Source organism: Pelodiscus sinensis, chromosome 14 (assembly GCF_049634645.1).
Source record: "Pelodiscus sinensis isolate JC-2024 chromosome 14, ASM4963464v1, whole genome shotgun sequence".
Lineage (NCBI taxonomy): Eukaryota > Metazoa > Chordata > Testudines > Trionychidae > Pelodiscus > Pelodiscus sinensis.
Window position 1 is genome coordinate 10,242,575 of NC_134724.1, and position 72,089 is coordinate 10,314,663.

The following is a 72,089-nucleotide window of genomic DNA, read 5'->3' on the forward strand; positions in this document are numbered from 1 at the left end:
TATATATCCTCTGCTCTCTGGCTAAATGTTATAACAAAGAGAACTGAAATACAATTTTTCTTATGGCCTCTCTTTAATTTTTTGCTTTGAAAACTACATCTTAGGAAAAACTCCAAAGCAAGAGTCAGTTGCCCATATATTTTTTTTCCAATCTTGCATTAGATATATATCGATTGCCTTGAAGCAGAGAATAGATACTAGGAAACCACCCTGATTAAAAAATAATTCTAGAAACTCCTTTCACATATTTTTGATCCTCTGTAACAGTTCTTAATTTAGTGAGCTCAGCAAATAATTAAGATATAGCTAACCTGGTAAATAGCATTAAAATCTTTATAAGAAAATTTGTGTTTAGTACCTGAACTGTTTCTGACCTATGATATTTTCATAAATAGACTGAAGTGAATAACTATTCCACGCATTCCAAAAGACAAATTTCTTTGTTACAAAAATGCCTAAAATGATGATGGCTAATTTTGCCTATACTTTGGCCAACAACGTAAGTCCAACATAACAATAGCATGCCATTATACTAACATGATTTCATTATATCCCCATATTTGCTACAACTAAACATTAATATGTTCAACTTTTGTAAGGTTATTATAAAGACTTAATTTAATCTTGCCATATGCACAACATGTGTATGGTTACTGACTGATAACAAAACTAGTAGCATTCATTAAGTATTGCTATAAATCTCCTACTGAAATAGCAATAATATCGCCTTCCAGCAACCACAATAAATGTAATGCTTAATCTTCCTCTGTGATATTGTATAACTCTAGCCTGCAGCTAGTCTTGCACTGTAGGTGGTACTGTAAAGGATGAGTCTGCAATGACAGCACATGATGTGTTCCTCTTTTCCAGCATATGGTAGTTCCTGAATCTGAAAAAACTCTGTATTTTTCCTTGCCAAAAGACAGGATTAAGAGTGGGATAAGAAAGTAAAGAGAATAAACATGTTTTAAGGAGGTGCAGTATTGCTCTCAGTAGCTATCCTATGCATTTCTAAAACTTTTATCTAAGTGCTTATTTCATCTGTGATCTTTGTAACATCACCCCACTCTTATATCTGCTGCTCTTTGTTTTAGCTTCTCCAACCCAACACTGAGGATGATATAACTACACTCAATAGAGTGGAGAGAGACAAGGGGGGAGGGAAGGGAGGTAACATCTTTTATTGGACCAAAAGTAGATTGTGTGGGAATTCAGGATTGCACATTCAGTACTTGTTTTGGTTAAGGAAATACCAAAATACCCATATATAAATTTCATAAAAGTTTTCAAACCCAATTTTTACCCCTAAAGCTCTGTGTACCTTCAGAAAAGCAGCTAAACCTCCAGATGCTCTCCAAACAAATGCCTTCATTTTTGGGGGGAGGGGGCTCACTTTTACTAGTGTATCTTCCATTTCTCAAAATTAGACGCTTAAAGCTCCAGTCAAGGAGGATATTTGGAGCCGTTTGACCCCCTGGCCATGTATTTGCATGCATGGTATCTGACAGCTTCTGTGGGCCTCTGGACACAGTAGCTATGTCTAGACTAGACCTCTCTGTCAGCAGAGAGATGTAGATTAGGCACGTCGAAATTGCTAATGAAGCGGGGATTTAAATATCCTGTGCTTCATTAGTGTGAACATGGCCGGCGCTTCTTTTCGAAATGGAGCTTTTTTTAAAAAAAATGGCAGTCTAGATGCGGATCTTTCGAAAAAGGGTTGATTTTTCGAAAGATCCGCGTCTAGACTGCCATTCTTTTCAAAAATGCTCCGTTTTGAAAAAAAGCGCTGGCCATGTTTACGCTAATGAAGCGCGGGATATTTAAATCCCCGCTTCATTAGCAATTTTGACGGGCCTAATCTACATCTCTCTGTCGACAGAGAAGTCTAGTCTAGATGTACCCAGTGTGTGCAGAGGGGGGCGTGGCTCTGTGCCTTGAAAGAGGTGGGACTTAGGTGGAAGGGGTGGAGTTGGGGCAGCCAGCCCTCCCTACTCCACCCCACTCCACCCCACCCTAGCCCTCAGAGCCACGCAGAGCATGATGTGTGGTGCTCTGGCAGTGATTTAAAGGTCCAGAGTTCCAGCCACCATTGCTGCTACAGCAGCAGCAGCGACAGCTACAAGCCTCAGGCCCCTTTGAATTGCCTAGCCTTGGGACAACTGCCACCTTTCTCCCTCCCTCCCTCCACCTGCCTCCCTTCTCCCATTGGCAGGCCTATGCACAGGAGTCATCCCAGTGAATCCCATGCAACTTTGTGGGTGTACAGGCCAGCAGGAGTGCAGGAGTTCCTATGTGCAGCAGCTCACAGGATCAAAGCCTAAACAAGGAAGCTGTTCCCCAAATGCCGCATCAGAGTACAAAAAAGAGCTCCCATTGCAAACGAAGGCTGAATTCTGCCACGCTCCCTTCCTTGTGGGATGAGGTAGGGAGGCAGGGGAGAAACGGAGCGTGGTATTATGCATCCATTTATACAAAAGAGATCCTGCTTGTGTAGGCCTCGCAGCCACACCGCACAGAGTATGTATGAACTCTCTCTCCTTTGAAAAGCAGCAGCATTCACCCCAGGCTAGTGCTTATTGCAGACTGAAGCATGTGTGACAGCCAGCTGGGGACCTGTCCAAGGCCTCTAGCTGGCAGATCATGCCCTCTCAGAGCTCTGGTTGTCACAGTAGCCTGTTCCCCTCCTCCCTCATGCTCTCTTGAATGTCAGGTTGTGATCTTGCCCTTCTGTTGCATGTGCTGGGGAAAAAAGCCTCCAACTGCCTGTTCTGCCGCTGGCACAGGTATGCAATATAGGGCATATTTCAGCCTACATTTATTTTTTCTGTGCCCTACAGAATATTTAGGCACCTGTTCAGCAAAGCTCTTAGGCACATGCTTACTTTTAAGCACATGCTCAAAAGCTTTATCGTGGCCTTGGCTCTTCAAAACACAAATCAAAGGCACAGTCCCAGTTTGAAATCCTGAGGCCCTGATTCAGTCAAAATGTACCTGTTTATCTGTACTTAAGTCTCACTGAAATTAAATGTTTACTATAAACTACATGGGAAAGGGTTGGCTGGATTAAGGCCTAAACTAAAATTCAGAATCTAATCTAGATTAATTAATTTTGTTAGTATAGAACAAGGGGATATTAGAGGAATTACACTCATAGATGCCAAAAAAATGACACCTTTCTGCAATCTCTTTTCATATGTGTGTTTATAGTTTCTTAATTCAAATAATTTTAAAGGAGAATCTTTAAAGGTAAACTAAAATAAATATGGGCAATTCACATGCAACACAAAAGGCACTAATTACAGCAAAATGCATCCATGGTCACTGTACACCCACATATTCAATTTAAAGATTACTATTTTAAAGTGTGTATGGTATCCTTATCTAACTTGTCCAGTTGGTGCAGTTATTTGTAGAACTTGTTCTACAGTTCTGCAGGAATTTTTCTGTTTGCCTCTGCTGTGATTTTCTTCTGCCTAAACATCCTCTAAAATATTTTTGATGCTTCCCAGAATTACTGGCACTCTGATTACAATATCCTGTTGGATGGATACCATGAAAGCTGCTCGCTTAGGTAACTATGTAAAAGCAGTTTGAGAGAGAAAGAGAGAGAGAACTTTAAACCAATCACAATTTGAAAGGGGCCTGCTTATCATATTTTCCTTTCCTATTACTTCCCTCACTTATGGTATTTATAATACTTAACAGAAATGCGATATCACACACACACACACTTTTATATTGCTAGTAATTAGAAATCGTTGCATTTCATAAGGTTTGTCTCAGATGGGATAAACTACTTCCATACTTTATTAATTTTGATGTAAATCATAGCTAAAAAAGATGCCTTTCCACAGCTCTAGCCCCCTAACACACTATTAACAATATAATTAAATTGCAGCAGCTGTGATCAAATGATCACTTCAGCAGGAACCCAGCCAAACAGCCACCTACAAAACATTTTTTCTTCCCCTTCCTCATCTAGGAAGCATAAGCTCAGCCTTTTTCAGAAATCCTATCCAAGGTGTATCAGTTGCAGTATGCCTGGAAAATCACCAGATTTCAATTCTTTTTTGGACCAAGGGCAAGCAGTAAGTTCCACAGTCCTGGAGGCCTCACGAAGAATGCCCACCAGCCTAAGCACTAGGAGAAAAAAAAAGATAGCAACCTTGGAAGCCGTCTACTTCCCCAGTATTTCATGAGCAATAAATGATTCAGTAAGCAGGCAGAATCCAGAACCTCTGGAGTCCACACCAAAGAAGGTCCCCCTCTTGAAACCTGACCCTCTTTTTGCAGTTCCACTCATCACAGTAGGGGATGAGACCCTTTTCTTTTTCTAACCAGTGATGAAATACACTCCTGTGCAGAAACACAGCATGGGGGCTTGAACCTCCAGTCCTTCTGTTGAAAGCTGATATAAGACAAAAATGGAGCATAGCCTGTACACTGTCCCTTTGCAAAGAGGTGAATCTCATTCTTAGAATGTCCAGCAAGTATCCTAATCTCTTTGGGGCTTGCTGCTGCTTTTTGCATAAGTGCCTTCCAAAAGAGCATCAGGTATCTTGAGTGCCCTGGAGTCTGTAAATTGCCATGGCTCTGGCCAAGAAAACTGGTGCAATATTGTTTACGGTAGCCAAAGCAACACTAAATTCAAATAGAGAATGAACAGCAAGAATGACAGAGAAGCTGTGGTCTCCTGACATCTACTGCTGCCGGGGTAGAGCTGAAGGAAATGGAGACTTCTGAAGAGCCTCATGACTATTTCCCCCTTGAAGGCGTTGCCTGAAGAAAGGGCTTTAGGACTTTCCAACTCTTTTGACGTTCCTGGTGGGAGAGGGAGCTGGGCTATTACTTACCCTGAAGGTGCGTCTGTCACTTATGCACTGTCATTTCCATGGTAGCGGCTTTATTTTTATTTTATTATTTTCTTTAAATACCCTTGGAACTGAGTCAATCCAACTTACACCAGACAGAACTATGTAGCACTTTAAAGACTAACAAGTGCTACATAGTTCTCTCTGTTGTTTCAGCTAGACCAGACTAACACGGCTGCATCTCTATCACTATTGTTACTTACACGAGTTTCATACAAGTGTTACTACACCCACATCAGCGGGTTTATTTTGATTTACGGTGGTGTAGGGAAGGTCAGCTGCATTGACTTCAATGGCCTATGGATCAGTCCACACATTTAAATCTTCCCTGCTTACAATACTGTTGCGTGCTTTAACTATACAATAGTCTAGTATACTGCCCATCAGTGTAGTATCAGTTAACCTATACAGAGTTATTGAAGAGGCATTCCGCCATCTTTTATCAATTCATGTCAGGGCTTGCTGCTATGGGAAGTTATGCCCCCTTAAATGAACTCCATAGTATACAAAAGGCCTGAAAAACCATTGCTCTATTCCAGCATTACACCCTTCAACCCCATTGAGTTCAAAGTTACATTGGGGTAAAAGTGGAACAAAGCAATGGAGAATCAGGAGCAAAGTTTTGAAACAAAGTTGTTAAAAGAGTGAGTGCAAATTATTGCATTCTTTTAAGTTTTTTCAAATTCTTGTTAAAAAAAGACCTACTTTTTTTGTGATTTTCCCCTTCAAAATACTGCAACAGACTTCGACAATATCTCTGGCACAAAAGGAAAACTCCTTGAACCTTGACTTTCTGTCCTACTACAGATAATGAGACAACTACTTAAACTGCATTTAAAAAGTGCTGAGTAGTTGGACTTGATGCCTAATGATGTTACTCAGCTAGTCAGCATCTGATTGACACTAAAAGTAATAAATTAGAACAGAAAATGATTTTACAAGATCCCTGGGATGACAGACAGGCTAAGTATAATATCTTCTATTACAGTTGTCACTAGATTTTGTAGAGTTCAGATCTGAACAGCGCCGTCTGGAAAGTGGTACAATTTCAAGGACCATTTTCTCTGTGGTGTAAAACAGTCTAGATCCATTGAAATCAAAGGAGCTATACTGATTTACACCTGCTAGGGATCTGGTTCCATATTTTTATATCAGCTTCTGTTCAAGTGTAGGAAATTAATTGGTGCAAATTTGAGCAGATAAAGGCAGAGATCCTAAAAGCGAGAACTGTTAAAGCCTGATGTCTTAGTTGTATTGTTTCTTTCATCTTTTGTATTTTTTAAAGATAGAAAACAGTATTTAAACCTTAATATCATGGATTTTCTTTAGTCTTCATTTCAGGAACTCTAACCGTGCATCTACAGCTCTGCGAAAGCACCATTAGTTTTCATTGTTAGAATCATTCGTAAAAGAAAAAGACAAAAGGCAAATAATGCATATTTCACCAGTCTCAAAGAGACTTTAATTTTTGGGATTGGCTGCAAAGAAGAAACTAATGTCTATATTTGAGATTTATTTATTTGCAAACAATTACCATGGTTTGGATTTTTTTTTAAATGATAAACTTCCATCAGTAAAAGTTTTCCTTTTAGGATAAAACAAGCCCCAATATGAAGTCCCTTTCATATAAGGTTTATTTGAGGCTTAAGAATCAATGTAGATGATTTTAATTCTGATTCATTCAATGAGCTCTTCTAATGCAATGATTTTCTCCATGGAGGACCTTAACCACAGTGGCCATTTGCAGCTGATGATTTTTTTTGTATAAATAATTTATAAAGCCACTGCACACTTATATTTTTACACTGAGAAAGAGAGAGGGAGCGCGAATAGAATTGCATCTTAAACTCTATTTACAAATTTACTTTGGCAGGCCCTCTTGCTTCCAGTAGGAAACCATGTTGCATATTTAATTTGCTCTTTTGTTACGATGGGGCTTAGGTTAGTTAATTTCAATTTTCGATTTCAAAAGCTATCAAATATGGCTCAGATGAGAAATCAATTTTTCTCAGCTGCCTCTGTTTTTGTGATGGGGAGGTTTCTCATTGGTTGAAGGTTAGCCATGTGACATAGCAAGAGATTAGTTCACTAGACCCCGTGTTTCAGCCACCTCAATTACTGGCTGCCTCTTGTAATTTAGCCTTATAACACCTAATTTCAAGATAGAACTCATATTTAATTCATGAAAGCTTCCACAAGAGTAATTGTGAAATAAATTGCCATAGAAAATATCCATTTGTGACTCATTTTAATTTTGTATGCTGGTAGCATGCTATTTGTTCTACTTGTTTAACACTTTAGCACAAACATTTTTATACTGAACTTTATGGACTGCTAATAGGTTTTTTTTCACTACCCCACTCTCCCCCACACACCATTAAATATCCCTCTCCTTTGCAAAACTCTGAGGCTAGTAACATTTTAATAGGTTGCTAAATCACAGGAATTTATAATCCCCTAATAATTGAATGGATTGTTATGATCTGCTCATAACTTTAAAAGTAGCAGATGAAATCACAAGTGATGGCTTGTAAATGGTAGTTAGATGACAAGGATCACTTGAAGGGCCAAGGAATAAATATAGTTTAATTTCTGTAATGTTTTAAACAAAGCCATTCATTACACATATTGACATTTCATGATAACATTGGTATATATTTTAAGTTCTTTAACCAAAATAAATGTTTCCACTGTATACACACCACTTTGTCCTTTTCCTCCCTGTTGCTATGACAACAAGGTGGGTGAGGCCTCCTCAACTGCCAAACTCAGCTGTCATCCCTTCACCCTAAAAGCCTTATAATTGCTTTTATTTGCATACGACAATTAGGCAGGATGGCTCACAGCAAGAAAACCAACCTTTCTCTCCCCCAGTGCACACAACGCCAGCCTGTAATTTATAAAAGATACACGCCATGTGGTGGAGCACTAAAATAGAGTGATGAGTCCTTTCATCTGATTGTAAGCCATTAACAAAAGAAAACATCCCCTTTCAGGCTGTAAAAAATGCCTATCTGGTGTGAACCTGCAAAAAAAAAAAAAAACCCACAAAGTTTTTCCTCCTTCATACAGACCCTTCACATTCATTATCACATTGAACTCAGCAAACGAGTTCTATTGAAAGAGTTACATTTTGGGGCTTGATGAATAATGGAGCGCAAATACAACTGACGACAGGGCAAAACTGGATCCAGGTTTTTGTCTGTGCATTACGTCACATGCTGAGATGCCAAGCTGTGATGGTCACTGCTACCCGCCTTGCTGAAATGATTGCAAGAGGAGTCTCGATTTTTCTTCATTCATATCCTGTAACATTCTCTGAAGCTGGATGCTTAGGCCCTGAAACTCTGTATGGCTCTAGTTCAGGAAAATCTCCTTATTCAGCAAAACACATGGCACGTGCTTAAAGTTAAAGAAGTGTGCTTAAGTATTTAACAGAATTGGGGCCTACATGTCTACCTAGATTAATGGCATGACATATCAAAATCCATAGAACATTTTATACATGATTTACTTTTGATGAGATACCATTTTTACCTGTCAGAATTGAACTCTATTCTTCTGTATACTGCATGTATACAGCATTCTAAGGCAACCCATCAAGCAACTTCTGTCCAAGGAATTGTACCCTTATTTCTTCTCTATTAGGGTTACCATATTTGAACTTTCAAAAAAGAGGACACCCCTGTATCTGTATTTATGTGTTTACATTAATATAAAATTATTATTATATAATATAACACATTAACACAACGTGAGTTGGTAGATACTGATACAGATACAGATACAGGGGTGTCCTCTTTTTTGAAAGTTCAGATATGGTAACCCTATTCCCTATACCTTATTTAAAGAACCTGAAGATATTCAGAATATTCTTCACCTGCTATATATTTTAGAAGTTTGCCTATTTGATCAAGAACTCCTATTAAAAGTAAGAGCTAGGATCACCAAATTTGGTATACCGCTTCCTCTGACCACAACTTAAAGCAACTTAGGGATTTGATTGTGCCAGGAAAACGGGATGTGCCTTGATTGGGTTTGCTTTTCATAAACCAAACAAAAAAGAGACAGAATCACCAAATGAAGTATTGTCCTTAAAAACTGACATAACTGAGTGAATGTTGAAAGAGGTTGAACCAAGATGAGCCAGAAAAATAGGATGAACCTGTAATAGGATTGCTTCTTAATAAACCGTGCGAAAAAAAAGATAAAGGGAAGAAATTTGGAGTAGTGCGCTATTTTGGCACAACTAAATCTAATGCTTAATGTTTGAAAACTAAAGAAAATGTTATTGGAAACCAAACTGAAAAATAGCCCCTTTTTATTAAAATGGAGAATGATAAGAGTTAATAGGGATGAAAAAAATACACTTGATGGAACTGCCATTTAAAAAATTTACTAACTTTTTTTTAAACTGTAACAATCCCTTTTTAAAAGAAATCTGAAATAAAAATTAACTTCATAAAAACAGCACTGCATTTTTTTAAAATACAATCATTTATATAAAGCATGTGTATTTTCCTTTTATTTAAAAAAAACTTAATTGAGTTATGGACCCAAGCAAAGCCAGGTAAACCTGCTTGTTTAACGTATGTAATACTTGAGCTCCTTCTCTTAATAAATGTCCCTTTTCTGACAGTAAACAACAACTTGCCTGTGGCATAATCGCCATCTACAACCAGGAGCAAGCTTGTCAGTGAAAATAGAGCCGCTCAAAATTATGAAGGCAAATAAGACACTTCTTTGGGGAGCCAGGAAAAGGAAGATTTACTACCAGACAAATGAGCAAGCAATAAATAGCTGTGTGTTAGTCATCTGCTGTTAATGTAGACAATTCTATCTAAAAATAAATCAACTAATACTACACTGTAGTATCACAGCAGGCAAACTTTTAAGCCTAATTCACATGAATAAGAAATCAAATTGCAGCAATGAAAGAGACTAGTTAGGCAGTAAAGCAAGCAGAATTAAGCTTCTCTAACTTGCATTTGGGACTGAGTCAGACTTCAGCCACCTTCAGGATCAGAGTGGGGGCAGGCAGTTGGGGTGGGGAGAGAAGGGAAGAAAATAAGGGAGGAGGAGGAGGAGTTTCAGAAAGGTGGCTTGGAGACACCTGTACCTCAGTCGCCTTGCACTCAAGTTGCCCCAAACTCTGCTGTGGTGCAATGAGAATTTATCTCTATTTTCTAATCTAGTCTTCTAGAAATCTAGGGGGTTTTGCTGTATTCTTGTAACCTTTACAATTAACTGCTCTATATTACACCTGCCAGCCAGCCAAAGAGAACCAGACAGAAGTGCCAGCAAGGAACTGGACCTGGGAATGTAATCTGAAGTCTATAAAATCTCTCAATACTAAGTAGGATTACCAATTATGACAATCCTAGAATCTGTATAGGAACTATAGCCTTGTGATTTCAGCTGGGTTCAATTCACGGCTATGCCTTTGATTCAAGGTCAAATCACAACCTTATTGTGCCTCAGTTTACGTAGCTGCTGAAAAAATATTTCACTTCCTCACTGAGTCAGTATGAGTGTCAATTAATACAGAAACAGGAATTAATTAGAAACAGGAAACCACCTAATAGAACACACAATCAATTTCGCTGTCAGCACAAAATTGTTGTCTACTGCAGAGTTGCTAAAGTTTTATCCATTCTAGTTATAAAAGTGGCAAACAGTGGGTGTATCCATTGTTTTCCCTGGAAGGGTATTCCACGGTCTATTGCTAACTGCCTACGGACTGTCCAGGATAAATTTCAGTCCATTACTCTTCCTTCAAACCCCATATTTCACCCTCAATATTTTCCCAGTCCTTGTTGGTGACCTTTCCTCATTCTCAACACTTACAAAGCATTTGAGATCCCTGAATAATCCATTATAAAAGTGCAAATTATCATCTTTCTCCCAGATATTTTTCAATTGAAAAATAAGAGAACCTGTTCCTGTTTTTTCCCCTGAACTCAAGGCAAAAAAACCCCCCATTGATTTCAATGAGATAAATAGATTGCACAATACTGAAACAAGTTTTCTTGTGTATTTTATCTGAAAAACATACTGTTGCTGAGCTTTTAAAAATACTTTGGATAAGCAAGTTCAACAGCCATTCCCACGGTAGCTGGGCCTGCAAGTTCCAAGCCTGAATTTGTTGACTTGCCAATCCCTAACCCACTGTGCACTACTTTTGACGTTTTCATATATTTGTTTCCAGGAAAGTCTGATTTTTTTTGCTGTGTACTTAATAATCTAAAGTACCCAGAAAATAATGCATTGTTCTAAACAGAGAAAGGATCAAAACAAGTGGCAAAAAGAGGGTTATTTATTTATCTACTTTTCTTAGTACATTATTTTCCCTGTGCAAAATTCACAAACCCAGAGGGAGGCCGGGTTAGGAGCAAACCATAAACAATTAGGCAAAGTTTATAAGATGAAGCTTCCTGAGGATGGCCCTAACATGCACTCTGACCATTTACATGGATTTTATGTCACTATTGGCTGTAGTACTCAATAAAAACACTTACAGTACAACCACAGCAACATGGCACTGTTCATCACATATATATATATATAAGAATCAGGGATTAATAAGTGCCCACTCCCTGGAAATGCCATGAGCTAAATTTTCCACTTATTTCCACAGGTGCAAATTTAGAGAAGCTGCCGTGAGGCTATTTCAAATGTATATCAACATTCATGGCAGAATTTGTCTCAATGTATACAATGCATAAAATGGGATCTACAGAGTTATCTCTAGCTGCCTGTGAGTTTTTAGCATTTCTAACATTAGATTTTTGAGAATAAGTTGTTCTGCTGTGCATACTTTTCCCTTTCCCCTTCTAGAAATTAACCAATATCCGAGAGAGAGTAAATATATGAAAGATCAGCATAAGGGGAAAAGGATTGTGCAGTTGCATGGGGCAGTTGCACTTTCCTTAATTGTGAAATTCAGTTGTCAATGGGGCAACATGGCACAAAGGAGGGATAAATATTACTTTGCTGTCCTACATTTTTTGGCTTGATTTTCATCCTGGCCTTATGTGGGCCTCTTTTTCTGAAGGCTCAACATTGTTAACATAAGCATTTGAAGGCAAAATGTGAACCAGCAATTATTTGCAGCCACTGTTTAGATGTGCTGGTAGTTCAGTATATAAACAAGCATGCGGGCACACATACATCAGCTCGGGTACTTTTTATATCTACCGAACTCTGAGAGCACTCTTAATATTATAGTTCACACATTTCTCTTACAGGTAGAAGAAACTGATTCCGTTTAAAACAAAGGGACTTGATCTGTTCCCATCGATTTGACTGGAGACAGGAGAGTGCCATCCAATTACACTTATGTTTTTATGCTGATTTTGAGATATAGCATTTAGTGGGAGAAAAATAACTTGTTAACCAATCTTGTACATACAGTACAACTGTTGCACTGTACCTCGAATCTCTCTCTTTCGATATGCAGATTTTTGTTCTTTATTTCCAATAAAAGGCATATATACCAGGCATGAACTCTGCATTTTAAATGAAGCCTCATGTGGGCTAATATTAGAGAGACATTAATAATAAAGTTGGACGCAGGAAAGTCTAAGCTGATTTGTGACTTGGGTTTTGTACCACAGACACTGGAACTTGAACTGCAGAGTTTGACACTGACACTTTTTAGGGAACAAAGTCTCTCTACTACTACCTCATCCGTCCTCCAATTCAAATCTCATCTGAGAAGTGCTGAAATGAAGCTGTCATTCAGGCCTGCTAAGGGACCTGTCAGCAAAACATTGAGCCTTTTCATTTTGATGGGTCAGCCTGCAATCCCCTTGAAAGAGAAGTCCGTGCCACTGTGGTTTTTCTTTCCACAGGAATTCTGAATTCTAATGAAACACCAAATCGCTCAATAAAGGCAGGGGCACGGGGAAGTAATCCAACCCAGATCGGAGTGAAATTTGTATTTTATCTTCTTTTTTTTCCCCTCAAGCCCATTATTCTAATAGCTTAGGTGGTTCACAAAAGGGTTTTTTTTTTCAGGGCAGACGCTAGCGGAATGAGGTGTCCTTTGTCTTGATGCTACACTGAGATTAGGTAGCGGCTCTCTGAAAATGAAAGGGCATGGCTCAAATTTTCTTCGGTAAATATCCATCCACCTATTGCAGTTTGCACCTACAGCGCTACATCCATCTCTAATGTGTGACTGTGCTAAGAGAAAGAAAAAAATCACATTACTATTCCTTTTTTATCCAAAAGAGACAATCTTTCATTAACACTGTATAAATCTTCTGCAAGCCAAAAAGAGAAACCTTACCACCCCACAACTTTTCCACCCAATATTAGTCTCTACTTATGGGTGATTTAGGAAGAAAAAAGGGGGGGGGGGACACACAGAGTAGGAGAGAATCATAATTTATATGATATGTTGATGTTTTCTCTTTAAAGTGGTTTTATTACTGCATATGTTTCATGTTTTTAAAATATGTATGAATTCACCAGCCCTTTTATGTTTGCGGCCATTGAAGACTTTGTTTATTTTAATAAGGAGATAATTGTATTTTGCTGTTTAAATTAAAATCATTAAAGAAAATATAGGCAGTTTGAACAGTAACAGGATCTATAGATTTGCATTTTGTTTCTAGTATACTGGTTAACTAAAAAAGAGTGACCCTAATAATTTTATTTATACTGTCTTCACCTTTCCACTGCGGTGCATAATAATGTAAAATACAATTAAGTACACAATAAAATATATTAAAAAGCCAAATATTTTGATAATAAGTAAAAGTGCAGAGTTCTTTCCTGTGGAATCCTATGAATGGAAAATATATGAAAATAGAACCTGTGGTCTATGTATACAACATGATATGGAGCTAAAGAATAATAATGCATATGGGAGTAAATTGAGAGTTTTAAATATGGAAACACACACACTAGTGTGCCCAGTTAAATATATCAATTAATCAGTATATCACTGCTAATGGCACAGTGACAAGTGTTACCTAACTCTTTTCATCTTCTGGTTAACCTGCAAGTGTGTCCGATCAGTAACATTCCATCAATGCTACAGCATTGCTCCCACCCTATAATTATGTTTATGCTATTCAGTCTTGCAGAATCACCATTTTCAGAATCTCACCCTTCCTCTGGGAGACATGACCCCAAACATCTCATCTTCTTTGGCTCTGTCTGTCCAAAGAGAATCCAATATAACCTCAGGTGATGAAAACCCCAGATATTATTATACAGTATGCTATAGAAAAATGTGTGGATGTGTGTGCATGCACACATGTGCACATATGTATATACCTTCTTGAAAAAATGTATGCCAGCACAAAAATAAAAATAAGTTTCCTTCTGGGATATTTTTCTCCTCTTGAACAGGCATACATCTCCATAGGGAGTCATTGTAGTAGACCTTTAACTGTCTACCTAAATTGAAAGAGTATGCTAATTCTGCTCTTCACTCATCTAACTATACCTTAGTATTTCTCAATGGGTGGCATATATGATCATCTCGTATTCTGAAGGTGGGTTATATCTGGACCTTTGGTTATGAATTAAGACAGTGGTAGATTCTGCTTTATTTCCTTTGTCAGACTATTAATATCACTGCCCCGCATCCTTTCTTATTATTAAATCCACTGCTTTCTTTCCAAGTAAGAATGGTGCCAACAGTAAACAATTTTCCCATAGCTATTAAGACCTATATAGATGCTTATTTCAATTAAATATTTAAATGCATTTAAAATTCTCCAGTTCAGTAGGTACTGTGCTTTCTCAAAATGTATGCACCACAAACATGGCCTTTGGCATTATCATGGCTATTTTGTTGTGTTTTCTAAACAGTGAGCTATATGGCCTTATAAATGAAGGGAGGTTGCATAATCATTTTTACCTTTCCATTCCATTCACAGCTCACAAAGCAAATGTTTCTCATTCATTGTCAAGTAATTAATGTCCAGAAATTTTCCTTTCAGTGTGTATCAGCAAATATTTGCCCTCACATACAGAACAGTATAACCATCCATCTTGGCAACTTATATTAATTAAAATGTTTGAAGTAGACTAGGGTATTGTTTCAGTACTTGTAGCTTGCCAGTGCCTTGTTCTCGTACTGGAGAACCCACCCTTACAAGGACAGAAGGTACATTTTTGTGTGTGGCATTTTAGGGCTTCCTCCAAGGCCTTACAGATTGATAAGGACTGGCAAACATTCCTCATTCCATTTTGAGTTGAAGGACATCTGTTAAATTCATTTCAGTTGCCCAGACTGAGTGTTTGTCTACACGCACAGTGCTGCAACGTGGTTGTAGCACGTTAGTGAAGACACAATCACGCCAATGGGAGAGCTGATGGAGTTAAGTTATCCACCATGGCAGTAACCATGTTGATGGAAGAAGCAGGGTGTAAGTTTAGATTTTTCATAAACCTGAGCAGTGTAGTTATACCGATGTATAGATCTCCCCGGTGCTATCTTTGCCACTCTGAGTCCATTTCATTCCTGTAGTAGCTCCACCAACTTCAGGAGTTGCTCCTGCTTGAGCAGGGGCAATTTTTGTCCATTACATATTGCAAAGAACTTTGGTGGTGTTTGTCACAAATTAAAAAATCAGGGTATGTCTACACTACCCTCCTAGTTCGAACTAGGAGGGTAATGTAGGCATACCGCACTTGCAAATGAAGGCCGGGATTTGAATTTCCCGGGCTTCATTTGCAGAAGCGGGGAGCCGCCATTTTTAAAACCCCGCTGGTTCGAACCCCGTGCAGCGCGGCTACATGGGGCTCGAACTAGGTAGTTCAGACTAGGCTTCCTATTCCGAACTACCGGTACACCTCGGAATAGGTGTACCGGTAGTTCGGAATAGGAAGCCTAGTCCGAACTACCTAGTTCGAGCCCCGTGTAGCCGCGCTGCACGGGGTTCGAACCAGCGGGGTTTTAAAAATGGCGGCTCCCCGCTTATGCAAATGAAGCCCGGGAAATTCAAATCCCGGGCTTCATTTGCAAGTGCGGTATGCCTACATTACCCCACTAGTTCGAACTAGCAGGGTAGTGTAGACATACCCTCAGAGGGCAGGGTAGGGAGTATGCAGAAGTCAGAGGGTTCAATTGTGAGATTGGCATATACCGAGGGTGCAGAAGATCCTCTTGTCCCAGAGGGAGCTTTGAGAATCATTTTCACCCATAGGGTGTTTACCTACTGATACACATCATAAGGATTCTGAGCATGCCTCCTCCTTCAAACTCCTACAATTTTTGCCTTTGCTAGCCAGGTACAACCTCGCCTTTAATGTAAGGACTACCGGCTATGTCTTATTCTCTCATGGATAAATTTACAATTTAATAAAACATGAACCCTGAATTCTGGAGTTAGCAATCGTAGAGCTACAGTGGCATTATACCCATAAATTGGAGTAGCTGGAGGAGGGGAAGAGGAATCAGGTGTAGATTACCAGAGAGCTATTGCTTTTCCCATCACCTTGAGAGGAATTACTGCTGATGTGGATTATAGAAGCTAAGATGCATTTTAGAAATACTTGAATGGATTTTTAATACTTGAGCTGTAATAGATTTTAACACCTTTTACCATCTTCTCTCTCACCATTTGCACCTAATTTACAATCTGCAATAATCCACAACCTGATCTCACAAGACGCCCAGTTCAATTTTCAAATCAAAGGAATTTAAACAAGCTACTCACAAACACATCCCGGAATATTTGGGGGTACACCTTCCATGGGTATGAGCAAGCACCAAGCTTTGGCCAATATATTCCTTACCTTCCCTGTGCTCCATGCGCCTATTTCTATAACTTTGACTGACTAGTCAAATGGAGTAGCAGTTACTTAAATGGGATTCTGCATGACCGGCTACTACTCAGTGTGAGTGAGGATTGAAGAATCAGATCCCAAATGACATGCATCATACATTTCAACTGGCTTAATTCACCTCTAAGCTAACTGCTATCATTGCAGGTTTTGAAAAACGACACTGCAAACTCAGTAGCACTCTTAAGAACCTTTAGTATAATTATCATTCTGAATCTCCCAGGAGCCTAGTATTAATTTCCATGATAGTCAAGGCTGAGTTTGTGCCACTGGCTACTTTTCTGAGTAAACAAAACTACACTTTTTATCATTTGCAACGTTACGGTAAAATGACAACCAGAGTTGTTTTATGAGTCAGTGAGATACACTAAAGGAAAATGATATTGCCAAACAAAGATTTAAAGCCCATTGTCTGTTTCAGTTCCCAAGAATAAGATCTGCATCTTGCAGGTCTTTATGATGTTTACCAGTGAAATCAGACACAAATACACTTGTTTTATTCTTGATCTTGAAACAAATAAAAAACAAGTCGATCCAGCCCCTGCCAGACATTAACCACAAAAATCATACACCCATGAAACACTCCAGAGACATCTACAGTAGCTAGAGACTTGTTCCTCATGCTCTCAACCTTCTAGTAATTGGTTACGATGTTCAATATAAGGGATAAATCAGTGCCCCTTTCCTGCCTGCTCACAGTATGCCATAAAGTACTGAAAGGGTTAAGTGGTATTTTAAGAAAAGGTAATTGTAAAGCATAACTGCTGGGGTTATCCCCAGAATTGGGAGGTGGTGATGTCTAGGTCTCCCACCCACTGGAGCCTCTCACATCTTGAAGAGTACACTGAAGACAAAAGCAGTGCCACTGCTGTTTCTTGATTTTCACTTTCAGCTGTAGCTGCTAACCCCCAATGTGCTCTTTTGAGTTTACTACACCAAGCTAGTACTTAAAGCAGAGTGCCTTGCACTGTGTCCTGACTGTAAAATGACATCAGCATTGTAAGCATAAATATAAATCACTGGGTGATCTTTTTTAAATCATTCCTATTCTACGGCCAGATCTATTGGTTGTGAAAGAGCAGCCTGGAGTGAGTACTCTACAGGTTGGAGACATATTTATTCATTGATTCATTTGTTAAAAAAAATTTTATTGAATAAAATGTAGAACCTAGTATAGAAATGAAGTACTTGAAAAGCCAAATTGAATCTGTATAAACTCCCACTGTAGCAATTGATGTACCAGATCGGAAACTGTTCGTTTTTAGTAGATGCTTGCAACATTATGGTCCTCCATAAACAAAGTCTATTATGCTGACATCTTTCAATTGCATAGTGAAACATAGTTTTTCCCTGATATAATTTTAATCGCATTCCAGTATAGACTTGTACTTAAGGAAAGTGAGTTGTGTCTTAGCACAAACAAACAGGTTAAGAAGACATAGGAGAGACAACCAGTTACACTTCCTCTGGCTTCCACTCTTTGTGGATATCGGGGGGGAATTACCCGTTTTCACAGTAGGTTTTGTTTTTTATTTAACTTACTGTGGCCAGACTTTTCTGTTGACTCCTAAATTATTTGAACGTGGGAGCCTCGCTTTAGTCACCCAGGTTTGCGAAAGTTAGGTTTACTATTCCAGGATACATTTTTCTTCCAAATAAATTTATCTCAGTCCCCCAAAAGAGGCAGTTTCATTCATTCACAGCTAGATTTTTTTACCCTTATAAACACTGATTAGCCCCTTACTTCATGACTGCTTCCACTGAAATCAATGTGACTACCTGCAAGCTACAGGATTGCTCAGTATGCAGAACTGATCTTGTAAATTGGGCAACCTTTTCTCACCTTGGAGAGGACTCATCACTGATAGAAGTCATTCAGACTGCAGGCAGGTCTACACTACAGTTGAAGATCGGCTTAAGGTACACAATTCCATCTACATAAATAACGTAGCTGGAGTCGATGTACTTTAAGTCCTCACAGTGAGAGGCTGACAGGATAAATGCTCCCATCAACTTCCCTTATTCTTCATGACAGTACTGGTCCTGCTAGGAGTGCTCTCAGTATTCGATTGAGTGGGTACATACTAGACCTGCTAAAGCAAATGCCAGATGATCGACTGCTGCAGCGTCAATCTTCTTGCATGTATAGATGTCTCCTGCTTGTGCAAAGGCTCATCAGTGTAGGGAAGGGCCAAGAAACCTGGCCATTGGTAAAAATCTTGAAACTTTGTTTTCCAAAAGTGATCCTTTAGATTGAGCGTTGCCCCTCTCACTCTAGTAACTTCTCTTTGCTGTCTCTTTTTCTGTCCTTTTCCTGAACCTGAGTCCTCTCCCAATCACTTTTATTCCTCTCTCATTTGAAGAGGGTATCAATTCGGTGGGGGGAATAATATTTTTTACTGTTCTATCATGTTTTAATTAGCTTGTGCCATGTCCCCTACAGATGGGCAGTTACTTCTCATACCCTTTGTGTTTAAGAAATTTCCATTGTATTTATATTATGGATAATTTGCTCCCACATAAATGCATCTGCTCCATATACAATGAGATTGAGGTTGATTTTCTGCCATCATGCAAAGGCATAGGACTGAATCAGGACTTCCACCAAAATCCACAATCCACATGAGGGCTGAGCCTAATTGCACCTCAGGATTTGGAGCTGATCTCCAGTTGTTTACCCTCTCCAAGCAACTGGGCAGAGAGTGGGCAGGGAAGGGGCATAGCTCTGTCCCTCTACATGGTGGCCAGAGGACTGTGTGCACAGATGTCAGCATGCTCTGACTTTTGAAAGGTTGTAGTAAATGACATCATCTCCCAATAATTCAGAGCTCAAGGAGACACTGAGACTCATAGACTCCGAGAAGATTAGGGATAAAAGAGATCTCAGGAGGTCATCTAGTCCAACTTTCTACTCAAAGGAGGACCAATCCTACCTAAATTATCCAGCCAGGGCTTTGTCAAGCCAGGCCTTAAAAACCTCTAGGGATGGAGATTCCATCACCTCCTTAGGTAACCCATTCCAGTGCTTCACTCTTATACTCCCTTAGACATCATAACTCCTTGCCAGTGCAGTGCTCATATACTGCCTCTGATTAGGGGCTAACAACACAGTCTAACACCCTGTAATATTTAAAGTAGTGTTATGCTCTCAATAACTCCATTCTATATTGTAATATGAATATACAATGGGAAATTTTTGACGCTGTAACTTTTTGGGTGTCAGTATAAGCTAGGAGGGAGCCATTTATACCCCCCAATGGACACTGCTTTCAAAGTATTCCGTTGTGTTCCTCTAAAAGGTATTTTGTCAGCATGAGAGCACATCTCCTAGATTCCTTCCCCTTTGTCTTCTGCATCTTCACTTCTTTGGGAGAATGCCTAATGTAATATAATTGAAACCATTTTATTGTCTCCAGCTATTCATTCTAATGTTTCAGTGACAGAAAATACTGGTCAATTTGACAAGTTAATATTACTTTAGTGGTCATTTGAACACCTTTAAACCACTGAGCATTAAAATTGCTCATCATCTCCCTTCACCTGCAAACTGAATACAACTGATACTTGGAGAAGGCAAAAGGAGTGGTGGGGAGGGAATTTCTCCAGTGAAAATATTTTATGGAATGGGCAACCACCAATTTTTTGCTAACTTAGAGGAAACTGTCCCTTCTTATCAACAGTACGGAATTACTGAGGGTCACCACGTAGCACTCCTAACTGGTGTCTATCCTAAAACCCTGAAACTTTAGCTTTTACTTTATCAACACTGACTGATTATGCTTAAATACAGAACAGGTTACACAGGCATCTGAGTTTCTCCTTTGCATAAGTTAGGATACATTACAAAATACAAACCACGCAATTTTTGTTGTTGTTATTTTAGATGCCTCTAGCCCAACAAGTGCATTTCAAGCTTACAGTATCATTTTTTATCTTAACTGAACTAGACCTTTGGGGTATACCACAAATTCTGGAAGGATCTTTAAAAAGAAAAAAAAATTAAGAAAGTGCCCACAGAACTCATTGTCACTGGATTTTAATTAAGCCAATAGCTTAATTGTTTTTAAAAAAGGACTCAACTTTTGTATAAACAGCAAGAACATCTCAGAGAGATATGATAACAATAATTTTATAAGGGAAATAAACATTCCTTTTTGAGTTAAATGTAAATATAAGTATTTATTACTATGCACATTCAAATGTTGTAAAGTACCTGATCCTGTTCCCACAGACATGTCCATGGCATCCCATATACATTTTTTACTCTAGATTTTTTTTAATTACACTTTTCCCTCTATAGATTATATATACCCTGCGCTTTCAAAACATCAATCATGGTTCCCACTGATTTACAGAAGCAACTACAAGGGAAGGTACTGTGGTTAGTTCCTGCCAAGAGGTCACTCTGGGATGTTTCTGATAAATCAATGGGAGCTTTATGAACTGGTTTTATCCTCCCTTCCAGGAACAAATGCTTGCACAGTCACTGTCTGGAAACTTGTTTCTCTGCAATGACCTAAGTAACGGCACCAAGACTAATTCATCAGTTTGCTGAGACAGACCATTCTGATCTGCTTCATGTTTCCCTTGTAAACCTTACATTTTGGTCAGTATCCTTGAAAAATAAGACTTAGCTAATATGAAGAAATAAATATTCTAAATGTGTTCAGGGTCTGTGTATCACTCACCCCGTACTTTGGGTCAATTTTCAAATCACATAACTCCCATTGATTTTAATGGGATCCACATAAGTAAAATCCCACATGACACTTTGCTAAGGTTTGTATTTACAGTAGCAATCTTTCAAACAGATACTCAATAACATAATAATCCCGTTAACAGGATAATACCCCCGATTTTAAATAGAGAAACACCACAGTGATTATCAAGCATGTTGAATAACTCTGCTGTGAACCTATAACAGCAGAAATTCATGCTTACAAAATGCTCCCCCACATAAACACATTTATAAAAGAAGAAGAATGGAATAGAGCTGGGAAAACATATGGTAGCCACTTTTATTTAAATAGAAATGTATAGTACAGCAGTCTAAACTGATATTACTGTATTTTAACATAACAGTCCAAAACACTGACACATATATTAATTCTGCAGTTTTGGGGCTATTATTGTATTTTATATGGGTTTGTGTTTAAGGGTAGTTAATATTCACTGTGATGATTAAAACATAATCGGCTTGATTCTTGGACTGGCATCACCATAGATTTCCTTTTAGTGCCTGCAGTGTTGCAGATGCAAATAAGTGTGAGTGCAATTTTGCATCTGTAGTTGTCAGCAGGTACTTTTCATGATCCTTCAGTATTTAACTACCCAACCACATTACAGGTAGTTAGACAAATACATCACATTAGTTATGCTTGCAATTTGCAGCTGCAAAAATAGAGGTGGTGTTTTTAAAATGTAGCCCAATAAGTGCATATTGAACACAGGCATTTGAGGTATGTGGGGTTTTCAAAGCTCTGGACAAAGGGATTTCTATTAGTTGGACTAAAGTAGCATATGCAATATTTATCTGAACTGGACTCACATTGTTGTGACCACTTACTGTATTGTATTTGGGGGTGCTGGATTTTTGGAATATTGAAAAAGATAACTTGGAGATAGGCATGCCAAAAGCTGTTCTCTGGAACAGAAGGTGGCCTAATTATTAAAAAGAAATGGCTTCCATCTTTGTGATGGTCTGACTGTGGATAAAATCCTACAACTGTGAAGGGCCTTGTGCACTGCAAGAGGGGAAAAAAAGGAGAGAGAGAGAAAAAAAATCAAAGTGTTTAGCAGCCATACATCAGAGAGACTATATAAGAAGGGTATCATATTTTTAGAGCCCCCAGAATTCCTGACCAAAGTAGTAGTTAGTACCAGGTCGACATCAAAAGAAAACAACATTCTGTGTCATTGCTGGCCTCCTCTCTGATGTTTTGCCCTCAGCTTCATAATAATCAAAAAGTCATGGTTAAAATAAAAAAAAAAGACAGACTGTCCCTTTAAAATTAGATCATCCATTTATTAATATGCAGAATGAGTTGTCAATTGACCAAGCAACAAATGTACATCCTCATATCCTCATTTTCACTTCTATCTATGAATATTTTAAAACCCTAATGTGCGCTTGGCCATTTGGGTTTTAAGCAAAGACTTATCACAGTGTAAAACCCCTCATTTTTATCCCTTAGCTGAGGGCTTCTTTTTCCCTTTTCCAGGGTGTCATTAAAAATCTGATGCCAAGAGCTGGGACTTGGCAGGGTTTGCAATATAATTTGCAATCTGCAGTGTTTGCTGGCTAGCCCCCACCTACCCCCCCCTTTTTTTTTAAACCAGCCTGCCTGCTAGAGTCAATAGGGGGCATCCCTCATCTGTCTAAAAGAAAAATAGCAGCATACTAATTAGAATTCTATTTGCCAGAAGCCTCAGAGTTGCTGTGCTTATAGATTTCAAGCTTCTTTTGTTTGAATTAAATTGCCAACTTTCCCCCCCCCCTTCCTTCTTTGCACTAGGCATGAGAGCGCGGGTGCCTTATTTGATTGAAAGGTGGTGGTGGAGGGGGGAGCCTTAGCTATGGAAATGCTGAGGAAATGTCAGGGTTTTGTTTAAAAATGCCTGGTATGCTTTTCAGTGTGTGACTCCTGTCTTTATAGCAGGGTTGTTGAGGGGAGGAAAGGGAGGTTGGCATTAAGTAAAGGCACTCTGCCCCCTTTCCCTGACACTGAAATTCTGGGGGATAGCTGACATGCTTTTACCCAGCTCAAAGCCAGATGGTTCAGGCTTGGATAAAACCTTAAGGATGAGATCACAAAGCTTGTTCATAACGGAACACACAACATCTCTGTTTTTCCGTTAATACCTCCTTTTGTATGCGTTGTGTGTGGGGGTGCGACCAAGGGATATGTCATAAATCCAAAGAAAAATGTCATATTTAACATTAATTTGTTTTCATAACCCTGTAAAAGAATTCAAGCTTTCCCTATTAACATGTCACAATTAACTATCAAGAAGTTTTACGATTTTATTTTATTTTATTTTTTTAGCTCCTGGATAGCTGAGTGAAATGTATGTTGGAAAGTTTCTCAGCGCACTGAAACTCCAGAATGATTTATGAGTAGGGAAACAGTGCTGAAGAGTGAGCTTCCATTCAAGCACAATGGCATTTATGTCATCTTTCGAAAGGCAGGTAGCTAAATAAAATACAGGCTAAACTCACCTTTCTAGTTCACAAATTATGCTCATCATTGATTATATTCACCTCTCTTACAGGCGGGCGAAGGTCCAGAAAGAGACCACAATTATTTTCAATTTTATTCATCATCAAAAAAAAGTTACTTGATATTTTTTATGAATTTCCTTTCCTTTTCAGCTTGTTATTTGCGCTTCCTCTCTTAGCTGTGATTGGCCACTATCATACAACTGCTATAGTTTCTATTCCCTAACTGGCTGAGCTTATTATTATTACTCTTATTATTTGGTTTGGGGCATGAAAGTTCCAACGAAGTGAATTTAAAATGGTTTGAAAGTGTTCAAGCTTAAACTTTGCTTTATTTATTAGCATTACATGGAGCAAATAAAACTCAACTGCATAAATTATCATAGGAAGGGAACACTTTTTATTCATGGACATGAGCATGGTTAGAGAAAATCCATTTAAAAGTCCAAATAAATATTCACAGGAACATTTTTTGCAATATTTGTCTGGTTCTCCTCTGAACCTATCTAAAATATGTGATTTCTGAGGCCAAATGTCAATCTGGTGTAGCCTGGGCCTGATTTTAGCAATGTATAAAAAAATGTCAAAGTTGTCAAGTCCGTGTGTGTGTGTGTGTGTGTGTGTGTGTGTGTGTGTGTAGAGAGAGAGAGAGACTTTTTATATCTCAGTTAATGTGTGTGTGGGGGGGGGTTGTACAACGTTTAAACAATTTCATGAATGAAAAGAGCTAAAATATCAGCTAACCAGTGCATTTTTATGTGGGTCTTTTGTGCATTAAAGATAAAATCTTCAAGGGAAGTGGGAAAATATGGACATTAGTAACTCTTACATATACTTCTTGGAGCAATTATATTTTAATTAGCACAATCTGAAGACTATAACCTTTCCTGGGCCTACATTGTGCATGAATATTTTATTTGCATTAGTATAAAGTAAAAAATAATTTGATTATCATTTGTACTATTTACGATTACATGTTTTTAGACACGCACAGTGTCCCTATTTATAGCCTACTTTAAAGTTCTTAAACAGCATAGAGTGCTGACAAGCAAAGTATTGATGTTTACAGTATCATGCAAACCCTGAAGCCAGCCATGCTCACATCTCTTTGAATTACTTTTCCAATTCCAAGCCTCTAAGAATCCAGTCCTCCTTTATCTTTTCTCGTTATAAAAAGTGGCAGGAGGCAGAGTGGCAGAATGACCCACAAGATGGCACCTGTCACCAGTGGGATTTCTCCTGCATTCTGCAGGCCAAATTTTGTTTGAACTCACTGTGGCCTCTGTCATATCCTCATTTTCCCTTCCACTCTTGGCTCTCCTTCTTAATCCCTTTCGTGCAGGCTGAGGCTCTGTTTACCCAGCGTCCAAAACCTTTTTCTGCAAGAAGCCAAAGTAAAACTTTAATTTGAAAGCTGGGCTCAGAATTAAGCAGCAAAACACTGTACTGGAAGCAGATAGCTGCAGCAGCTGCATCCTTTCTCTGGGTTTACTTGAAGCCTGGTGATTCTATGGGGGGGAAGGGATGTCTTTGTTTTATACATGTGCATCTGAAATATATGATTACTTTAAGTCTCAAAGGTGAAGAAGTTGATTAGCACTCTAATGAAGCCCTTTGTTATTTCTTAAAGGCAAGGTACATCACAATAGATGAAATGTACAGTAAATAAGCTTCCTTAGGCTTCTCCTATTGTATTTTAACCCTGATTTGGTTGCATCCTGTACAGGTTGCTATGCATATTAAATGATTATTTTACTCTGTAATAAAGTTATGGGTGTTTTTTAAACCCTTCTAATACCAGGCAGAAAGGAAAGGAAATAGGGAGATATCCTGGGAAATAAACTGGCTAATTCATCTATTACAAATTGTTTTATATTTTGTCCAACACGTGGGAAATTTTTCACTGGTCAGTTAGGAACAAATATATAGAGAAAGTACTGATGAGTATCCCTTTTCCGACTTTTAATACGTGATGGGCCAAATCCAAAAGACCCTTACAAGTAACTCAGTATCCACACAAGAAAACCCCACAAGCTCATAAAGATTCCCTCTTTCAGTTCTGCTGGCTACAAAGCAGGGTTGCTCCTTCATAGAATAGGACACAGGACTCATCCCTAGGCATAGACCATCTGGGACTAGCCTGGGCTCCTCCTTGCAGAGATTTCTCCTGGTAGTGTCATGCCTGGGACCAGCCTGGGACTATATGACATTCTCCCACTGATCTCCACATGACTGGAGACTGACCAATATGTACCCTCCTCAGCTCTCACCTTATCCTTTCCTTATCTTCACCCACAGCAGCTTGCAAGATCTGTAGCATATCAAGGGCATGAGTGCATGAGGTGTTCATTGGACGTCATGGGAGAGAGAATGGTTCTGTGGAAGGTAACTAAACCCCTACTCCCATCACTGAAGAGGGGAGATCCACATGCAGTCCTTAATTCTCATCCAGAGAAACTTCCTCTGAAGTCAACGGAAAGCAGCCTGGGTACACATTCAGGCTGTGTCTACACTGGCACAATCTTGTGCAAAAGCGGCCTCTTTTGCGCAAAAACTTGTTGCCTGTCTACAATGGCCGCGAGTTCTTGCGCAAGTTCACTGACGTTCTAATGTATGAAATCAGGGCTTCTTGCGCAAGAACCCTGATGCTCCCGCTCAGGAATAAGCCCTCTTGTGCAACTGTTCTTGCGCAAGAGGCCAGTGTAGACAGGCAACATGAATTTCTTGCGCAAGAAAGCCCTATGGTTAAAATGGCCATCAGAGCTTTCTTGCGCAAGAGAGTGTCTACACTGGCATGAATGCTCTTGCACAAAAGCACACCTCTTGAGCAAACACACATGCCAGTGCAGACACTCTCTTCTGAAAGAGTTTTTGCACAAGAACACTTCCGCAAAAGAGTTCTTGCGCAAGATCATGCCAGTGTAGACTTAGCCTCAGTTAGGACCTTACTGCTTGGCCTGAAGTTATGTGAGAGCAATGGGGGGTGACAGAATTTCCAAGCTTCTGGGCAAGAAGGGGGTGGCTCCCTGCTCCTGTAAGGGTTGGGACCTCAGCTGGAAGGGGGAAGGCTAGGGGCAGCCATCCCTCAGCACTGCCTAGACCTTGCCGCACCTTCCCATAGCTAGTCTAAAGTGTCTCCTGGAATGTCCTGTCTAGAGCTTCCAGCCACCGCCACTGAAGTTGGGAGCCTCGGGCCATTTTGAATCACTGGGCCCCAGGGTAGTTGTCCCTTTTGCCTCCCCATGTTCGTGGGCCTGGAGAACATGAACGGGTATATAACACAACGTATGTATTCTAATTCAACCAAACTTTGTAAACACTGTATAGTTATACTTAGATGCAGGAATTAAATCTACTATTAATTATTATCATTAAAGCCTTCAGAATGCTAAGATGCTCACATTGATTAAGGATATCCCTTTCATAGCACTCTCTGCAATTAACTCAAACAGCAGAGGAGGTTTTTTTGCTTTCCACATAAGCCAATTTCACTGATGCTATCAACAGCTCTAAAGCAAACAATCAGGTCATAAATGCATATGTTGCAGAAAGGCCCCAAATCCTGGTAAATTAGTATAAATATGAAGCAGCAGGCTCTATGATGGTGCTCTTCTAACTGGGCAATAGAGGTAGGAATTAGAAGAAAAATCTTTGATAAAACCTTTTTTTTATTTGGAGAACACAGTTCTGTTGAATTTCAATTATTGACATAATCATATATATAGTAGCCCAATGTCTGTGAGTCTGTAACTCTGAAATGCTGGATGTTCCCTCTGGGCAGCGCTGTTGCCTGAAATGCTGGCTGTTCCCTCTGGGCGGCCCGTGCTGCATGGGGAGTGTGGAGCCCAAACGGCTGCTTGCTCCCCTGCGGCGGCTCGGCTGAATGGTGCAGAAGTCAGCCGAGCACCACGGCAGGAGGCGAAGGGGTGTGGGGTGGTGACGTGCGGCATGACAGCAACTCCAGGCCCCAACCCCTAGCTGTGAACGTCACCTCCCCGCCCCCTTTTGCCTCCTGCCGTGGTGCTCGGCTGACTTCTGCACCATTCAGCCGGGCCGCCGCAGGGGAGCAAGCAGCCGTTTGGGCTCCGCACTCCCCATGCAGCACGGGCCGCCCAGAGGGAACAGCCAGCATTTCAGGCAACAGCGCTGCCCAGAGGGAACATCCAGCATTTCAGAGTTACAGACTCACAGACATTGGGCTACTATATATATGATTATGTCAATAATTGAAATTCAACAGAACTGCGTTCTCCAAATAAAAAAAAAGCCATTTAGGCTCCACGGTCCACCAAGTGAGAGGCAGGAGGGGGAGGAGAAGAGAAAGAGAGAGACAGAGAGAGAGGCAGGAGGCGGAGGAGAACTGAGAGAGAGGGGGGAGAGGTAGGAGGAGGAGGAGAGAGAAAGAAAGAGAGAGAGAGAGAGAGACCGGATGCTCAGGAGAGAAGACTGATGTGGAGGAGAGACCTGAAAATCCCTTCTTATGACAGGCTAATTGGCTAGTAATTACATAAGAACCCAAGAACAATCATATTGTGTCAGACCAAAAGTCCATCTAACCTAGTATCCTATCTTCTTACAGTGGCCAATGTCATGTGTCCCTGAGGGAATGGACACAAGAGGCAATCATTAAGTGATCCTTCCTCTTCACCCATTCCTAGGTTAGGGCAAACACTGACTAGGGACAACATCCCTGCCCATCTTGGTTCACATGAAATTGTGTTAATTTTGCTGAAAAATCACTTTGGAGAAAAAGCAAGGGGGAAAGTTACAATGTTGAACTGTCCCATTTGACCATTTTCAGAACAAAAAGTTAGAATTTTTCAAGATATTTAAGTTTAGTTTTTAATGAGTTTGTATTCTATGATGCATCACATAAAAAAATACCAACATTGAAACAGAAATATTCCTACTGGCCTGAAACAAACAAAACTAGAATTTTCCTTCAGGGAAAAGTGTTAGTGTTTTCCTATTTTATTTCAATTGGAAAATAAGTCAAATTTTACAAGTTCAATGGCCTTCACAAACTGGAATTTCTGTCCTTCACACATGTCTAGGTGAAATCTCTTATAGGCCTCAGTGTATACATCTATGCTGCGATGTTATTTTGGGATAATGGACGTTATCCCGAAATAGCATTCTGCGTGTTTTAGCACACCCGTTATTTTAAAATACATCTGAAATAATAGGCTTTTTACTCTGGCTTCCTGTAAAACCTCGTTGCATGAGGAATAAGGAAGATGCTGGAATAGCGGTTTATTTTGAAATAAGCTATGCAATTTGCATAGGTCAAATTGTGTAGTTAATATTGAGGTACTTTCTACTATCTAAGAACTATTTAGAAAATCTAGACATACACAATCAATGGGTCCATATTTAATGCATCCAAGGATACTGAGGGAGTTGGCAAATGTCACTGCAGAGTCTTTAGTCATTATCTTTGAAAACTCATGGAGATTGGGAGAGATCCCATATGATTGGAGAAAGGCAAATGTAGTGCCTATCTTTTAAAATAGGAAGGACAATCCAGGCAACTACAGACCAGTCAGCTGTACCTCAGTCCCGAGAAAAATCATGGAAGAGATCCTCAAGGAATCCATTCCGAAGCACTTGGAACAGGGGAAAGTGATCAGGAATAGTCAACATGGATTCACGAAGGGCAAGTAATGCCTGTCCAAACAGATTAGCTTCTATGATGATGTAATTGGCTCTGTGGACATGGGAAAGTCAGTGGATGTGATATATCTTGACTTTAGCAAAGCTTTTGATACCATCTCCCACAATATTCTTGCCAGCAAGTTAAGGAAGTGTGGATTGGATAAATGGACTGTAAGGTGGACAGAAAGCTGGCTAGATTGTCAGGCCCAACGGGTAGTGATCAACAGCTCAATGTCAGGTTGGCAGACAGTTTCAAGTGGAGTGCCCCAAGGATCAGTTCTAGGGCCGGTTTTGTTCAACATCTTTATTAATGACCTGAATGAGGGGATGGATTGCACCCTCAGCTAGGGGGAGGGATAGAGTTCAGAGTGACCTAGACAGATTAGAGGAGTGGGTCAAAAGAAATCTGATGAGGTTCAACAAGGTCAAGTGCAGAGTCCTGCACTTGGGACAGAAGAATCCCAAGCATTGTTACAGGTTGGGGACCGACTGGCTAAGTAGCAGTTTGGCAGAGAAGGACCTGGGAATTACAGTGGCTGAGAAGCTGGATATGAGTCAACAGTGTGACCTGGTAGCCAAGAAGGCGAATGGAATATTAGGTTGCATTAGGAGGAGCATTGCCAGCAGATCTAGAAAAATGATTATTTCTCTTTATTCGGCACTGGTGAAGCTACATCTGGAGTATTGCGTCCAGTTCTGGGCCCCCCCCCCCCCCACTACAGAAAGCATGTAGACGCACTGGAGAGGGTCCAGCAGAGGCAACCAAAATGATTAAAGGGCTGGAGCACATGACCTATGAGGAGAGGCTGAAGAATTTGGGCTTATTTAGTCTGCAGAAGAGAAGAGTGAGGGGGGATTTGATAGCAGCCTTCAACTTCCTGAAGGGAGGTTCCAAAGAGGATGGAGCGAGGCTGTTCTGAGTAATGACGGATGGCAGAACAAGGAGCAATGGTCTCAAATTACAATGGGGGAGATCTAGATTGGATATTAGGAAAAACTATTTCACTAGGAGGGTGGTGAAGTACTGGAATGGGTCATAAGGTGGTGGAATCTCTATCCCTAGAGGTTTTTAAGGCTCATCTTGACAAAGCCCTGGCTGGGATGATTTAGTTGGGATTAAGAACATAAGAACGGCCGTACTGGGTCAGACCAAAGGTCCATCTAGCCCAGTAGCCTGTCTGCCGACAGTGGCCAGCACCAGGTGCCCCAGAGAGGGTGGACTGAAGACAATGATCAAGCTATTTGTCTCCTGCTATCCTTCTCCAGCCTCTGACAAACAGAGGCCAAGGACACCATTTTATCCCCTGGCTAATAGCATTTTATGGACCTAACCTCCATGAAATTATCTAGCTTCTCTTTAAACTCTGTTGTAGTCCTAGCCTTCACAGCCTCCTCTGGCAAGGAGTTCCACAGGTTGACCACACGCTGTGTGAGGAACTTTCTTTTATTAGTTTTAAACCTGCTACTCATTAATTTCATTTGGTGTCCTCTAGTTCTTCTATTATGGGAACTAATAAATAACTTTTCTTTATGCACTCTCTCCACACCACTCATGATTTTACAGACCTCTATCATATCCCCCCTCAGTCTCCTCTTTTGTAAACTGAAAAGTCCCAGTTGCTTTAACCTCTCTTCACATGGGACCCATTCCAAACCCCTAATCGTTTTAGTTGCCCTTTTCTGAACCCTTTTCAAGGCCAAAATATCTTGGATTGGTCCTGCTTTGGACAGGGAGCTAGACGCGATGATCTCCTTCCAGCCCTAGGGATTCTATGATGTACCCAGTTTGGCTGTGGATCCAGCTCAGTAGCTGCTACTGCAGCACTTTCGTCACTTGAACTATGATCCCCTGGAAGCAACACAATGGACCCTAAATTCTCCAAGTAGGTGTCTTGTCACAAACCAGTTCTACTAGTCAAATACATAGGGAGGCATTGGAATTACAATTCATCCACAAATTCAGTTCTCACTCTGATATGGTCTCCTCAATCAGGACAATGGATGGCTGGGACATTACCTACCTAACATTCAGTGAAGGTGCCAACAGCGCACTGTGTGGATTGTTGTGTTAGTTCTCTTTGATCAGTATCTGCTTCCTTTTAACTATCCAGTCTTCAGGTGCTTATAAGCAAGAGCTCTGCCTACTTTGCTTTTCCCTTTGATATTTTCATTCCCTCGGCTCCTTGTTTCCCACTCCCTTCTCTTTTTCCTTCCTTCCCGCCTCCCCCTATTTATTTTGGGTATGCACATCCTAAACTCATAACTCTGATCATCTGAAGAAGTGGGCTGTGCCCACAAAAGCTCATGATACCATCTACATAAATTTTGTTGTGTATAAAGTACTACCAGACTATTTGTTGTTGTTTAAGTTTATCCTGCACGGACTAACTCCACTACTCCCTGAAACTTCTAAATACTGATGCATCTCCAAGTCTTGTCCCACACCTCCCCAGTCTGCCACAGCATGCTCCTAACCCCACCCTGTAACATTTCAATGGCTTCCAATAGAGGTGGCATGCCCCTGTTTGCTCCCCGGATCCTTTCTCTGCATGATACAACTGCTATTTTTCTGCTTCATGTTGGCTTTTCCCCACACAGAGGACAAGGAAAAGATTTTCCTTCCTGATGATTTTTTTATTTAATTTTCAAAATGTAGGCATTGCCCTGGAAAATAAATCTTGTTTTTAGTTTGCAGTATAATTTAGGGATGGAAAAAAAACCTTAACAATAAGGGAGCAGAGAAGAGAATGATCCATAACATTCTGAAGGCTGAATTTCTTTTATTATCAATTATTATTATTATCATTGCCTTTAATGGTAAGATCATACTTTGGTATTTGATTTAATTGTCGAGTGTGTTATTAAAGGGAATTAATTATCAGAGGGCTTTAGTCCATTCCACAAGTCCATTTTATGGTTAAAATGCTGATATGATTGACAGCTCTAATGCACAGCAATCAGACCACAAAAGCACTTTTGCAGAAAGGCTCCCAAAAATTGTAATTTTGCCTTCTAGATATTTTATCCAAGTGGAACTCAGAACAACTTCAGCGTTACAGGGCCAAATAAGTTGCTATATGCATCCAAGGGCCAAACTCTCTTCTCAGTGACACCAGTGTCAATGCAGAGTTTCACTCCTGCCTTCACTGGAGTGGCATTGTAATGATACCAGTGAAAGTGAGAGCAAAATTCAGCCAGAGGGTTTTTATCAGTGCCTATTTTTACTGAACACTCTCCACAGTCTTCCCAGCCTCATCCAAACACAGATGTTCACCTCCTTCTCAACACTCCCTAGCAGGGTTTCCCAACTTATGGGTCGGGACCCAAATATGGGTCGCCATTACATTTCAAAAGGGTCACCAAGTGTCTCCCCAGGTGGCTCTGTCCTCTTTCTCCCCCCGTTTTTGAGTTGCTTTGGGTCACCAAGTCTTTCTGAATTGTCAAAATGAGTCTCCATCTGGAAAAGGTTGGGAACCTCTGCTCCATTGACGTCTCACAGTTTCCCATTGTGTGATCACCAGCAGGTTGCAGACTGGTGCTTTCACACACCCCTCCCACCTGTTTCTGTACCACAAGGGATGGATATGCAAGCCCTGGTCTACACTAGGGAGTCATTTCAGAATAACCCCCTTTATTTTGAAATAATAAGTGGAGCATCCACACTACCAAGCCCATTATTTTGAAATAATGGGCTAATTATTTCAAAATTCTATACTCCTGCTTTCCTTGGGGAATAACGCTTATTTCAGAATAGTTATTTCGAAATAGTGGTAGTGTGGATGTTCTGCTGCTGCTTTTTCAAAATAACGACTTTGAAGTAATTACTAGCCAGTGCTTCCTGGGGCTCTAAGTCGAGGTAGCATGTCCACAATAATGGAGCCTGCCTCAGACTAATTTTGAGGCTCCCCTATAGTGGGAACACGCTATTTTGATTTTGTCATTTTGGGAGTTATTGTTTTGAACTGAGTTATTTTGAAATCATTACCTAGTGTAGACATGCCCTAAGAGGGCTATCAATATAGTTGTGTTTGACTGACTTGCTTGTGCTTTTCAGAAATGCCTCCAAAAATGATTTGGGTTTTGAAGCATTGTAATTAAACTCATCTACAGCTGGTGTAATGAAACAAATAATAGAAATTCTTTGCATGTCAAGGACAGCTATCATTTGTGCTTCTTTTTATCACTGTTGTTTTGCAGCATTTCCTGTGTGAGCTCCATTACTTCTGCTTCTTTTAACTACCATCCTGCTCACTTGGGAGTCATATTTAAGGTCATCCAGTCTAACATTAATCCTGCCTGGAGTAAAAATTTACTCCTCACACTGGAAATGACAGGCCTGTACAACAACACATGAAAAAAGTCATTCATTATTTATTTAAAAAGCCAAAGTAATGGGCTTTTTCTTACATTACATACGTCCTGTATGAAAACTCTAAACTGTATGTTATTATAAAAGCTCTATTCCCTGTAATATCTCTTTGATTTTGTAATTATTTTAGGCTTTCCACTCAGGAGCAATAAAAAGAGCTTATCTTCTCAGCACTCAGATGAAATAACTTTGAAATCATGCCTCCTAGTTTGCTTTATGCTTTCTAGTTCTCTATAGTATAATTTATCTCAAGATGTCAATCCCCCTCCACATATGACAGTTTCTTTGATGGGACCAGGGGAAAATAATAAAAAGCATATTTTGGTTTTAATTTAGCCACTCCCTTCCCCCAAAAACAAGATCACAAAAAAATCTAACACCACAGCAAAATATAATCCTCCACCAATAAATTTATCAAGAGCAAATTTGCTGCAGACTTACTAAACAGTCATAGGGGATACGAGGTAGGGATCAAATATACCGTTGAGTAAGGAAACAGAGAGCACCAACTTTGTCCTTAGCTCGGGGACAATGATGCTCAAAGATTAACCTACCCTCTCAATTAACACCTCACATGAAAATCCCAGCAAGGTCATGGGATCTTTGCTGCGACTCGCTCAATCAGCATTGCCTGCCTCCATACAAACCAAGATCGAATGCAGAATTAACACTGGTCCCCCAAGCCTTCACTCGCAGACTCACGTCAGATTAAGCCCTTGCATGGAGGAGATATGAAAAGCATTTCTAATTAGGGTCTGAGGTTACTGGTTAAAATGCAGTCGAGCAGTCTACCAACCATTCTTCTCCTTTTTTATATAATTTTAATTAAACTCAGATACTATTTAATTCCTACCTGCATATATTTAGTACTACTTGAATACAAACCTGATAAAGAATACTCCTGATCCCCACTTAGCTGCCACAAGGACTTATTAAAGGGAGGGTGACTGTCTTCAAGATCTTTCATGGGTCCTTTTGCAATAATTACTTTTGCTATCAAATGAAAAGCATAATATTTTTCAGTAAATATTTTCCCCCCTTGTAAAACCTCGACACACTTTCTCTCATGGCAAATTTATAATTATAACTTGATTGGAGAGGCAGTTTAACCTACTATGCATTTATTCCACATGCATTCTGTCCCTCTTTTTCTTCTAGCTTATAGAATTCTGAAAATCAACAGTGGGGCATTTTTTGCACCCCTTTTTTCTGCATGGTACTGATGCTAAAGCTCTTGTGTTCTGAAAATGATACATGTTGGCATTCACCAGGTCCTGTTAAATTATTAGCAAGTCTGTGGTGCTGTTCAACATTCCTGACATTGCGCGATTAGCAATCTAGATCCCCTGTACCAATTTTTAATATTTGAAATGACCCTGGAAGCCTTAAAAGCACATCTTCAGCATACTAAAGCCTCGCTATTCCAAATTGTGGCTTTGAATAATTCAGAAATTGTAACAGCAGCTCTGTAGTTATTAAAGCATTGGGAAAACTTTGGCACTCTAATATCTACAGGGCTCTCTATTGTTATTCTGATGGTAAAGATGCTTTTATATGCAATATTGCTATTCAACACACCTCCAGAATACTGTTTATGAGGAGTTAAGAAATGATCCAAACAAGCACGAGTACTAAGCAATAGCACCTGCGAGGTGTCATTTTCATTCAATAAATTGAAGCTTTCATGGAAGTTGGGGAGATGATACAGTGATCTGCTACTTCCCAACAAGTTATGTTACAGCAAAGCAAACAAAATAATCTACATACAGAACTTGGAAGAGTTGGTTTTGTTGGGATTTTATTATTCTTATTATTATTAGGCTGTGTCCAGACTCAGGGTTTTTTTCGAAAAAAGTAGCCTTTTTTCGAAAAAACTTCACCTGCGTCTAGACTGCAGCCGCATTCTTTCGAAATTATATCGAAAGAACGCGGCTTTTCTTTCGATGGTGGTAAACCTCATTTCACGAGGAAGAACGCCTTTTTTCGAAAGTGCTCTTTCGAAAAAAGGCGTTCTTGATGCCAACAGGGCTTTTTAGAAAGAGAGCATCCAGACTCACTCGCTGCTTTATTTCGAAAAAGCGATTTGCTTTTTCGAAAGTACTGCTTGCAGTCTAGACGCTCTTTTTCGAAAGAGGCTTTTTCGAAAGATACTTTCGAAAAAGCCTCTTTCGAAAGAGGCTTGCAGTCTAGACATAGCCCTACTGTCACTAATCCATAAAGACAAAAAATTCATTTATCTGTTTTAACAACATATCTTGTCCATGCAAATTCCAGGTAAACAGGTATCATAGACCTCCCTGACAAGGCAGATCTTAAAAGAAGCTTTCACAGAGATGAATTTTCATAGAAGTTTTATAAGGTCCACAGACTATCCTCAACAAAACCCTGGCTGCAAGCCATACAGTACTAAAATCCAAAAAAGTCTTTATCTTTAACATAAGCAGAAAGCCTATGTCAGTTCCACAAAGAAACATCAAGCAAGAAACAAACCAACCTTAAATAGAAACTCGGATTTTAATATCCCCAAGGAAGGATGTCATACTCAAGTAGTTTTGGTTAGATATAAAAATGTGGGCATTATCATACTAGAATAAATCACTGGAGCTCTCTTACTATATAGATGAAAATATCCAAAATAGACCTAGTTAATTGTATGGTGTTTTAGTAGCTAAATTGTTGAGATCCTTAGCAAAGCTCATGAAACCAGTTTCATGTCCAATCTGTTGAGAGAGTACCAGTTTCTGGGCATGTGAGTACTCACATCCATGCTGAATATCCTCAATCATGTTGTCATGTAGAGCTCGCTATGAAAAAGGATGTTCAAAATCTACGTGAATTTAGAGCCCAAAGCATACCCAGTGCCTACGAAGTTTGTGGATGCCTCAGGAGGTTGTAGAATCTCCATCACTGGAGATATTTAAGAGCAATTTAGACAGACACATATCAGGGATGATCTAGCTAGTACTAGGTCCTACCGTGAGGGCAGGGGACTGGACTTGATGACCTCTCAAGGTCCCTTCCAGTTCTAGTAGTCTATGATTCTAATAGTATAATGAGCTTTTGAGGGCACAAACTACTTCTTCAGATGAAATTGAATTGAGATGATTCATCTGAAGAAGTGGATTGTGACCACAAAAGCTCGTGATACCATCTACCTGTTTTGTTAGTCTTTAAGGTTGTGACGGGGTGCCGAGACCACGCACCCGACACCCAGGACTCTGCGCCCTTGCAGAAGGGCAGCAGAGCAGATACCGGCAGTGCGCCGGTTGTTCCCGCGCCGCAGCTCAGCTGAGCGGCGCCGCGGCTCAGCTGGAGGAACGCCGTGGCGCAGCTGAGTCAGCCCCAGCCCCGATGGTCAGACGAGGCACAATGACGCGCCGCGGCAGACGTCAGGGGGGCAGGGCGCATAAATCCCTCCCGGGTCGGCGGGAACTTTAAAAGCCTGCCAGCCACCGGAGAAGGGGGGGGGGGGGACACAGAGAGGACCAGGATTCCCTGAGGAGTGGAGAGACCTGGACGCACTCGGGACAATCTCCCGGAGGTGGGGAGCCGACCCCGTGAGTAAAAGGCATCCCGAAGACAAAGTGGGGGAGGAAGGAAGCAGCCCAGGGCAGGGTGGTGAAGTAGCCTGTGGGCTGGTGCGTTTAGGGGCACGACCCCGCCAGTCGGACCGAGACTGGTGCGCAGTCTCTGTCCTTAGGGCCCTGGGCTGGGGCCCGTGAGTGAGGGCGGGCCTGGGCCCTCTTTCCTTCCCCCAACCAAGGAAAAGGGAAACGTAGTTGGATTCGACACACAGAGATAAAATTAATTGGATTGGAGACGGCTGACCACACCCCGGACCAGACCGAGGGAGGGGGCACGGTCACAAAGGTGCTGCAAGACTATTTGTTGTTTTTTACGTTTTTCCAGTTACTTACTAACTCAGCTATCCCTTGGAAGCTTATGATTCTAGTGTTCGCCCTGTCGTCACTTTATGGGAAACATCTGAAGGGACGATATGATGTGATTACAGAGGTTAAGGGAGATACCTCCACAATGTCCCAACATTTTGTGAAATATCCAAAACCCATGGGAGAGAAAACTAGTCCAACTTACTAAAATGGCTCAGTTAAAATAAAGGAAATACCCTAACGTGACCTCATTCATGCTATCTGGTTTAGCGCAGGTGATAAGGTTTTATTTACAACCACGCTCATGATATCTGGTTTGAAGCAGACGATAAAGTTTTATTATTGCTGCATACTTTGAAAAGCAAATTACTTTCCAGGTGGCAAAGCAGTACATCAGACATAACCTAGTTTGTCTGTGAAATCCGTCTGCTCAGGAAAAGGAGGAATAAAAGTTCCCCTATGCTAATAAAGGTATAATGGGCAGGCAGTGAAAATTCTCTATTTGAATGCCACCTTAATGTGAATATAAACACTTGGCACTTTCACTGAAAGGTTTTATGGTACTTTGAAGTACAGGAAGAAACAGAAACATATTCTTGTCTAGATTTCCATTGACTCACCAATGCACCACACTGATGTCCTCTCTCAAGCATGAGTTTATTCTGAGGGTGTTGTTACTATAGAACTAGAAGAAGCTAAAACAAGCAAAAAGAATTTGAACTATTTTATGGAATTTTTCCAATCCCCGTTTATGATTAATGCAAATTGACAATGGCTTATAACTTCTTTAAACTAATGCAACTGCAAATGGTATTCCTAGTCTCTTCATGAATTCTTAGAAGGAGACTTTTCTGCCCTTGTAAGAACTTTCCCGTAATTCACCCTTGCCATATAGATCTTAAATCTCTCTCTCTCTTTTGGGTCCTCAACTTTGTTGCTGTATTCTTTCAATTTTATGGGGAATTTGGAAGTAAATGTATATGAAAAGCTGTAAATGAATAAAAGTAGTATTAAAGAAGGGTTTAATGCATCTTTAAAGCTGGACAAACTGTTTGTCTCAAAACTGCTTCAGGAAGAAGTGGGGGAGACAGGGAAATGTTGAAAATGTGCAAGTGTAATGCCAGAAAAGTTATTTTATAAGGCTAATCCTCTAGGGCTGAACACTCTGAGAAGGAATTTAGTACCCTTGACTTCCACTGACTTCCTACTCCTGCAAGGTGCCAAGGAGTCCTGCAATATATTGAGTGTCCTGATCTAACCATGAAGTCAGTGGGAGTTGAGGAAACTCCCAGAGGGTTCCTCCGTACCATATACAATGGAGTCTAGCATGCTGTTTCCGAAACGTTTACCCACCATCACAGCCATCTAGATTTTTGTCTCTTCATATGTATCCTGTGCTGAAATTATATGTAGCCAATGCTTCCTTTAATGAGCTTATCACAAATTTAGGACCAAATTTTCAAACAATAGCAACTTATCTACCTATGCAGTGCAGAACATCAATGTGTAGACAGGTAATTAAGTGTTCCCTGACAAATATTCTTCTTTGTTAAAAGTGTCATTATTTTCAATAACTTGTATATTGTCATTGCAAATCATCATATTATTATGCTGGCCCCTTGTTTCTATCCATCTGTTTGACACCCACAGGGCTATATTTGCCCTTGAACATACACAAAGATCTCCCTTGGAGGGCAGTGGCAACCACATAGACCCACTAATGCTTGGATCCCCTGCTCCAGCTACCTAGTCTTGCTTTTGTTTCAATTCTTTGGATGAAATCCACCATTATGCAACATCTTAAATGCAATTTTGAAGATTTAAGTGGCACATAAGCCTTGTGTTGGCTCTCAATACAGAAATGTTTGATACCAAACCATATAAACCAAATTCTGAACCCTATTTTTCCCACTTGATGTCTGATTCACAGACACTCTTCTTTGTATATATATTGGTCTCTTTCAGGAGACCAGGCCTTCTTTTCAATGCCTTAATAAACAGAAAATATGCACAAGGTAGCATACTGAAAGTATAATAATGAGACCAATGATAATATAATAATGATAGTTAAATCTCTATCAAACATGTAATTAATATTTTAATTATAGTTCTCTGGTATATCTGCATCCCACTGTGAAAAATAACTTGGTCTACTAATTTTCAAGGAAGATGACAAGATTACTATTCCTAATGTTCCAAGGTACAAGTATTTATTTTTTAATGTTATTAATGTTACTAATTATGATGAATAAGATTATTTAGAGTCATTATGTGGTAGAAGAGTTTGATGATCCATTCAGGTGCCTATATACCAATAATTTACTCTGGAAAATTAAAAGCACTGCTCTAACTGTATTGTTATAAACATAAGCAGAAGTTAAAATTATTTTTTAAAAGAACTAACAGAAAATATCCAAATGTACAGATTGCTCTGTTAACTAAGGATGTGTCTACAGAGCAGGGCTTAACTCGAAATAAGCTACGCAAATTGAGTTAAGTCAATTGCATAGCATATTTCAAAATAGCTTATTTCTAAATTGGGAGCATTTATACAGCATTCATTTTGAAACAGAGCATTCTTCTTTTGACTTCTCTCACTCATCGTACAATGAGGGTTACAGGAAATGGAGTAAGAAGTCGTCCAGCTTGACGGTATTTCAACATTATTTTGAAATAACTAGTGTTATTTGAAAATAACTTAGTCCACATCTACATAGCAGGCAGTTATTTTGAAATAATGTAGCTGCGTAGACGTACTCTAACAGAGCTTGTGTCTGCAGGGTGATAAGAAATGCAATCTAAAAAGAAAATAATAGACGTACCAAAAAGAAATAATGGCTTTTTTTTCCAAAAGGGAGAGAAGGCTTTCCATGGCTTCCTCCAATAAGCAGCCTTCCTCAGATGAGTGGTACAATTATAGATCAGGAACCTTGTGCTAGGTTCTGTACATATACCCAGTACATGCTTAAGAGCTAAAGCGCCTACATGCTAAATAGATAAAACAGACAAAGGAAGTCTTACACCATGTCTATTTTGCAGAAGGGGAACCGAAATGGAGGCGGCATTTTCAAGCTCACACACGCTCCTTGCTAGAGGCAGAAATTGAACTCAGATCTTTTGAGATCTAAGCCAGGGCTTTAAGTACTAGATGTCGTTTCTAGCAGTTTGACTGGTCTCCACAGAGCTACTTGCATGAACGAGGTAAGGCTCTGAAGACCTGAGCCAAATATTGCTCCGCTGCATTGGCCTGAAGAGGAATTCAGTGAAATCAGCACCTTGAAGCACTGGTCCCATAGAGTTTGTAGCCATCTTAAACTGCCCATTTATTATGCACAGCTGTCTCTGCTACAACTATATCCCTGATGTCACACACTGAGAAAGGGCAGAACCATGATTAACTAGTTAAACCTGATAAATACAGACTCTCCAAAAAGGACAGGAAGAAGTGAGCATTTTAGCTTTGTGATGTATTTACATCAGTGACTGGCACTCTATTAGGACTGGTATCAAAGGGGGTGGGGTGCTGGTGTCTTTTGCATTTGGGACTTTACATCATCTGATTGATGGAACTGAAAGGTTTCTGCGTGTAAAGCAGTCACCCCGCACAGCTGTCTCTTGCTTCAGTCCTCCTTTCCACTGCAGTTTATGCTGCTCTGATTTCGTGTATCAGCCCCCTTGAATAGCAACATTCTTACTGTGGGAGTAAAGCCCTGTATTAAGGAGGATGCTTTGCAATTTGCATGCATGCTCTGCATTGCCAAGCACTGAATGGGGACTAACTTGCCAAGGGACATGCAGCAATGTATATTCTCCATCTCCCCCATTTTTCTGGTTTCTTAAATGATGTGTGTTTTACTTCTCTTTCATGTTCAAAGCAGAGCAAATGTATTTGATATATTTCGAATGCAAAAGCATGCCAATGACATCAATCAAACTACAGACTACTGGGAACACCTCTGTAGAGTAATCAGAATTGGCCATACATTATAAATATCTATTGTCTCATGAGTCTTTTGGCTGCTCTGCAAACTTTTATCATTAGCACTGATCAATGATCATGAGGGATAAAATGGTTCTATGATATAATGGCATATATGTTTTAGAGCCAAAGCTATGAACGACCGGTTCTTGACTAGATCTGCTTTGTAGCATTCATTTTATATAGCAGACTTTTATTTTAACCCTAGTGAATAAGTTGCAGAATACTACAGTAGAATCAGAATAGGCACAGACATATGCTTATTTCAGTATGTTTTGTGTTTGCATTCCATATAACATAGACCTTATAACAGCACAAAGGTGACTCACTCATACAATATTCCTCATTTTTCCTGATAGGTCACAAAGTGCGCGTGAAACTAGATTAAAGCCTTTTCATTGTTTTCTCCTTTTAAATGAATTGGGCCTTTCCACTCTTAAAGACATGAGCAATCAAGCATTCCAGAGGTGTTGCCCCCACCGAAGACCTGGACACAGAATGCTTGTAGAACCAGGCCCCAGTTCTCATCCAATACTTATTTGTACTTTATCCATCCTTCAATTAGCCTCCTAGTGAACGTATCATTGTGTTCTTCTCACAGACGGGTACAAAATCCTACTTGCTGCCTCAACCCAACCCTGTCCTTCTGGTTGAAAATGGATAAATAGGCTGTGATTATGTGTTTCTCTTGTCAGCGGTGCCGCTCTCTAGTGTTGAGTCTGCGTTCTGCACTTGTACGACACCACCACTAGCGTCACCTTGGCTCTTGAGGGCCAAATGTGAATTATTTTTCCCACTTGGGATGAGGGGGTAGTCCATTATTGGGCTCCAGAAAAAGTATAGCTAGGGTCAAACAAGAATTAAACAAGTTTGGAGGATAGAGTCATCAATGGCTTGTAGCTGAGACCATCAGGGACACAGCTTCCTGCTCTGGGTATCCCTAAGCCTCTGAAAGTCAGATGATGGGACTGGATCACTTGATAACTGCTCTGTTCTGTGCATTCCCTCTGAAACACCCGGCATTGGCCACTCTCCAAAGATAGGTTACTGGGCTAGATGAACCATTGATCTGACTCAGGCTATGTCTACACTACAGAGCTTTTTTTGGAAAAAAACAGCCATTTTTCAGAAAAAATTTCACTTACATCCACACTGCAATCGCGTTCTTTCGAAAGTAAATCGAAAGAACCGAGGGGTTGTTCCGACATTTGTAATCCTCATTCTATGAGGAAGAAGCCTTTTTCCAAAAGAGCTCTTTCGGAAAAAGGCATGTGTGGATGGAGAAAAGGGAGTTCTTGCGAAAGAAGAGGACAGAGGTAAAAGCACAGGTGCACCGGAGGCCACTCTATCCATAGCAATCACAGCTGAAATGTGAGATAGTGTCCATTCAGTGTGGACACTATCTTTCAAAAAAGGAGATCACTTTGGCAGGGTGGATGCTCTCTTTCGGAAGATGTTTTTCCAGAAGATCTCTTCCAGAAAAGCTTCTTCTGAAAGAAGCCTGCAGTCTAGACAAAGCCTCAGTATGGCCATTCTGTGTTCTACTGTGAATGAACCAGCATGAGTAATTAAAGAACAAGAGAAAAGAAATCATCTTTAGCAAGGTTTATTTAAAAATACAAGGCCCAAACCTTAGCATTCTCAATTTTTACTCAGGAAAATTCCCAGCAAGATTAGAGTTTTGACTGATCGTGGCTTTTTCCCCACATGCTAGCGCAGAGGAGTATTTAAAACAGATACAGCACTATTACATGATCTTTAAAAGCATGTGTGATCAATGATAGGCCATTCATTCTAATTTCAATGGTGCATATTTTCTCCAGAAGTGGTATATTTTACACAATTGTACACACCACTTGACTGCTCGCCACAGGAGTGTGGACTAAACCCTTAGCGAGAGGTCAAACATTTAAATGAACCCCAGAGGATATGACTTCATCCTCTGCTGCTAGAGTTGCACACAGATAGGCAGTTACTTTATGCAGAAGTGATGACAATAAGTTAAATGTAATCTCAATGCACAGCCAGTAATCTTACAGTAACCTAAATTTCTAGGAACGGTGCCCTGATGAATGAATGTATGGCCCAGAAAGGAAAAGGATTTAAATGTTCTAAAATTCATCTCCCAGAGAGAGTCAGAGGTTTTCCTCTGAACTATAAAGGTTTTGCTCATTCAGCCAGGAATTGGAAACAATATCTGCTGATTTACATGGCCAATCACAATGAATGCAGCTCAGAACTGATAATAAACAAACTCTTCATGGTTAATGTCTACAGTTATGACAAAAAGAAATACCGGATATATACACACACGCGCGCATGCACACACACACACACACACACACACACACACACAATCTTAATAATGATTAAATTACAGGACACCGTCTCATCAGACAGAGAGGCCATATTTGTGTCAGATGTTATTCACTGTGAATTTTTCACTCTGATCTCTAAATAATCCTTTGAAATTCTATAAAAAACTTTATGTTCAAAGTTCTGAAGCATTCATTTATTAGTGAATTAAGATTACCATAACAGATTATTAGCCCCATCTTACAGATAGGAAACCAAGACCGAAAGAAGGCAAGTGATTTTCCCAAAGTCATACAGGAAGGCCGAAGCACAACTAAGAATAGAGCTCGTGTCTCCAGAGTCATGGTTCAGTAACTTAGCTGTAAAACTTTCCCACTACCATGGGGAAATTATTCACTGAGAGGAGTTTTAATTTCCAGATATTCTTGTCTTGTTCTTTCCTGTGTCCTTCTCACTGCCTGGAAGTCACTGAAATTCTTGATAAACTTAAAAAACAACAAATGGTCTGGTAGCACTTTATAGACTAACAAAACATGTAGACGGTATCATGAGCTTTTGTGGGCTCAGCCCACTTCTTCAGATGGCCCGAGTTTTTCTTGAATTAATGAAGAAAATCATGTAATTAAGTTCTTCCTGTGACAGATTTAAACCAACTGATTCATGCATAGGCATTTCACTCCAGGTTAGAACAAATTGTCTTCCAAAGTAACACTGTTAAATTGAGTGGAATTAGCGCCCTCCAAGTTCCAAGGTACATAATACATATTATGAACTTGTCTAACTTGGCACTGATTTGACAGCCTCCATCTGAGAGGGAAGAGAATGAAAATGAGTTTTAGGCATCAGCTATGTACAGGCACAGTATCCACTTATGTACGCTCCTTCAGCTGATTGCCCTGTTGGGCTATACACTTTGGGCAGGTCTATACTGCAAAAATAGGTCAATTTAAGCTACGCAATTTGAGTTATGTTCGTAAAGTAACTCAAATCGACATAGCTTAGATCTACTTACCTCAGAGTCCACACGGAAGGGGGTGGGACCAACAGAAAAAATTCTCCTGTCCAATCCCCTTATTCATCTCATTCTGCTGGAGAAGGCTAGGACTATAACAGAGTTTAAAGAGAAGCTAGATAAGTTCATGGATGTTAGGTCCATAAAAGGCTATTAGCCAGCGGATAGAAGTGGTGTCCCTGCCCTCTGTTTGTCAGAGGCTGGAGAAGGATGGCAGGAGACAAATCGCTGATCATTGTCTTCAGTCCACCCTCTCTGGGGCACCTGGTGCTGGCCACTGTCAGCAGACAGGCTACTGGGCTAGATGGACCTTTGGTCTGACCCAGTACGGCCGTTCTTATGAGTACCAGAGTTGATAGGAGAGTGATCAACAGTCGACTTAGTGAGTCTACTCACTAAAGCAACCTGTAGTAGACTGATCGCTGTAGTGTTGATGCACCCTGTAGTAGGACAAGCCCTTGGATAAAACATCAGTGCTGTGGTTTGGTCATAGAGCCCCCAACCATCCAGAATTTCCCAAGATAAATTCTCCCATAGCCCATTTTTCCTTATTCAAAAGTCTCCTGCCATTTTTTCATCAGACCCTAGAGACAAACAGACAAATCCTGCCTCACCTGTGTAAATCTACAGGAACTGAAAAGGCCTGTAGCACAAGGTGAGTCATTAACTGACTACAGAGAAGGCTGCCAGGACACAACTTTTGTGGAAAGCATTGGACCAATCCATATATGAAGCCTGGGACATAATGTTGAGTGTTCAGTCAATGAGTTTTCATTTCAGATGTGATTCACTATAGTAGTTGATTATTTTCTTTAAAAAGATTTCCCATGAAAAACAGATTATCAGCCAAACTAAAAGTTTCCATTTTAAAAGAAAAAAAACCCAAAGTTCTTAAAATTGTGTTTTAGTAGGGAAAAATCCCACTATTCTCCACTCCCCCCATTGGAAAATGGGAAGGCAGGAAACAAAAGTGAGAGAAAATTGAAATGGCCATTGACAACAATTATTTTTCTTGAAAGTTTTTGAATGAAACAAAAGCACTTCATTTTCCTCTGGAATATTTCACCTTTTCCCCCCCAACCAGCCCAAAAAAATCACTCCATGCAAAGGGCCAGCATGAGGTCTACATACCATAAGAACAGCCATATTGGGTCAGACCAAAGATCCATCTAGCCTGGTATCCTGTCTTCTGACAGTGGCCAATGCCAAGTGTCCCAGAGGGAATGAACATAACAGGTAATCATCAAGTGATCCATCCTCTGTTGCCCATACCCAGCTTCTGACAAACAGGCTAGGGACACCATTCCTGGCTAATACATTGTGAGTATGTCTAGACAACATGGCTCCATTAACGGAGCCATGTAAATTAGTTTACTAGACATAGGGAAATGAAGCGGTGATTTAAATAATCGCTGCTTCATTTACATAAAATGGCTGCCGCGCTGTGCTGACCAGCTGTTTGGCGGCACAGCGCGGTAGTCTGGACGCTCCGCCATCGACAACGGAAGCCCTTGTTCACCGCCCCGTTATGCCTCGTGGAATGATGATTACTGTGTCGACCGTGGAGCATCCAGACTACCACATAGTGCCGCCAAACAGCTGACTGGCACAGCATGACAGCCATTTTGATGTAAATGAAGCGGCGATTATTTAAATCGCCGCTTCATTTCCCTATGTCTAGTAAACTAATCTACATGGCTCCGTCGACGGAGCCATGTAGTCTAGACGTACCCTGTGGGACCTATCCCCCATGAATTTATCTAGTTCTTTTTTGAATCCTGTTATAATCTTGGACTTCACAGCATCCTCTGACAAGGAGTTCCACTGGTTGACTGTATGTTGTGTGAAGTAGTACTTCCTTTTGTTCATTTTAAACTTGCTACCTATTAATTTCATTTGGAGACTCCTAGTTCTTCTGTTAAGACTGAAGACTAAAGCAGCAATTGTAGATTTTCCCCCCACCAGCAACAAAGAGGACATTCTGGGATGGGGAAACAGGTCTGTTGCAACAGGTCTTTGGGTGCTGCTATCTCCTGGTGCAAAGTTCCCATTTGACTGATCAAAATCTCAAGAATCAGGTGAGCAGACAGGTAGCATCTCACAGATGACCTGAGAGCTGCTTTGGCATGACCATTAATGACTTCAGTACAATTACTCTGGATTTACACAAGTGTCACTGTGTTCTAATTCTGGCTGCAGTGGATTTCTTAGGTTATGTCTAGACTGTTTTATCAGGAAAAGGTACGCAAATTGCACTCCACAATTTGCGTATCTTTTTCCAATAGTTTTGTCAGAAGAGGCTTTTCTGAAATTTGGCCCATCTATACTGGGCCAAATTTTGGAAAAATCTCCTCTTTTGGAAAAGCCTCTCTTCTTTGTGGAATGAGGAAGACAGGGCTTCCGAAAGAGCGTGTCTGCTCTTTCGCAAAAACAAGCTGAAGAGCAGATATGTTACCTAGACACAGCGGAGTTTTTCCAGGATGTCTTCCAGAAAAACTCTGTAGTCTAGACATAGCCTTGTTCTTCTTGTACACTTATTCTGTGTTAACATAACTTAGAGGACCCAATGGCACTTTCCCTCCTCTTCCCTTCAAATTAAATATGAAGGGGGAACTTTTTCTGCATGAACGACTATTAGCTTTTCTTAACTCATCTCACTGAAAACACACTAGCTCATGAAGACGAGAACAGTCTAAGACGAAGTGTGACTTTTTGCTTCATTGTTACTGAATTTCACTCTGTATGGCTGATAAAATAAACAATATAAATCATCAGAAAAAAATGACACCCATAGAACCCTGTCTAATGCCACTGAAGTCAGCGGGTATCTTTGCATGGACTTCAATGGGCACTGGATCAAGGCCAGAAAGGGACGATTTGGCACTCAGAACTGCTTTCCCTCTTTTCTTCCTAATTGTCATTATCTCAGTCTCACTGGCATAGTCCAGTTTTGGGCTTACAGCACATCCAACCACCCATCTCCCTATCAAGGACATGATAATGATGATGCTCTTATGGTGCACTGATTATTATCTTACGCTTTATGCAGTCCATTGGCTCTCATGTTGGGAAAGTTCCCACTGGCTTGGTGGCATGAGGGTTTTTTTTTTAAAGCTTTCTCTTCATTGTGAGCCTAATGGCTATATTCAGGCTTGCAATAAAAAGCAGCCCTACTGGTTGAATGACAGTGAGTTCAAGTGCTTTTGTGGGCTCATTCTCTACAGTTTGTGACACTGGGAAAGTGTCTGCTGCAATTCTGAAAAATAAGCTCCAATTTCCCAACTGAATTTCATGCGAGCAGATCTGCAGGTGCACACTACTGTGGGGTGAATAGAGCCTTTTGCAACACACACACCCAATCTGTTCCTAGAAACAAACATACCTAATGCGTTGTATGTAGTATCTATAACTACAGAGACTGAGAGATAAATACAAGCAGAGAGAAATCTTTTCAAGATGTTTAAGAAGATTTTATGCTAGTAGAAGGTGACAGGAAGTCGCCCTAGATACTGAATAACATTATATAACCACCTTACAGGTACCCTACGTGCACCTAGGCGACGTCTAGACTGGCATGATTTTCCGCAAATGCTTTTAATGGAAAAGTTTTTCCGTTAAAAGCATTTGTGGAAAAGAGTGTCTAGATTGGCACAGACGCTTTTTCACAAAAGCACTTTTTGCAGAAAAGCATCCGTGCCAATCTAGACGCTGTTTTGCGCAAGAAAGCCCCGATCACCATTGTCGCAATCGGGGCTTTTTTGCACAAAACAATACTGCATTGTCTACACTGGCCCTCTTGCACAAAAGCATTTGCGCAAGAGGGCTTTTGCCCGAACGGGAGCAGCATAGTATTTCTGCAAGAACACTGACAATCTTACATGAGATCGCCAGTGTTCTTGCGGAAATTCAAGCGGCCAGTGTAGACATCTGGCAAGTTTTTCCGCAAAAGCATCTGCTTTTGTGGAAAAACTTGCCAGTCTAGATGCAGCCCTAGAGTTTTAATTTCCTCATGAGACTTTGCCATTGTGTCTTAGCTTGAGAAAGGGGAATGAGCAACAAAACTGAGACAGTAATTCCATCTGTATTCCCATAAAACATTTCCCCTCCCATTTGCAGATTGCCCACAAAAGCACACGTTAATGTCAGTTGTGATAGTGACATCACCTGTACATTGGGAAGTGGAAAATCTGTTTTTTGTAAAAGAAGCAATAGGTCTAATATGAAACATTCACTGTGAACCTGTCCCCACAACCCTTATTACAATCATTCAAAATCAAACTCTTTTGAGGCTATGTCTACACTAGGAAATTATTTCTAATTTATTTCAATATCTGGGCACCCGATTCTACCATTTCTACCCATCCTGGCTAATAGCCATTGATGGACCTAACCTCCATGAATCTATCTAGCTCTTTTTTGAACCCTGTTAAAGTTCTAGCCTTCACCACATCCTCTGGCAAAGAGTTCCACAGGTTAACTGTGTACTGAATGGAGAAAAACTTCCTTTTGTTTGTTTTAAATCTGCTGCCTATTAATTTCATTTGGTGACCCCCTAGTTCTTTTATTGTGGGAATAAGTACATAACTTTTCCTTATTCACTTTTTCCATATCAGTCATAATTTTATAGACCTTTACAATATCCCCCCTTTGTCTCCTTTAACCTCCACACGGTTATTTTGGACTACGGCCCTACGTAAACTAGGCCTCATTGCAATATCAGGACTTTGGAGTTAGTTTCAAAAATCTGAAAGACTGAGAATTTTACATTTTCCGAAATAAAAAATATTTTAACATTTTCACAAATTCCTTCTCTTTCTCCCTTTTTCCAAGTGGCTACAGAACCGGTAATAGAAATATTTCCACGTTGAACAAAATTTTGAAATCTCAAACAGTTGAATACATATATATTTTCAACAGTTTGAGACTTCAAAATTTTGTTCAACATGGAAACATTTCTATTTTTTAACCATCTCTTTTAGACAGCCCAATATGGCACATTCAACTGTAAGTCCTCTTAAACACAGGGATTTTTTATAGGACTTACTTTAATTTTTCATTCTGTGCCAGCAGTGGTAAAACTTCATTTTCAAACCTTCTGGCTTACACATGCCACTTTTTTCTGGATACCTGAATACCCGTGGAAATGGGGGGAGTTTATTCCCTTGGGAATAGGGGGAGGGTTTTCATGGCATGGGTGCTAAGCTAATAATTTTCTGCATCACAAGTTGCTAACATTTGACTTGAAAAATCTTGCCCCACTTGCTTTTCAGTCCTCTTAAGTCTAAATCCTAAAACAGCTCAGAAGTGAATTGCCTTGACCCTCCTACTCTCTTTCAATGTCACTATCTACTTGACTACTAGTATGACTCCTCATCGTGGTATCTCAGGACGAGATTTCAATGGAAATTAGGAGCCTGCATATCTTTGAGGATCTGGGCCTGCCTATCTATCCAGGATCTCCAGAACACTCCTTTCTAGTTTTAAGAATGTTCTTAAAACATTTCCCATCCTCTACTAGTTATCGGCATACACTTGAACTGGTTGCTTGGCATTCAGGGTGCCTGTTCATGATTAGGATCTTAGGGTATGTCTAGACTACATGGCTACACGCGGCACGGGGTCCGACCTACCCGGCATTTAAAAATGGCGCCGGCCGGCTTTATGCAAATGAAGCCCGGGAAATTCAAATCCCGGGCTTCATTTGCAACTCCGTATGACTACATTACCCCCCCAGTTCGAACTAGGGGGGTAGTGTAGACATACCCATGTAGATTAGTTTACTAGACATACCCAAATGAAGTGGCAATTCAAATAATTGCCGCTTCATTTAAATTAAAATGGCTGCCGTGCTGTGCAGATCAGCTGTTTGTCAGCACGGCACTGTAGTCTGAACGATCCACGGTCAACATCAAAGGCGTTTGTTGACCTCCCCAGTAAACCTCATCCCACGAGGCATAATGGGGTGATCGACAAATGCCTTTGATGTCGACCGCAGAGCATCCAGACTACAGCGTTGTACCAACAAACAGCTGATCGGCACAGCACAGCAGCCATTTTAATTTAAATGAAGTGGCGATTATTTGAATCGCCACTTCATTTGGGTATGTCTAGTAAACTAATCTACATGGCTCTGGTGACAGAGCCATGTAGTCGAGACTGCTGCCATGGTCAATATCATTTGTTTTAGAAGTAAACAGTATGGGTATGTCTCGACTACATGGCTCTGTCACCAGAGCCATGTAGATTAGTTTACTAGACATACCCAAATGAAGTGGCGATTCAAATAATCGCCACTTCATTTAAATTAAAATGGCTGCTGTGCTGTGCCGATCAGCTGTTTGTTGGTACAACGCTGTAGTCTGGATGCTCTGCGGTCGACATCAAAGGCATTTGTCGATCACCCCATTATGCCTCGTGGGATGAGGTTTACTGAGGAGGTCAACAAACGCCTTTGATGTTGACCGTGGATCGTTCAGACTACAGTGCCGTGCTGACAAACAGCTGATCTGCACAGCACGGCAGCCATTTTAATTTAAATGAAGTGGCGATTATTTGAATCGCCACTTCATTTGGGTATGTCTAGTAAACTAATCTACATGGCTCTGGTGACAGAGCCATGTAGTCGAGACATACCCATACTGTTTACTTCTAAAACAAATGATATTGACCATGGCAGCAAAGATGTTATTTAAAATCCCAGGTATTTTCTCCCTTGAAGGAAAGTTCTTGACTATATATATAATGTTTTAGTGGACTCTCTATTTAAATTACTAGTATTTAGTCCAAAGATTATCGTGATTAAACCAAAGAGCTCCACTAGATGCCATGTAGGGAAATCCAAAATGATCTTTGAAATTCTGAACACACTTTGCCCAGGCACTTCTCAAAGTGATGTGCTTTGTTAGTGGTCTTGTACCTTGAAGTAGAATTCGAGGTTGATGTTATATTACAAAGATTTACATCAGAAAATACTGCCTCAGTTTTCAGTGAGTAACCTAAAACATTTGTGTGTGACTCTAAAATCCATGGCATCCCATAAAGGTAGGAGGAACATTTCAAATTTGTTCCCTTACAATAACTGAGTCCTGGTCTACACTAGGGCTTTATTTGGAAATAACTCCCCCATAGGTAAAATCTATAAGCAAAATATCCATGCTAACAAGCCCATTATTTCAAAAAAATGGGCCACTTATTTCAAAATCTGAACTCCTACTTTTCTCAGGGAATAACACTAATTTTGCAATAGTTATTTCGAAATAACTGTAGTGTGGACATTCTGATGTCGCTATTTCAAAATAACTACTCTCCAGAAAGAAAGAAACCAACAGAACACCACTGGCCATCACCTACAGTCCCCAGCTAAAACCTCTCCAATTCATCATTAGTGATCTACAACCCATCCTGGACAAAGATCCCTCGCTTTCACAGGCCTTGGGAGGTAGGCCAGTCCTTGCCCACAGACAACCCGCCAACCTGAAGCATATTCTTACCAACAACTACACACTGCACCATAATAACTCGAACTCAGGAACCAATCCTTGCAACAAACCTCGGTGCCAACTCTGCCCATATATATACACCAGCAACACCATCACAGGACCTAACCAGATCAGCCATAGTGTCACTGGTACATTCTCCTGCACATCTACCAACGTAATATATGCCATCATGTGCCAACAATGCACCACTGCTATATACATCGGCCAAACTGGACAGTCCCTACGTAAAAGAATCAATGGACACAAATCTGATATTAGGAATGGCAACATACAAAAACCTGTAGGGGAACACTTCAATCTTTCTGGACACACAATTGCAGATCTAAAAGTAGCCATCCTGCAGCAAAAAAACTTCAGGACCAGACTTCAAAGAGAAACTGCTGAGCTACAGTTCATCTTCAAGTTTGACACAATCAACTCTGGATTAAACAAAGTGGCTGTGTCTACACTGGCATCCCTTCCGGAAAAGGGATGCTAATGTAGCACCTTGGAATAGGCAAATCCGCGGGGGATTTAAACATGGCTGCCGCTTTTTTCCGGCTTGGAGATAAGCCGGAGAAAAGCACCAGTCTAGATGTGATTCTCCGGAAAATAAAGCCTTTTCCGGAGGATCTCTTATTCCTACTTTCAAGGCTTTATTTTCCGGAGAATTACGTCTAGACTGGCGCTTTTCTCCGGCTTATCTCCAAGCCGGAAAAAAGCAGCAGCCATGTTAATGCAAATACCGCGGGGGATATTTAAATCCCCCGCGGATTTGCCTATTCCAAAGTGCTACATTAGCATCCCTTTTCCGGAAGGGATGCCAGTGTAGACACAGCCAGACTGTGAATGGCTTGCTAACTACAAAAGCAGCTTCTGCTCTCTTGGAATTCACACCTCCAGATCAGCTGCTAGAAGTGGGCCTCATCCTCCTTGATTGGATCCACCTTTTCATCTCCAGCCTGATCCTGGCCTGCATATTTATACCTGACTCTGAAAATTTCCACTACATGCATCTGACGAAGTGGGTCTTTGCCCACGAAAGGTTATGCCCCTACACTTCAGTTAGTCTATAAGGTGCCACAGGACTCCTCGTCGCTTTTGCAGATTCAGACTAACACGGCTATCCCTCTGATACTACTCTCCAGAGTAATTCGAACTAATTACTCCCCAGTGCTTCCTGGGGCTGTAAGTTAGAGCCTGCTTTGGACTAATTTCAATGCTTCCCCATAATGGGCATATGCTATTTTGATTCTGTAAAATCGGGAGTTATTTAGTTATTTTGAAATAGTATCCTAGTGTAGACATGGCCTAACAGACCAGAAAGGGAAAAGCTAGATATAGAGTGGCCACTGGGGGTAGCCACATCACGAAGAGAATGGCCAGCAGGGCTGGAGCTCCACCATCTCGCTTGCCACCAGACTGGGTAAGTAGCCTCCTGCCCCAAACGCTGGAGGCATTTGACCCACCGGCATTTGGCCACAGTCCTGGAGGGACCGGGGGGAGACAGGAGAGAAAAGTCCCCCTCTATCCAGGGGAATTGTGAGGAGAGAAAAGTCCCCTGCCAGCTGAGAGAGGGGGAGAGAAAGGCCCCTTTGGCTGAGGGAGCTACAGAGGGAGAAAAAGGCCCTGCCAGCCAAGAGAGAAAGGCCCCACTGGTTGGGTCAGATATGGAAGGAGAGAAAGGCCTTGCTGCCTGGGAAGGCTGTGTGGGGAGAGAAAGGCCCCATCAGATGGGGGGGAGCTAAGGGGAGAAATCGGCACCATTGCCTGGGGGAGAGGGCTGAGGGGACAGAATGTCCTCTGCCTTGAGCCCCTCCTCATCCCCCTACCCTCACTTGTTCACCCTCCCATGCCCCCAACCTCCTGCCCTACCTCCCCCACACATCTCTCATGTGCTGCCCAGACTCCTGCACCTCTCATGCCACCAGCCCACTGCACTGAAAGACCCAGGCTACACGGGGCACGAACTAGGTAGTTCAAACTAGGCTTCCTAGTTCGAACTACCGTTACTCCTCATTTCAAGAAGTGTTCGAACTACCTAGTTCGTGCCCCGTGTAGCCGCGCTGCACGGGGGTTCGAACCAGCGGGGTTTTAAAAATGGCGGCTCCCCGCTTATGCAAATGAAGCCCGGGAAATTCAAATCCCGGGCTTCATTTGCAAGTGCGGTATGCCTACATTACCCCCCCTAGTTCGAACTAGCGGGGTAGTGCAGACATACCCTTAGAGAGTTTGCATCTCTGTCTGTCTGTCCATTCATTTGAGAGTCCATTTGTTCAAGAATTCCTCCTACACGGTAAAAACTAGGTCCACCAAATTCAGTTTGCAGCTTTCTCCTAAAGCAAGGTCAGGGTCTGGTTGTGCCAGGATGATGGGATGTGTGTAGCATGTCATTGTTTTGCATAAAGTGGAAAGGGAAGGTGTGATAGCAGAGACAGTTATACACATGAATGACCACAGGGGGGTAGCAAGCATCCCAAACCAATAGCCTACACCAGCGAGCAGTTGCTTCCCATGGATAGCCTGGGATGGTGGGGGCTGCACAGTGGTTGGCAACTGCTGACCAGGCTGTGTGCCCCTGGTGCCCCAGATTGGCCCCAGTGAGAAGATAGCTGGTGGCCTACATGGCACCTCCACTCCTGGGTCAGTTCTGGGGAGATGGATAATAAAATTATTTGATAATGGTAATGGCACTGACATAACATACTTAGACCTTCTTATTCAAATATTACAGATTGAACCTCTCTAATCTGGCACCCTTGGGACATGACGAGTTCTGAACCAGAGAATTTTCCAGAGCATAGGAAGTCAATATTGTCTAGCAGCATTACCAGCACTTCCACTGCTTACTGGGCTGTTAGAGGACATTTTAGGTGTAAACTAGAGCTAAATAACTGCACAAAACACTGGAGGCTAAGACTGGTGGCTATAAACAAACTTCATAGGACCACGGGAAACTTGGCTACGCCAATGAAATGTGGACATCCAGCTAACTAAAATCATGCCAGACCACGGATGTTTCCAGACCAAAGAGTTCTAGACTAGAGAGGTTCAACCTATAGCACCATGCTAAATCAACATTGCATATGTCCAATGTATTAAAAACTGAAGAACTCTTGCATCTCAAAATGTTATGTAGTGGGGAATCAGTCAAATAGGGGTGTTTCTAATGGGGATCTTGAAGGGGGTCTATTGAATCTAATCCTGTTCAGTATTTTTAATAACAGTCTAGAAGAAAATATAAAATCAATGCTGGTAAAATGGTCACATTTATAGATTATGTAGATGGGAAAGAGTAAAAAAAAAATTAAGACCAGGTTAATAACACAAAGCACTTTGGAATTCTTAGTAAACTGGATGCAATTGAGTATGATGTCATAGGGATGAGAACTAGGGGTGTAGGAGGAGCTGCAGCAACCCTTGATTTTGGACAGGGTCCCAGCTGCTGAACCCAGGGTCCTCCCTACCAACCCTGTGCCCTAGCTGCTGGCCCTTTGGGATACTGGGGAGGGGCAGGACCCCAGGACAAAGTCCCAGCTGTCAGTCCCCAGTCTCAGGTCCCAATTGCTGGCCCCACACCACAGGACTCCACTCCTGATCCTGACCCGGGACTCCCCACCCACCCCCAGGTATAGCACCAACCTCAGTCACCCTACCTCTGTCTGCATCCTCCCCTCCTGGAGCCACAGCCCAGCCGTGTCCCCCACCACCAGGGAGTAGACAGAAGCAAGTGGGGTTGTAGCTAAGCACCCACAATAAAAAACTGTTCTAGCTTCTCTATATACATTGTACTTTCAGCCAAACATACACCTAGGAACAAAGAATGTAAGGTGCACTTACAGGGTGGGGCACTATATCCTGGAAAGCCATGACACTGAACAAGGGTCACTGTACGTATGTAATGAAATGAGTACCCCAATGCTGTGGGTAAGGGGGCTAATATGATCCTAGGATGTATATAGACTATGGCTTGGCAGATGGCATTCCCACTACATATTGTAACCCGTTTTCATGTCCACGCTTTTCAAAGGTTGTTGACAAACTAGGAAAGAATCACTGCCTCTGAGCTCACCAGATCTTACTGCAAAAATTACAACGTAATACTATGCACTCGTCTTTCTCATAGAATTGTACATATCCGATCAGAACACTGGCCCACCTAGTCTAGTACCCCTGCCCAATCACCTCAGCTGCTACAGAGAATTGTTCAAGAAACCTTTAAATGGATTATGCTCTTACATCTCCTTTCTCTAATATAACTGCTGGGGGGGGGGATAGGAGTTGGGGTACCTGCTTTGTCAATGGTAGGGATGACCCCCCAAAGGTTGCCCCATTCCCAGGAGTGGGAGAAGCCTGGGAAGGTTTGCATAGGGCCTTGATTGGATAGAATGCAGAAGGAGCACACTGACTCTCCTTTGGTTCAATAGGACCCTGGACACATCGTTGGTACCATTCTTAGTAAAGAAGATGCTTGGAAGGAGAGGAAAAAACAGCTGAGGCTGGCTACACAGTTAGAGATGGAACAATTGGGCTTTCAGTCCCCTAGTACAGCACAGGGGTCACCTCGAGTGTCTTCCTTGGGGCTTGTTTAAGGCCTTGAGGACTGCAAACCCCTAAGGCTGGCCACACAACCTTGCAAAGTCAAGTCACATTGGACAGGTCTCCTAGGTGCTACCCCTCACCTGGGTTTCCCTCCACATTTCCCAGTGGCTGTGGGCAGATGTTTAGCCGACAAGATGACCTCAGCACTCGTGGGGAGAAGCAGTAGCCATGCTGACTTCTCCCAGCTAGGCATATTTTGACCATTCCCTGCCTCAATCCTGATGGCATCTGATGCTGGAGATGGGGCAACCTTAGACCACTGCATGGTGTCTCCTGCTTTACATGAAACAGATAAAAGGGAGGCTAATGTGGAAACTCTGAGCCCTCTGAAGCTGTTTCTCATGTACATCCTATATTTCCTGTGGCACAGGGGCCAAGGGGATGAGCAATTCCAGGCAGGCCTTTACCAGCAGAAAGCCTTTTGTCAATGCCCAATTTGCAGTCCAACCTCTGGGCAGCAATGTGGAATGAATACAGATGTATTCACTGCCAGAGGGAATGTCATTAACAATATAACTGACCCGTAACTGTGCTCCGACCACTTGGGCTCGTTTGACTCCGCTGGTTGTCATAGTGCAGGCAAGTGCCCTGTTAGCCGAATGTGACATTAAATTGAATTCCTGGATCCATCCTTCTGACTATCGCCTCCTAGACTTTTATTTAAAAAAAACAATTATATTTTGATACGGCCATGCCTATGGGCTGCCTCGCATCACATTCAGCCTTTGAATAATTCAGTGTGGTGCTTGAACAAGCTCGTAATCATCAGAGTTGTGCCCAGGGAGGCACTACCTGAACCATTTCTATTTGCCAGCAGAGAGTAGTTCTAATTTGTAATCTATTACCGCATCTCAAAGATAGGTTGGGCATCCCATTGCTTTTGGGATCTACCATGCAGCCCTGCTCCAATGGGATGATGGGGGTGTTTCTCAATGAGCTTACCCTCAGAGATCTCCTTACCTTGGTTTTACCCCTGGAAGGGGTGATCTGAGCAATAAATTACTCTTGAATTTAAGGTTTAGATTTAAACCATTTTCAGCTTGCTTGTTTGGGCAGAAATATGGTTCGGTTTCAAATATTAATGCCCTGGATAAAATTAGTAATATTGTACAACAGTCGAAACATGGACAACAACATGCATGCCAAAGCAGTTAACAAGTAGTTAGTGAAATTATCTCTGGAGATGTCTTTAGCTTAAGGTGCTCTTTGTGACCATAGCTATATATTTGGCAATCTCTGTTTCTTATTTGATGCTAATAATCTATAAACTGATATTATTATTACCAGAGTCACCATGTGTATGTTGCCAATTACAATTCCTTTGGAAGAAATGTTTCTTTCTTTCCAGTACATAAATTTTCTTCCACTAATAAAGTGTGGAAGGCTTCCCAAAGAGTTTAATAACCCAGAGTCACTGGAGTGTAGCTGTTAAAACAAGCTAAACTGGTTTAAATTCTAAGCTGTCAGGTTTCATTTGAAATGATGAGGTCTGACCACTATTTTCATGTGTATTGGTGAAATTAGGTCAATTCTAAAAGATAGGCAATAAATATTAAAAACCACTCCAAAGTTCAAGTTATTGTACTGAACTCTGTACTGATTGAATGTAATCAAACATCCATATAAACTATTAGTTTATCAAAATATACTAAATAATGGTTTAAAAATTTAAATATATTAAATATCATCTGTGGAAAGCAATGTTCATCTAATTTTAAAAGATCATTTTAGGAGGGCATTTTTCAACATTTCTTTAAAAAATAAAAAAGATCTAGCTAATTTTTTCAGACTTTAAAAGCAAATGCATATGGCATGAAAATCTGTTAAAACATAACACCTTATACCTTGATTTGTATCTGATCCAAATATATTTGTCTATAAAATTAACTGCACATGGTGGTTTTTACATTGGCTTATTTTATCCATGTGCTCCAGAAACTGATTTAATTTATGATTGATATTTTGTATAATACACTTCTCCTTAGCAGACATCAAAAAGGGGATGGGTAAAAACATGTCTAACTGGTTATGCTGCAAATAAAGGACTCTTCTGCCCCAAATGCCAGTCATTTATAGGACTGGCCACTCAGATATTTAGCTTCAATTAAAGGGGTAAGACATCCAGAAAGGGAATCCAAAAAAGAATGCACCTTAAAATCTCTTTTAAAAAAATCATACTTTGACCTTCTATAGCAGTAGCATCTGAACATCTGAAATCCCTTTGCAAACACTAAATAATCAAACCTCAAAAGAAACCCACGTGAAGCAGCTAAGTTTTGCTTTCCTCATTCTACCAGACAGTTAACAGGCAAAGATGGGTCCAGGACTGGACTTTGAAAGGTCCTGATCATAAACAGAGCCTCCCTGTTCTGGCACAACGCACCCAACAACCTATCGTGATCCCAAAGTCTCAGCCCTAAGACTGCGCTTGCCCTATTACATGGCTGGGATTGAGGGGTGAGCCAGTGTAGTCCCCTCGTGCACCAAATGGCTGCATTCATATCAGAGCTCTTGATTGCAAAGGTTCAGCACCATTTTATACTCAGATTGTGGCATTTAGCCTTGAACTAACACCTAAGGGTACAACTACACAGTAGCATTATTTTGGAATAACTGACAAAATAACAAAGAGCACGTCTACACTACAAGCCAAAGCCGTAACAAGGGCAAGGCGAGTGAGGGACTTCCCTTGGGCAAATAGCTGAGGTGGTGCAGAAAAATAATGTAGAAAACTAATTATTTTAAGACAGCTTCTTAATTGAAGACAGTGCCGCTTCCCTCCCTGACCCATCAGCATCGGCCAGCCCGCAGTTTACATGTCAGGCTGCACATTGCCACTCCGTGATCCAACAATCACCAGCCCTGTTGGCTACCCAGGGTGTCACCTGCTTCCGAGTGGCATGGGAGGCTGGGCGCCTGCTCAGCCATGCGAAGCGCTGCCTTAAGGTGCCCTAGCGCAGTTCCCAAGCACAGGGCGTGGGGCTGGGGGAGAAAGGGCTCAGATTGCCCTGGATCTAGGTTTTAGGGGTATGTGATTAGAGCTGGGGGTCTGGGAGCTACGATCCCTAGGTTCTATGGGTCAGGGTCCAGGCCCTTAGCCTGTTGGAGTCATGGTTTCCGTTCCAAAACCTGGAGCCCATGCTGCTGCGCCACCTGTGCCAAGTGCTTTGAACATGCTACACAAACCAAGTGGACAAGGAAGTGACTGTGCCCTTGCAAAAGAAGTTTTAGAAAACTAAAATTAATTAAGAACTACCTTCAAGCATCCACGGGTCAGGAGAGATGATCAGATATGTCCATCTTATCAATAGAACATGAGGTAGTGAAGAATATTAATTTCAACACAATTATTGATGAATTTGCCTCATTAAAAGTGCGCAAAGCACAATTATAAACAAATACGTAATAGTACCCGACATGGTGATATTTTATAATTATATGTGTATATATATTAATTGATTGTTTATGCAGATCTCATAACTATAATAAATAAACAGCATGTTATTATTATTATTGTTGTTGTTATTTATGTTTTTTCCCTTTTTCTATGAAATAACTACACAGAATATATACACATGAGGGGGCGCAATTTTATATTCTTGCCTCAGGTGCAAAATTAGCTAGTTACAGCACTGCTACAAGCCTTTATTTTAAAATAATGTTGAGCTGGAGAACTTCTTACTCTGACTTACAAGGGGGTAAGAGAAGTCGAAGGAAGAATGTCCTTCCTTCTACTTCCTGCTATGTAGACAGGGCCTAAAGCCGAGTAAAGCTATCTTGATTTAAGCTACTCAATTGACGTAGCTGAAGTTGCATACCTTATTTTGACTTTAGCCCTGCTGTGTAGGTGTACCTAAAGGGACTTGCTCATGAATGCCTATGGCACTTAGGAGAAAAGAACCCAGATCTCCTGACTTCCAATGTGCCTTCACCACATGACTGTCCTTCCTCCCCCCCAGTCTGAAAAATCCACCAGCTCCTCCATAAGGCTATAACAAAATCATGCCCCGCTGAATCACACACACAGGGTTCCATCCAAATTGGGACTGATGCTTAGGATGATGGATGAACCTCAATGGATAGTAAAACCTCACCCACTTTTCTTTTTAGTGAAAGTTGCCATGTGGACATCCCTGGAAACTGAAGTTTGCCACTTGCAGAAGAGAAAAACCATAGACTTATCCATATTACCTTCCTAAAGCACCTTTGGAACTACCTCCAAAGGCAAAAGAATAGTTTTGTTTCTCCTTTACCCTTTCAATCCATAACTTGGCTAAAAGGCCCAGGCTACGTCTACACTATGAGTTTTCTTGGCAGAAAATTGCTAATGAGGGACTTATTTGCATGAGTTGTGATCTAATTTTCATATTTTCTGCCGATCTGTTTTTGCACTGGGGGGTGTTTGTGCAAAAACAAGCAGTGTGGACAACTCCTTTTTACGCAAGATCCTTATGCCTCAAAAAAGGTTTACCGATCTTGCGCAAAAACGGGGTTTTGCGCAAAAAGGAAACATCCACACTGCTTGTTTTTGCACAAAAACCTCTAGCGCAAAAACGGATTGGCAGAAAATATGCAAATGAGATTGTAATTCACATGCAAATGAGCATCTCATTAGCATGTTTTCTGCCAAGAAAACTAGTAGTATAGACATAGCCCCAGTGATATTAGGGGTTTGTACACTTAACAAGTGGTAACTGGACTGAGATCAGAATACTCATTTCATATAATCCATAATAAAGCCCAGGTAACACCTTAGTCATTACTAATCTGGGCTAGATTTCACCTGAAAACTTAAATCAAAGTTGCTCTGTATTCCTCTATAGTCCAATGCCAGCTGGCACATTTAGTTAATGAGGCTGCACTCTGGAAAGGTTAAAGCTCCAATCTTGCTAAGACTTGCACATGTGCTTAATTTAAGGTACATAAATAATTCCATTGAATTTCAATGGTCTCAATCTAACTGTACTCAGTGGGACTACTCACATGCTTTAGGTTTAAAATATGCTTAAGTCTTTTCAGGATTTGCGCCTAAACAACTTGAGTTTACAGACCATCAGCCAGAACACTTTTTGCTGTAGATTCACTAACACTGCTGGACAAAGCAGTTAAGCAATCCCTGCTGATCTTGTCCTTCGAATCCTAAATTCTTGTAAAACTGAATCCCGTAACTTTTTTGTAAGAGGCAAGTACACAGAGTAGAATGACCATGTGCATGAAGGTATACAGCAATAGCAGGTGAATCTAATTCTAGCTACTCCATCTTAACAAAATTATTTTTGTGAACACTTTTGCACAACAAAATCTACATAGCCTGTTGTGGCCTGTCACATAAATAAGGGTTTACAGGATGAGGTTACAAATTCTAGCCCTGCAAGCAGAGCTTGGAGGGTTGGAGGGGGGGGGGGAGTTAGACACTGTATTCAGGACCTTCTTTTAATTCTCTTCTTGAGGTTTAATTATATTACAGGAAATATTTGGCTAAGGTACAGTTACTCATCATGATATCTCTATTAATAGCAAGATCAGGGAGGTTTGAGTCAATTTTTCATTTTCACTTGGGGGAAATAATTATATTCTGGAAGTAAAAGCCATTTCATTTATAGTATGTTCTGGAAATAAATTATAACTTTTAATTTTCTGTTATTAAAAGAAAAGCTTTTTTCTTTTTAAAAAATGTATATTGTAGTGAGCAACATATTTAGAGCTTACGATCAGCAATTTCTCTAAAAAGGAAGATTTTCAAGGGGGAAAAGTGGCTCTAAAAGTAATTTCAGCAGCAAAGTAGATTAAATATCCACCATATTAGTCACAGAGCATTAGATGGAATTGGATTGACTGGGAAAAGGTCAAAGAGTTACTGAAGGTTTTAGCCCACCAGAAGAGCCATAAAATTCAACCATACTTAAAATCATTAGCTTTAAACCCTTTGATATGAGATCCAAACCTCCAGCACTCACACAAGGAACCTCCAAGCATCATGCCAAGTAAAAAAGAAACCCTTCAAGTGGTCTAAATTTCATGAAAACCTTTGAGTGAAGTGGAAGAGTGAAGCGAGGGAGAGAGACAGCACATACGTGGCACAGGAAGATTGGAAAGCAATCAAAGTGGACGAAACGAAAAAGTTGCCTTCCAAGAATGCTGATTCATAAAATACCAATAGGCAAATCTGCTTTAGCAAGCAAGTCTTTGGAGGTGCCAGAAGTTCATTTCGTGGAGAGCAAGGCAAGCCACCGATAAACTTTCTCCAGTCTCCCTTCCCCCAATCCAGGCAAATGCTCATTTCCACCTCTTGAGATGATAAACTTAGTTTTTCCTGTAGAAGAAGGGTGGCGTTTGCAGAGCACCTGTAGCAGCAGAAAGAGACAATCAAATAGAGATCTGAATCATGTGATGTGATAAAGCAAAGATGCTATGAGCTGACAGCAAAGCATGAAGGAAATCTATGAACTCAGAAGTTGCCTAATGCAGAGACAATCCAAGAGAAAGAAAAAAACTCCAGAAGAGTAATTAAATACCCTGAAGACAGTGATGGGCCTCAGTTTTTGAACTGGCTCCTTGTTTAATAGAAAGAATGGTTTCTACCCGAGAGAAGAGAGATAAAAGAGACTTTTCTGTAACTAATAATTGACATTTCTGTTGATTTTTTACATTTTTCCACTCATTTTGAAAATGACAAGTATAATTAAAGTTGTTAAGACTTGTCAGTCAACTAAAACATCAACTCTTATAATTTCCCTCAGTAAGTACTGAACATAGAGCATGATGTGCAAGTAATGAATCTCTTGCTAGAAAGGTTAGTCATCTGATGTTCGCTTTTAAAAAACACACATCCAAAAGCTTTTATTTGCTAGATTGGGTCAGGGAGGGGAAGGGAAGCAGCCGAGCCTTCTTTCATGTGTTTGTATATTCAGAACGTATTTAATGTGCATAGTTTGGGTGAATTACAAAGAATAGCTCAATGTCTAGTCTGAGAGATTTAGGTTTTTCGTTTCCATACAAGTCCTGCCCTCTATAGCAACACATAGGCCATGTCTACACTAGGCAATTATTTCGAATGTACTAAGTTCAACTTCTGGGCACCCGATTTTACAAAGTCAAAGTTCTCCCCTGTAGTGAGGACACAGAATCAAATATAGTCTGAGGTAGCATGTTCACATTAACAGAGTCTGCCTCACTAGGGTTGCCAGATGGTTTCAACAAAAATCCCGGACACACTTGACGTTACATCACAATCTACGTTACATCTTATTTATAAAATACCAGACATTTATATTTTCTCAGTTTGTTTCCCGAACAGAAAGCTCCAATACTGAACTGTCTGGTTCAAAACCGGACACCTGGCAACCCTATGCCTCACACTCAGAGCCCCAGGAAGAACTCTGGGGAGCTGTGGGAGGCTTCCCAAAGACCAGTAAATTCAAATTAGTGGCACAGGAGATCTACACTAAAGTTATTTCAGATTTACAAGTTCAGGAATAACGTTACTCCTTGTGAAAAGCAGAACTACAGAGTTTGAATTCTGCAATTCCTTATTCCAGAAAAATGAGTTTGGTAGAGTAGACTCATTGCTTAGAAAATTGACCTTAGGGGGCTAATTTTGGACAAAGGTCCTAGTGTAGACCAAGCCATAGATATTCACCCATGGGCTTTCCCAAAGGAAAGTCATCAGGAGTGAAAGTATGCATAAGCTTTGTATGGCTATCTGAGAAGGGGGCATTTCACCCAGCCGATCAGCATGGAATTTATGCCGCTCACTCCCTTTGACTGACAGCAGCTCAACACGTGTTCCAAGCCTCACAAGCTGCAAGCTACAGATCTTGTTTCTGCAGCCAGCCAGCATATTCGTGGGGAAAGGGTTGTCTGTAGAAGAAGACACACGCCAGCTGAGCTGAGCTGGTCTGAATGGGGATGTATGAAGAAACCTATAAAGAGCTTCAAGTAAATTTTCTCTGGGATCAAAGAGGCAAAAGGGCTTCTCTTGGGACAATACAACAATGAGCTGTCCCTTACTCAGTGCTGCTAGCAAAGCCTCCATCTAGCCCTTAAATTGCACAATTGGCAATTATACTAGGATATGATACACCCTATCAACTGGGGGGGGGGGGGGGTTAGTGAAAATTAAATAGGCCTCATTATTGAAGGTTGTTTAATATTTATTATTTTTCCTATTTATTTTCATCAATGAAACACAATTTTCTTTACCCAAGCCTTGTATGTGAAAATGGCAGCAGTTTTGCTGCTATATATTTAATAAGTGATTGGCAAGGGCCATACCAAGGACCTACCTTCCTGCTAATGCAAGGTCAGGCCTGATCTAGGAGGATTATTTTGGGTGATGAAAGAGTAGTTCAGTCTTCATGGTAGTTTAATCCTTTACCTCTAGGCAGAGGATGCCAAAATTTGTGGTGGTTTGTATGCCGTGGACAACTATTCACTAAGAACTAGAATGGGACCACTATTTCGTTTCACACAGTCCATCTGACACCTGTGAGTATTGTGCAAACTTTAAATCTGATCCTGCTCTACTCAAGTCCATCCAAAGTTTCGTCAATAACTTCAGAGAAACCAGGATCAAGCCCTTTGTTTTCTGGGTGCATGCAACTTTAAAGAGGCTATTTCATCTTAAAATAACAGTCCTGTTTCAGTAGAGAAGACTTTACAACCATCTAAAAATTCCTTCTTGATTTACGATGTCTAACTGGAATGAAATGATTTACTAATCTGGAACATAATGTATCACAAAGAGAACTCTTCCTTTCTTTCTCCCCTGCTCAAAAAATATATGTACAGGAAACCTAAACTTCTGTGGTCTGCATTCTTCTCTCTCTGTAATGACATTTTTGTTATTCGTTATTTCTGATTGTAAAATTTTTCAACAACAAACATGAGGAGACACAGTTTGTGTAGATTATAGTTTATTTTTGCGATATGAAAGATGATGTCCCTTGATATATAAGGTATTTGTGAGGCAACATATGCACACTAATTGACCCCATACAGCTCCAAAATTGAGAACTCTTAACTGGGGGAAAAAACCCTATATGCATATTTTATCATAAATCAAGTAACATGGGTGAAACTTTCCAATAAACTTGAGAAAAATTTTTTTTGAATGTTATGAAAATAAATCTAGAGAGTTTACAAAATTTATTTTCTCTGATGGAATGTATCACTTCAACTGTTTTGTAACTAGCTAGCTGTTAAATGTTAGGATAAAATATTCACTTGAAAGTGAGTATCTGAGGATGCTCTTAAAAGAAAATCTCCAAGGACTTTCTTAAACAAGAGGCAGAATATACTATTTTATCAAAGCTGAAGCTTGTTTTTCATAATTTAAATCAGAACTATAGGAATGAGACTCAAGTGATCCATTTCTTTTCATGGATAGTGACTGAAAGAAGTTGACATTTAATAGGTTTCTAGTTCTAAAATAGTCTGTTTTCCATCTCTGAAGGCTTATTTTTCTTTCTAAAAAATGGCGTGGGGCCTAGGGGACCCACTTAAAGTTTCTTGCCATACTTGGCCAAGAAACACAAAGTGTTGGTGAAGTATAAACACAGAGCCCTTTTTCTTTGACGCACTCTGCAGTGTGATGGGATAGTGTTGTTAGTTTACATGAGAGAAAATAGCATAGGCTTTCTGAAAAAAAAAAGTGGAATTGGATTAAGGCCTTTGTGCTAGCCTCAATGCTGAGGGGAATTAGCAATAGTTGTAGGCACTTAAAGGAGCTCTCATGCTGAAGCTTATCCCAGATTTTACACAATAAACATTTGAATATCAACAGTGTTTTGCAACTTGCAGCACTAATGTATAAACTTCTCCCTTTTGAAACCTCCCAAATCCTTCCAAATGTCCGCAGCTCTCTCTACATCAACATCTATGGCCTATAGTGGAAAACACCCAGTCAGTAATTTAAGTTTGATTTTTTTATAAAAATCCACAGAATGTAAAATGTTTTAGTACAGTTAGTTGGTTTAAGCACTTCAAAATTTAGATTTTTTTAACCATTCAACTCTCCCCCTCCCAGACACACACATCCTTACATCCCACTTAAAAGACAAAGATGCTAGAGAAACCTGAGCTCAACGCAGTTTTATTAATCTTAGCTTTGTTTGATATTTAAAAAAAAATAACCTAACATATTAAGTGCTTCACTTTCAAATATAGTGATGCATCCCTCGTAAATAACACCAAACTCACCCATATAGGTGCACCAAACCAGTTTTACTAGTCCTCGGCTAGTTGGCTTAACATTTTATCACACTAGATCATACGAGTTTGGAACCACTTAAATTTAATCTGGTACTAGGATTCAGAACGTGCTGACAAAATTCTTAGTTGCCTTCCTACTACAACAGTTCTAGAGTCCATAGATAAAGTGAACTCTGTCAGCTTGTTACATGATTTTGAATTTTGTTACATCATATGTTACAAACTCACTCTTCCACAAGTCCTACATATTTTCTTGTAGTGATCAGCAAACTTGCAGAAGAATCTGATTTTCAAAAAATGTGACACTTCTACTAGTTTTTGTAGGTGCTCTTTAATTTCAAAGCCCAGGATAAATTGTACAGGGGTATTAACTACATATGGGACAAGATCTTTAGAAACAACTGTGTTTTGTGCTGTTAACATGATCTCAGAACATATACTCCAGATAGAACATAGAATCTCCATCTATTTCCCCTGCACTTAGTGTTAGCCAGGGACATATGTAATCATTTTACAGCTATGTAGTCATACATGAAAATGTTTTCACAGGGAAAGAAGTGATCCAATATGGTGGGAACACACTTGTGGGACATTATTTTTGGTTACAGTGTTTGTTTTGTGCTTGAAAAGACTGTGATTAAAAAAAAATCATTGCACCAAGAAAAAAAATGAAGACATTACTGCCCTGTCCATTTCTGAAGCATGTTGAAGCAGTTTGCCCATTGAATTTGATACAATGATGTGTAGATGAATAAAGTTATCTCCAGTAGTGAATAGGATGGTGTCAGTGGGAGGGTAAAAAGGGAGGAACTTGGAATCTGAAAAGAATACTTTTTTTTTTTTTAGAACTTGAAGGTCAGAGTCCAGCTGCCGTAAAAGGCATAAGGACAAACAAAATGCTGGACAGGCCTAAATAAAGACAACTATAGACACACCACACACACACATATTGCAGAGGTTTCTTGCTTCAAGTAGCTATTCTATTAACCCACATTTCTATAGGCAAAGAACATTTTAGGTTTCACACTGAGGAAAACATAGGATGATCACGAGCAGCTGTAAAATTACAGCTTTAATGAAACAGATGAAACAGGCCAGCAAAGGTAGGAAAAAATTAAAAAAGAAGAAATTCTAATGATTATCATTTTGTTTTAATAGATTCTAATTATTCTGATTGAGATGGGCCAGTTACATTGTCCTCCCCACTTTTGAAACAAACGAAAATAATCATGAGCTATTAAAACTATTCTAGTAGCTCTGTTTCCTAGTATGATACTGGGCCTTTAATAACAAGGAGGTGAAGCCTTTAACTGTGAATCAGCATATGAACAAATACACACTTTTAGTTAATCCATGCTTTTAAAAAAGCAGTTTATTTGCAAGAGTTATCATTCTGATTTATAATAACCTATAATTCACAACTGCATGATCTTGGAAATAATGGGAAGACTAGTGAGTGAGGTATTCAAAAGGGTTAATATAACTGATTGGGGGAAATCATCAGTTAGCAGTAAAACATCAAGTTGATCTGCATTTTGTCATTCAGACTCAGTGCTTCTTATTGTTTTCAGTCTTGTAATTATTCCAAATTTAAGAGCCTCCCTCTAAGATGAAAGAACCATTACCATCCTTTTAAAAGAGTAAATACTAGTAACCTGTTCTGTTCGGGTTTTTTACTGAAAATAAAAAAGCTTGATGTATAGAGTAGTTTCAGAGTTTGAAGTTCTTATTCTCACACTACAATTTTCTTCCCCTTAGAAGAATGTATTTATAACTTGAAAAGAGTAGGAGTCATGTGTATGCTATAAAAACCTGTCCAATATTCAGATACTATTGTATTTTTAGTTTAATTTGCTCATTGGTTCCTCCTTGGTAACGTTTCCGTTGCTAGTGTAAAATTCTTCAAAGTGAGTCAGAAGAATTAGATAGCTGTTGCCTGGTGTATACAACTAGATCTTTCAGTAAATAAATGTTAACACTGTCCTAATGCCATCGAATGATGAACCACTAACGCCTTTATTTCAGGTTTAACAATGCAATATTCATTTTACTATGTAATTAAAAAAAGATTTGTATTGAAAATGGAATTTAAGCATTTTCATCTACACAACAGCTAGCAAAAAATGTTTTAAAAACTGAAATCAGAACTATATTGAAGTTTAAAATAGATGAAAAACAAGGCGTTAGTCAAAAATCTATAAAGCATTGCATCAGTGTTAATATAGATGTAGGGGAGCATTAGCAAATTGCATTGTCTAGCAGGTGGAAATGATACACTGTACTGTTTGAAGTTACTCTCTTTTGTCTATAGTAGATCTTGGAGTTTGATCCAATCTATTTTGAGAAATCCCGGGATTAATCTGGAGGTTTAAATGGTTTAGCCACAGGTTGGTCCTGCTTTAATGATGACAGCTCATTTGTATTACTTTCCACACTGATTTCTTTATGGCACCCATACATAGTGTATCTTGCGATTAGACAGTTGACAACCTATTATATTGAAGGCAATGATAGAGTTACATAGGGAATTATACAGCATGCTATGCTGTAAATTGTTACTCACAGATGTCTTTTAAGAGATGGTTGTTTGTCCCATGTGCTCATATATATGCTGCAGTGCCTCTTGAGTTTCAGTTGTTGTTAGAGCCAGAATTGATGACATGCTGAGTCTAATGCAACTCTTACCAACAACTTTCAGAGATTAGGAGCCTGTCAGGATGATGTCAATGGAGGTTTAAGCACCGCTTTCTGAAGTTGTTCTGAGTTAATAATTAATGGATATCTTTCTTTGATAGCTCTTTTATATCTGGATGCAGCTGTCTGAAAATCAACCACAAAGGAAACTTGATTTTGTTTGTCATTAATTTTTACTTTACTTAGCTAAGCATTGCGGTGTCCCATCATCAGAGCTCAACTCATCTAGCCCCGGTATAATGAGAAGATGAAATACTTGATTAATACACCCTCTCAGTTGATTTTGGGGTGATTTTTGTGGGGAAAAACATTTTCCCCCAAGTAGCTTTCAAACATTTCTGTGGATGTGTTAAAGCAGCTCAGAAATCATTTCATGGTTTTCAATGCAATAGCTAGATGTTGACCTAGCGTAAAGCAGTGTTGTTCCACTGACGGCAGTGGATCTCTGTCTCTTTACATCAGCTGAAGGTCTGGCCCTATATATCTTGGAAAATACAGTTCTGCATTTCAGCTTCCTATGAACATTGTCTGCCAAGATCAGTTTTAAGAATGATTATGTGAAACACTATAATATATTATTATATGCATTCTGGTAGTAGTCACCATGTGCTTGGTGCTGTCCAAACGTATTTGAAGACACAATCCCTGCCTCAGTTTGCAATCTTCTATCATGATTTATTCCCTAAAACTACTTTTTTGTATGCACATGTACCTTAAACCTGATTACTAACAATAAACCGCTTGCCTCTGAATCTGTTTCTGCAAACACTTATGCATGTGAGTAAATTTACACGAGTAGCCTCAGCCTCAGCCTGTAGCCACTTATATTGGCAGCCCTTTATAAAGTATTGACATGCGAATATCCTGAAGACACCCACTGAAATATTTTTACACAAACAGATCTAGTCTACTAAAATTGGTTTTACAATTGAAATTAGGGGGAAAAGAAGCATAAGAGTGAAAAGAGAGGAGATGAGGAAAAACACACTGGATATTCGGACAGCTTGTCGATAAGTCTTAAGTATTTGTGAGTCTTGGAAGAATTAATAACAGCTTTATCATCTATATTATTTTGTAATCTCTCTAACAAGGAAAAATGGGAAGCAGAATTTTGATATCACTTTGGTAATAGGAAAATACTTAATGTCTTAATGTTGGCTTATTCCTGTATCTAGTTACACAAGATAAATTAGTACAGAACTTCATAGTTAATAACAGCTTTCAATAACTGTCCATGATGTTGTGACCAATACACGGTCATATTAAAAATGAAAATGTTACCAGTTAGATAACTGAACAGTTGCAAATTGATTTTCTTAGACAGTACACATTTGTATTGTTTTTTAAAATCACCTGAATAAAGTACAAAGTATCCATTTTCAGGTCATTTGATTTTTCCTCCCTTAGATTTGAGTTCCGACCTCATAAACAATACTATTTTGCAGATTGCTCAAATTTGTTAATAAGGTTAGGAAAGAAAATTAGATTCTTGGGAAATGACATGATTTTGTACAAAAACCAAAGCAACCAGTTTCAACTATTGCTATGCAGTGCTATTAGATACTGGGATTCTTGAAACGCTAGGTGCACGTACTTTTTTGGTCTTGAGTGTTTAATGGCCTAAGTTCCATTACAATGCTCTATGTAGTAGGTTAACAATACTCAAGAACTTGCTGTTCACCTTTTGTTCCTATAAACCATCTTCTCCTGTACTTTAATACTAATAGAGAGATGACATTTTTTCACCCTTAGAAATACGTCTCAGTGTTTCCAAATATGATTTATAGATACAAATGGCACTCTTAAAAGAAATAAGGGAGGCTTGATCACCTGGAATCAACAGCATCTCTCCCTTTTTTGGGTTTTTGTTGTTGTTTTTTATCTGACAGATGTCAGACACAGAAGCTGAACTTCATGTCCTCACCTGCTTGCACAAATCAGGTCAGGGAAAGATACTGCTTCAGAGTCTCTCAATATAAAGTAA